Below are 64,817 nucleotides of genomic sequence, written 5' to 3' on the forward strand. Positions count from 1 at the left end.
TCAACGTCTCCTTTCACATTTATTTTGAGATCCAGAGGAAAGAAGCTGCAGAACTTTGTCCATCTATTAATTTAAATTAAAATAATAGCTGAACTGGTTAAAACTGGACTCGGTCGGTCGGAGCTCAAAGGAAACCAGAAATCGGTATCGGTATCAGCCTGATCGGTGCATTTCCACCAAATCAACAAACCAGAACCTCAGCCGGTTGTTTCTGATCATGTGACTGGATGAATCGGCTTTTATTTCTGGTTCTGATGCTTTTGATAAACTTCCTGTTTCCTCCAACAGCCTGGAAACCGGCAGGATATTTAAAGTTTGACCTTTCCCAGAGGTCAAAACGAAGAAGATTGCGCTGAAACAATTAATCGGTTTAATCGTGATTAATCGATTTATGAAGTAATTGTCGAATCGATTAATCGCTAACTGGCCAGTCAGTCTCAGCGTTCCTCATGATGTCAGAACGTTTAGCTGTCGTGATCAAACCTTCACTAAAGAAAATGAAATGTTGATTTTCTTATTTAAAAATGATTTGAATCGTTTATTTGCATCTTTTAATGTGTTTCTGATATTATATAAAAGAGGATTAAACGGTTAAATAAAAAATGTTCAGAATGTGAGAATTTATCTGATTAATTGTTGGAATAATCAATCAATCATGAGAAGAACTGAAGGTCAGAAAATGAACAGAAAACAGTTCAACTCGTTCCTTTAAGAGAACGTTCTTCATGTCTGAAACTTGAGTTCCCGCAGCAACCGGCCCCCGCAGGGTGTGTGAGGCGGGTCAACATGACAACTAAAGGTCGCAGGTTCTATGGCCGCCAAGCCGTCCGGAACCGAACCGAACCGACAACAAACAGTCAGCAGGAACTGGGTCGAGTCAGCGGTTTGACTGGGAACCAGTCAGGAACCAGTCAGGAAGCGGCCGGACTCACCTGGAGGAGGAGATGCTGAAGTCTCCCCCGTCCACCAGCCGAACCTTGCAGAACAGAACCCCGTTGACGAACGGAACCGCGGCCAGCTCCTCCAGGACGAAGTGGACCTGGAACTTGAACTTTTTCTTCTTGATCAGAAAAGCCATGATCCCCAGAGAACCAGCCGAACCCCGCAGGGACAGACTGGGTCCGGTTCTAGAGGAGGCAGAATTCCCGGCGGTGTTCCAGGTGAATCATTCCTGGTGGTTCCTGCTGACCGGGACCAGAAACAGAACGTTATCCCGGTCCGGACCAACTCAGAACCGCAGCAGCTCCAGAACCGCTCTGCCACGCAAACACCGCTAAACTCACCGAACAGTCCGCCCGCAGCGCGTCATTCCGGGTCAGAACCGGATCCGAACTCTGAACTTCCTGGTTCTGCTCTTCAGGACATGTGCGGGTTCGACCCCGCAGCGGAGCCCCGCAGTCAGAGGCGCGCCGAACCGAACCGAGCCGAGCGGTTTAAAGAGAGGGGCGGCCCGCCGTGCCCGCGCACCGCCGCGGGAGCGCGCAGTCAACAAACCAAAACTAAGTACTAAACTAAATTAAACTAAACTAAATTAAACTAAACTAATTATCCCCCCGCCGCCCCCCCCGCCCCGCCTCCCGCTGCTGCCGCCAAGTCAAAACCTGGAACTTTATTTTTTATTTCTCTCATTCTGAACATTTTAGCAAATGTTCATGTTCATGTTTAGAAAATGTAAATATTAAATTAAAACCAGTTTAAAATTAATTTTTAGGAAAGAAATGCTTATTGATCTGGAAACCAGCGGCGACCCCAAAGAGGGAGCCCAGGGGCCCCGGGCCCTCCTGGAAAATACTGACCAACTAACACAGATAGAAATATAAAACGCAATAAATAAATAAATAAATGGAAGAAAACAAAAATATGTTTGTGCCAGAATTAATGTATCATTAAATTTATCAGTAAATTATGTTAATACATGCTGATCATTTTTATAGAAGAATTCATTTACAAATACGTGTAATTATTTGACTATTTTAAAATTATTATATATATTTTCATCGTTTGATGTTATTTTGGGGTCAGAGGCCGGAAAGTTTCTGAACGCCTGCTGTAGACCAGGGGTTCCCAAACTGGGGGTCGGGCCCCCAGAGGGTCATGAGACACCGGCTGGGGGTCATGAAAGGATTTTCAGAATATTTATGTGACCCCTGAGGTATGGAGGCCCAAATGGACAAAATTTTAAATAATTAAATAAAGGTAACATTAAATGCCTGAATATGCAGTAATATGTACTTTAAATAATAAGATTTCTATAAATAAATTCATTTCAGGATGTTTACAGAAATTGTTGCTCCAGTTACTCTGATCTTCAGGTTTCTTCTTCTGCATCAGGCTGGATGGAGACGTCTGGCGGCCATTTTCCCTCCAGATGTTGACGACTGTCAGCTCCTGCGTCCCCATAGCATGATGCTGCCACCACCATGTCTCAGTGTAGGGACGGCCTGGTTTCCTCCAAACAAACTTTGGAGTTAATGTGCAGAAATTTGAAGGAAATTTTTAAATTAAACTGGAATGAAGCAAAAATGTGAATAACTAACAACCAGCTGGAAGCTCCAGAGCAGCAAACTGACAAACCTGTTTCCATAGCAACGCTCACGCTGATGATGTCACTTCCTCCACACAGACATTTTGTTCAGTTTTTAGCTTTAAAAACCAGAATTCAGATTTTATTTATTAAAAATGATTTAATGTCTTCAGACCCAAACAGAACTGCATGAATTAAAAAAACACAGCTTGTAGGGACACAGCGCCCCCAGTGGAGCAACAGCAGCACTGCAGCTTCCTGTCTGTAACCTGTAAAACCAGGCTGAGCATCAGAACCGGGTCAGAACCGATTGAGAACTGGATCTGGCTCAGTGAGTCTCTTCCAGCGAGTCAGAACCGGATCAGAGCAGATAAGAAAAAGCTCAGAACCAGGCCAGAATTGTGTCTGAACCGGGTCAGAATCGGATCTGGCTCAGTGTGTCTCCTCCAGCGGCTCAGAACCGGGTCTGAACCGGGTCAGAACCAGTTTTGGGCAAGTATGTCTCCTCCAGCAGGTCAGAACTGGGTCTGAACCGGGTCAGAACCAGTTTTGGGTCAGTGAGTCTCCTCCCGCGGGTCAGAACTGGGTCAGAACCGGTTTTGGGTCAGTGTGTCTCCTCCAGCGGATCGGGTTGCTGCGGTGCTGCAGCAGGACTTTTACACCTGCTCTGTTCTTCCTCTGCGGTGCCGACAGGCGGAGTTGCCGTTGCCGCGGGCGCTGTCGTTGCTGTGGGCGCCGCCGTTGCCGCGGGCGCCGGCTCCGCCCCGCTCTGCAGGAACTTCCTGAGGTCTTTGAGCGCGGGCCGCAGCATCTGGACCAGCGCCAGCAGCGCGGCCTGCGTCCCCTCCAGCGCCTGCGCCTGCCGCTCCTGCGCCAGTGCCTGCGCCTCCTGGCAGCGCCGCATCACCTGCAGCAGCTCGTTCTGCCCCTCCAGGTGCTGCGCGATCTGGCGGATGTGGACGTTGGTGACGCGCTGCTCCTGCAGCAGGCGCGCCGAGTTCAGGGCGATGCGGCTCTTCAGCTCCTGCGGCTTGGCCTGCGGCGGCGCCGGCGAGGCTAGCGACGGCGCTAGCATCTCCACCGGCGTCTCCACGGTGGCCATCACGGCGGGGGCGGAGTCTCCCACAGCGGCGGCGGTGCAGTACTCCACCACGCCGCCGTCCTCCAGGGCGTGGTACGTGGTTTCAGCTGGAGGCGGACGAGACGGAGAGGTTGAGCTCAGATCTGGACCAGAACCTCAGCAGGTCAGGGACGGGAAACTTACCAGTCAGCGGTTTGGGCTCCTCACAGACGCCCCCTGCTGGTCCTGGAAGAGCTGAACAACATGGAGGACATCAGGTTAAAGCGGTCAGCCAGGTTCTGACATCATCACAGATCCTGACATCATCACAGATCCACCAATCACAGCGTCTCATTCAGATTAACAACAGAGCTCAGAGCTGACATTTTGGTTTTGGCTCAATATTTATAATAGGATTTTAAAGCATTTTAACTTCAGAATGAAAATAAAATCTGTTGCCGAATTTGGGGAAAAACTGTCAAAGATATATAATACATATATAACAATATAATAATAATAGTAATTATTATTATTGCATTTTTTTCAGTAATTCAGAATCAAATTTCAGTAGAGAAGTTTTATTTTTTAACAGTAATGATTTTTTTGTTTAATCTATCCTTAAATTATTTTAACAATCTTTGTTCATATAAGTTGTCATTTATTGCTTTGTTAACATATGTTTACTTGAATTTGTTCCTCTATATATTTGTATTTTTACCTGTTTATAAATTTGTGATAACCTGTTAACTTAACAAGTCTAATTTTATTTTTAAAACATCGTCTGATCATCTTTTTATTTCTAAGTCTTTTTTCATAATTAATTTAAAATTATTTTTCTTTTTAAAATGCATTTACCAATTTTTTAAAATTCGTTTTTAACAATTTCTCCAATGTTTTTCAAACATTTTACATTTAAATACAATGTATTATGTGTTATTTGTTGTAATAGTTTTACTAGTTATTTTAATTAATTTTGATAAGTTTTAGATTTTTTACCATCAGTGTATCCATTTAAAAAACTTTTAAATTATTTTTTTTATGTATTTTCCAATTATTTAAATTAAATTAGTAAAGTTTTTCAATGTATTCATGATTTCCAGTCGCTTGTGTTATTTTTAAATATAATGTCTAAATTATGAGCGTATTTGTGGAGTAGTTGACCTCTGACCCCGTCGTGTTTACCTTCCGTCAGGGTGACGGTGGTCGCGGCGCTCACCGCCACCGGCAGGCTGATCTCCGCCTCCGGGTCCCCGGCCGGTAAGCTGATGATGGTGGCCTCCCCCAGCAGGTTGCAGATCCGCTGCTGCATGGCGGTGAGGATGACCGGGACCGGAGCGCAGTCCGCGGCCGTGCCCTCGATGGCGGCCCGGGCCTGGGCCACCTTCCGGCGGACCTCGGTCTTCATGTCGGACCACTTCTTCTTGACCTCGGGCAGCTCGCGCGGGCAGGTGGTGACGGCGTTCACCTTCTTCAGGATGTCCATCCAGGCGTTGTTCTTGGCCATGTGCGTGACTCCCGCGTTGAAGTGGCTCACCAGAGTCTGCTTCTGCTTCTCTATTTCCTCCACGATGATTTCCACCTCCCGCTCCGAGAAATTCATCTTCCTCTTCTTGGCGGCCGAAGCCATACCTGCGGGAGACGCTCCTGACGGAGGTAAACGTGCGTAATGTACGCAAAAATAGTACGATTTGCTCACTTTATGAGCGCAGCGTAATGGCTTCCAGAATCGGCTTCTTCTTCCTACAAACAACGCTTACGTTAGCCGGGAACGAAGCCCCGCCCACTGCGCGCCTATTGGCTGGGTGACATGTGAGGGCTCATAGTGCTGCGTTCCTATTGGCTAAGGAAGACGCCAGTAAGTTTTCAACAGTTTGGCTGGAGAACAACAAAGCAGGAGCTTCAGCAGCATTTAAACATGTTCTGCACAACAAACACGGTAAAAACTCAGTTCTCACGCTTAAAATTAATTTAAAAATTCAATAAAAATGAAAAGATTTAAATTCATATTAACATTGATAACACGATTAAAATAAAATCTTATTCCTGTATAATAATCATTCAATTAAAAGCTTATCTGGTTCCATCAGAAAATAATACAACAGTCACAATAAAGCTAGAATAAAGTCCCATTATTGTGACTGTAGCTTGTTTTTTTCTGAGTTCGACTTTAAAGGTCATAAAATATCAGTTACTGTGATCAAATTGACTTTTATTGTGAAAACTACCACCAAGTGGAAATGATCAAATTCCATATTTTAAATAAAGTCCACATCATAAATATATTAAAATGCATTACTTCACATCATTTTCACAGTAAAATTAATCCTCCAAAACCTGTATTATGCAAATTAAACATTTATTTTAGACTTAATTACTGAACATACATTTCAGCATCAAACTGTTTATGATCTATTTATTGATTAATAAAAAGATCTTGAGTTTGGGTTTAGTTTCTCTAACTGGCTTCACGGTTTTAAACTCGTTTTAATCATTTTTCAGCTGCAGAAACCCAAACAGGAAGCAGGAAACCATTTTTTAATTTTCATTTTTTTTATTGGCACCATCATCACCAAATAAATCCATAATTTAAACATTGTCTGACATCTTCATTGCAGTCCGACTCCCAAACGTTTAGAGAGAAATTCATGGAATTAATATATCGATACCAACGTCCTGATTGGATCCGATTCAGACTGAATGAATATTCATTAATCCTGATGCCTGCAGTACCCCTCACCGCCTGCAGGTGTCAGTGTAACCATTTAAATTAAGGCTCATTTAAATCTGATCTGAACCGGATCAGAACCGCAACCATCCTCAGTAGTGTTGAAATCTTTCCCACAGAACCGAAACAAAGTAAAAGAGACAGAAACACAGAGAGACTGACATCATGAAGGCAGAGGTTCTGGTTCTGCTGGGTCCGGTTCTGCAGCGCCGGCCCGTCCAGCAGAGACCAGCGGTTCATGTAAACAAGTTCAGCTTCAAGTGAGACTCAGAGACCCGAGGCCCGGTCCGATCAGAACCGGGCCCTCACACTGAACGGACCCCTGCTGGGGCTCCTCAACGGGTTCTGGTTCTGAAGGTCAGCTGGGTCACGGTTGGTTCGGTTCTGTTGGGTTTAAGACGCAGACCGGGCTGTGATTGGACCGTTGTGACCCAATGGTACCCAGCAGCGAATCACTGATCAGAACCACCTGGAAAGTAAAGAAAGTCCAAAACAACAAGACGGCCCGTCTGGTGAGAGAGGAGCTTCAGAACCGGGACAGAACCCAGTAATCCACCTGGAAGGTCCAGTTTCACCAAGTCTGGAAGAACTTGATAATCTGGGTAATCCGTCCCAGATTACCCAGATTACCCAGCGTTCCCAGATCACCCAGTGTTCCCAGCGTTCCCAGTCTACCTGTCCTCTGGGTCCAGGTGTTTGAGGACGCCGCCCACCAGGTGCAGGCTGCCGGTCACCAGGATGTGGACGTGAGCTGCGTCCTGAAGCAGCGCGGCCTTGGCGGCCATGCTGGGTGTGACGGGCGGCGCCGTCTGGGCCGGCTCGGTCAGAACCGGGTCTCTTCCCTGGGCGATCCAGCGGAGGGCGCTGAGGATGCAGGGGAACACCAGCGAGTCCGCCTTCCTCTCGGCGAGCGGCGCCGGGCCGTCCCGGATCAGCAGCGGCACCGCGTACTCGTCTCCGCCGTCGCTAAGGAGACGCCAGCTCCGCTCGTTGTCTAGGCAACAGGTCAGCATGGCCTCCACTGTGACATTGAAGTTCTGCTGGTCTGAGAGGAGACGGGTCCATGTTCAGATATAAACACTAAAGTTCTGCTGGACCAGCCGGTCCAGAACCAGAACAAGAGAAGAACTGAATATCAGCAGGTAGATGAGGAACAATACGAGAAGACAGAACTGAACCGTTCCCTGCAGAACTGAACAGTTCCTTATAGAACTGAACTGTTCGTTCAGCAGAAGAGCGGCGTTCAGTGGCTCTGACCTGCGTTGCCGGTGGCGACGGTTTCAGCGATGTTGGGGCAGAACACGGCCAAGTCGAAGTGACACGGCTGGAGGAGAGAGCAGAGAGGCTGCCGTTAGTCCACCTGGACCCGGTCCGGTTCTGTCCGACCCGGTTCTGACTCACCAGCAGCAGCTTCAGCATGGCGGCACCGTCCCTCTGGCCGGTGGAGTTGAACAGCAGAACCCGGACCACGGCTCCACTGAAACACAGCAGCAGGTCAACGGGAACAGCTTCACACAGACCCGGGTCGGTACCGGTCCAGTCTGGCTCACCTGGCGCCGCTCTGGGACTGGGTGGCGTCCTGGAACCACTGGACGCAGGCCTGCATGCTGCGGTGGGTGTGGGCTCCGTCCAGGAAGTAGGTCATGGCGCCGCGTCGCAGCGTTTGGTTCCGGCCGGCCCAATGCGTGTCCGCCAGGCCTGGAACCAAACATAGGAACCGTGAGCCGGTGCCGGTTCTACGAGTCCGACTGAACGGTTCCGGGACTCACCTTTCACCATGGCGGCGCCGGGCCGGAAGGAGTCCGCCTGCAATACGGAGCTGCTGTTCGGATCAGGGAGGGCGGGGCTTGAATCTGCAGAAACAGGAAGTCCAAACGGGCTTTTCCACTCAGAACCTCTTCACATATATTTTGGGTGCGGGGTCTTTATGCTCGATAAACTAGCCTCCGGTCACCAGGTGGCAGCAGAGCTCAAACTAACCAGAGAATGTTTTCAGAGCAAGTAAAGCAAAAAAATAAAAAAAATTTTATTGCGGAAATAATTTCATAATTTTATGAGAAAAAACTGTGATGTCATCAAAGTTGATAAAAATTCGATCCTGATGTTAACAGTATTTCCTCACCTGGGCCACACCTCCTCTGCAGCCAGGTGTGGCAGAGCTGCAGGGCCAGCGACGCGTTGGAGCGCTGGTGCTGACCCGCCAGGCCCAGCTGCAGCGCTCCGGACTCCGCCTGGTACCGGTCCAGGTCCGGACAGACTCGCAGCCGACACTGCCACGGCAGACGGGAAGACATGAGGTTGGTGGCCGGCGGCGGCGCCGACCTGCCGGACTCGGACACTCACCTGGATCTCTCTGGCCCGGTCCCTCAGAACCGCCATGGCTTCCTGTGGTTGCCGGACCGTGAAGGCGGGAACGCCCGGCTACACAAACGGGACAAAGATCAGCCCCTGAGTGAAGAACCGGACCTGGAGTCTGGACCTACCTGGACCCGACCAGAACCAGACGCACCTTGAAGATTCCCGCTTTCTGCCAGGCGATCTTCTCGATGGTGTCGCCCAAAATCTGGGTGTGGTCGATTCCCAGAGAGGCGATGCCACAGACCCACGGCCTCCTGGGAACGCACGGGTCAGTGAGCGGCTGGAGCACAACACCAGAACCAGAACCCAAAACAAGAACCCAACACCAGAACCCGACAGAACCAGGAACTAAACCAGAACCAGAACCCAACATCTTCCCTGTCCCAATACTTTCTACTCAAGAAGCTGGAAAGAGATACGCTAAGCTATGCTAAGCTAAACTATGCCAAGTAACACCAAGCTAAGCTATACGAGGCTAAGCTACGCTAAACTACACTAAGCTAACCTATGCATCAAACTCTAGAACTCAACAACAGAATCAAAGATCTAGCCTGTCCTGATACTAACAGGCGCTAAGCTACGCTACACCAAGCTAAATGAAACTAAGCTAATATATCCCTCTGCTTGGGACGGATGGCTTCCAGCCTTAAAGTGACGGCGTCCACCTTTAAGCAGAGTCCCACCTGACAACGTTGGTACAGTCGTACGCTCCTCCGATCCCGACTTCGATGATGGCCAAGTCCACCTGAACGAAAGCAGAAAGCAGCCAATCAGGTGCAGCGTTGGGAAGCAGCCAATTAGATGCAGCGATGGGAAACAGCCAATTAGACGCTGCGTGGCGGGAGCTCACCTTCTCCTGGAGGAAGATGTGGAACGCCAAGATGGTGAGGAACCGGAAGTACGCTGGCATCGTCCCTCCATGAGCCTCCTGAGGTCAGAGGTCAGAATCAACTTACTAAGGAAATGACAAGCAGGACTTCAAGCCCGCACCATCAACCCTCCACTACCGTGCCTCAGGCATAACAAACTGTTTTGATGGGATTTTGGCCGTATTTCACAGCATCTTTGACTGTTTCTTCAGTCTTACTGAGCTGCAGCCATTTTCACCTGGAGGAAGTGTAAACATTGAGTTTGGGGGCGTGGCCAGCAACAGCTCATTTGCATAAAAAGAGCTGAAAATAACTGAAAAAATGCAGAACGGAGGAGGTGAAACCTGATGATCTGAGTTTGTTAAAAACAATGAAATGAACATGTTCAGTAACCATAGAGACCAATCCTAACCTGGATTAAAGGGTTAGAGGTCACCTTTAACCAGATGTATGGCAAAATGGTGATTTTTGGCCCTTTGGGTTTGCCATACATGACACACAGTCACCATCAAAACTCAAAGTGAGGCCTGAACGTCTCCAATAAGCCAGCCTGTGGAGTCACATGGAGGTCACATGGAGGTCACGCTCTGCCCCACACCAGCACACTCATTAACTGGTTCCTCCTCCTGGAACTGGGCCCAGTGCAGAGCAGAGCAGACCGGACCAATCGGACCGTTTGATTCTGATCTGCAGGTCAAACACTAAAAACTCTGACTTTCTCTCTGGTCTGTAAACGCATCATCCAACAGCTCTGATTGTGAGTTTATTGGCCGGGTTCTAGTTCTGGTTCTGGTCGGCCTCACCTTGGTCTCATCCAGCCGTCCGTAAACCTGCCAGAAGTATTTGGTGAAAAGCTCGTTGCTGATTGGCCGGCCGTCGATGCGGATCCTCTCCCTCACCTGGACCAGGTGGGGCGAGCTGCAGGAAAGTCAGAGCAGAACGTCGTCCAATCAGACGCCTTCGCTCAACCAAAACGTTAACCTGCTTCACCGAAACCTGGACTGGAAACCAGTTTAAACTGGTTTACCGGTTTAAACTGGTTCTGCCACAGCTGTGAACCCAAACGGTTCCGAAGAACCTCTGGAGTCAGTGTGAAGCCTGGCGGTGGCAGCATCATGCTGTGGGCAGCGTTTCTCTAAATCTGGTTCATTTGCAGTAAAACCTGAATAAACTAATAAATAAATAATATAAAGCAAATAAACTGAAATTGTTAAATTAATCTATGAAGAAAGAAAGACATTTATAAACAACTTGTTAAATATAATAAATAGAATGATGAACTAAATGATAAATTAAGTAAATATATTGACAAAAATTGCTAAACTAAGTCAAAAAATAAAAAATATAAATAAATAAGTACATAAATGTATAAATAAAATTGAAAAGTAAAAAGCTGATAAACTTCAATAAAATTATAGATCAATAAACAGATCAAATTAATAAAAATTTAAAATGTAAAAAAAGTTAAATGTTTCTTTATATTTGACAATTATTTGAAAACAATAAAATATTTTTATGCTGTTAAAGTCGGTTCGTTCTGAACCAGGACCGGACTCACCGGACCGGACTCACCTGTAGAACCCGGTCCGGAAGCCGTAGGTTCTGAGGATCCGCTCCGTGAATGCACAGGTGGATCCCTGGAAGACAGAGCGGCTGGGGTCAGGGGTCTAACTCGTGTTCCAGGTGCTTGCATCAGGTTGGCGTACCGGCCCTTTAAGAGCCTCACCTTGCCCTTGGTCCCCGTGATGTGGATGATGTTGAGGTGATCCAGCTGCTCCACCTGAAAAGCACACAGAGGGTCAGCCTGAAGCAGCAGAGCAGGTTCAGGTTCAGGTTCTGGTTCTGGCGGACCCACCGTGAGCCCGGCCCGCTCCAGGAAGCCCGGCATGGACAGCAGCTGCTGCCGGGGGTCTCTCTGCCCGCTGCGGGCCTGCTGCAGGACGCTGGCGTTGCTCTGCAGCGTGTTCAGGGTCCAGATGGCGTCCTGCAACAGGAAGTAGGTCTGATGACGTCCTGACCCGGAACACAGGCAGAACCAACGGCCCGAACCCAACATGCAGCAGAGCTGAACCTGAACTAACCCACTGGCTCAGCCACTGGTGGTGGCAGCATCATGCTGGGGGAGGAGGGCTGGAGCTGAACCCGGTTAGCAGCAGAGACGGTTTAGTTCGTCTGAGATCCTGTGCGACTCTTAACGAAATTTCCCACGCTCATTGAAGGCAGCATTGGCAAAAGCAGCGCAGGCTGTGAAGTTCTGCTAAGCTAACGCTAGCTGGTCTGGTTGTCTGTCTGGGAGGAGAGACGTTAGGCGACAGATGGACCCGAATCGTTTGGGACTAAAATCTGTTTCCATGGTAACAGCATTCCTCAACAGGTGTGTTTCTGTCGGCTGGTTAATTCATGTTGGTGAACTTTGTGCCGCATCAAAGTCCAGAGGAGGGAATGAAGCACAACCAGCTGCTGCTGCCAACAACACAGGAGGGAACATTTTGTCACCAGCAGGTTCTGGTCCCGCTGACCGAAACCCAAACCGGTTCTGATCATATGAACACAATCGATGCTGCGCGTCGCCGTGACGCTCAGGGCGGCAGGTTCAAGGATTTGGCAGAAAAAAACAGAAACTCTGAGTTCAAATTAATATCTACACTTATTAATGTGCGCCAGACCTGCTGTGTTTAACTATGAGTGAGTTTTAATTTAGTCGTCATATTCAAAGTATTTAAACACATTAATGCTTGAATATTAATGTTTCTGTAACCATCTGGGTTCCCAGGAATAGATACGTTACTGAAAAATAAACTTAATGTAAGACCTTGAAACTGGATATAATAATTTCCACGTCTTTGGGCAGGAAATTGTTCATTAAAGAGAAAATAAACAGTTGAAGTAAAACGTTTGTTAAAATGTTGTGTTACTTTAAGAACCAGCAGTGTTGTGTGTGTAGTGACTGTAGTGCTGCTTATATACATTTGTATTCAGTTACACTAAATAACTAACACTGCTGAGTCCAGGAAGGGAACCAGTGACCCGTTTTAGATTTTAAATAACGTTTAAAATGTTAAATATGCAAATGGTAGAGGTCACCACAGTACTCTGACATACATGTGAGCCAAGCCAGGAAATTATCCTACGTTTCCATATTTCCACGTTTGGCAGACGGAGCTCAGGGTTTTACTAAACTTAAATCGAATCATCGTCCTGTTTTCACTGACACACGTTAAGCTGCTTCGAGAATCTAACGGATCCAAACCAAATGTAAACACACCTGAGCAGAATGAACAGCCAGGTGTCCCACTAAAACCAACGTTTCAGCAGGTGATGTGCAGAACCGGTTCAGCATTAATTTGGCTCAGTTCATCACAGTTCTGAACCGGCTCTTAGTGCTGAACTGGTTCGCCCTCCTGGCTCAGTTCAAGGCCGATTCATGTGTTAAAGTGGCCTAGTCAAAGTGCATACCTGACTCCAGCTCAGAATCTGTGAGTGTTGCAGCTACATCCAGTCTGACTGCGCTGCAGATGCTTTAGTCTGAAAACTGGACCGAGAGGTCCAATCAGAACCGGTTCTGCAGTAGCACCTCCTTCTACTGATCAGGACCGGGAGTCCACATGTCCAGCTGTACTTTGACCCAGTGGACCGCGGCACCAGTCGGCCTCCATTAGCTCTCCGCTGTTCTCCCAGTATCTCTAACTGGGCCCATGTTTTCTCTTCAACCCGGTGCGAAGTTACGGTTCGGTTCAAACTTATCAAACTGCCGCTGGCCGAGCTAACGGGCTAGCAGCGCCTGGAGGCGCCGCGCCGCCTCCCTACCTGGTACTCCATGCCGGGGAAGTGAGGAGCCGCCTGGGTGCTGTGGTTCCGGACGGCCCAGCTCGCCAACCTGAACACCGAGTCCCGCTCACTGCACGAGGCGCCAAACGCGGAGTGCCGCAGCAGCACGCGCAGCAGACACGCCATCATGAGGAGGGAGTCACAGGAAGCCACGACCAAATATGGGAGGGCCCTTTCAGATGCGTGATGACGTCCAGAGACGCCCTTCTACTGTTTTAGTTTATTTTCTGGAATAAAGAAAAAAAAAAAAAAAAGTTTATTTTCTGGACGTAAGCGCGTTACAGCCAAAATATGAACCATAAAGTATAAAATATATCATGGTTTTCCTTTTCTCTTTTTGTATAAATGTTCAAAAATACCTAATAAACATATATATATATATATATATATATATATATATATATATATATAGGAACAGGAACAGGCCCTAAACACCAGAGCAATAGAGGCCCAGATCTACCACACCAGACAAGACCCAAGGTGCAGGTTGTGCAAGGAGGCCCCTGAGACAGTCCAGCACATAACAGCAGGGTGCAAGATACTGGCAGGGAAAGCGTACATGGAACGACATAACCAAGTTGCAGGCATAGTGTACAGAAACATCTGTGCAGAATATGGACTGGAAACCCCGAGATCAAAGTGGGAAACACCCCCAAAGATGGCGGAGAACGCCAGAGCTAAGATCCTGTGGGACTTCCAGATCCAGACAGACAAAATGGTAATGGCGAACCAACCAGACATTGTCGTAGTGGATAAACAACAGAGGAAAGCCGTTGTGGTAGATGTAGCAATACCAAGCGACTGCAACATCAGGAAAAAGGAGCAGGAGAAACTAGAGAAATACCAGGGCCTCAGGGAGGAACTGGAGAGGGCCTGGAAGGTGAAGACCACAGTGGTGCCTGTGGTCATCGGGGCCCTCGGGGCAGTCACCACCAAACTGGACCAATGGCTACAACAGATCCCAGGAACAACATCAGACATCTCAGTCCAGAAATGTGCAGTCCTTGGCACAGCCAAGATACTGCGCAGAACCCTCAAGCTCCCAGGCCTCTGGTAGAGGACCCGAGCTCAGAGGATAAGAACCACCCGCAGTGGGGTGAGAAGGGAATTTATTATATATATATATATATGTATGTTCAAACTGAACAGATTTACAAAATATTGATTTAAAAATTTATATAAAAAGGTTGACAGTTTAGTAAATAAATAACTTCACAAAAATATGATGAATAAATAATACAAAAATAATATATATAATCATTTAAAATTTACATTTTAAATAACAGTGATAGAGTAAATGAGAAAAATTGATTAAAATAAATTAAAAATTGCTAATCAGATCTGTTAAATAAATCAAAAGAATAAAAATATGCATAAAGTAATGGATGCAATTCCTAAAATTATTTAATTAAACAACAGAATTATCAGTAAGGAAGGCAAAAAATGTAAATTAATAGGTTAAATGATTAATGGATAAATTCACCAAATAAATAGATAATTAGATTTTTTTTTTTAATTAATGTAAACATTTTTCTGAAACAATATGTAGAATACTTTAAGAAACTTTATTAATTATAACAATTTAAAGGACTAACTTCTTACTATGAAAAAACTGAATCCAAAACAGTAACGGGTCGCTCAAGAAAAATAGACAGTAACACATCTATGTAGGTGTAACAGGTTGCAGTTGCAGCCTGTCTCCAGCTGGTGGCGGTAGGGCTCCGGGTTTTTATTTGATCATCCGCTAGATCAAACCAAAGAAGAGCCACTTCCGGTGCCAAAATGCAGCGAGAGAAAACAAGCAACGCCACCGCGGCTGAAAAGTGAGAATTTCTCTCATTTTCTCTCAATAATGTTCTTCAGTTATTGTTCTGGCTCGTTAATGGAGCTGTTTTTATCGCGCCCAGCTCTCTGTTCAGCCAAAAAGGCTCCAGATTGAGGTGAAAAACGGCTTTTATTTCCCTCCGCAGGCCCGACCGGGAGGCCGCCATCATGTCCAAATACTACGACGGAGTGGAGTTCCCGTTTTGCGACGAGTTCTCCAAGTATGAGAAGATGGCCAAGATCGGACAGGGAACCTTTGGGTGAGGAACATGATCAGCTTTTAATTGTTGGCTTCAGAAAATGATTGGAATCAGCTTCCGAACCAGAACCCAAAGGCCCAGTTCCAGCGGGGTTGTTGCTGTTTCTTCTTGGTCTCCAAAAAGACAAACAGGAAAATATCAACAAAGCTGCTGTAGAAACAAGAGGTCTCACTCCGCATTAACTGTCTGATACTCGCAGTGCGTAGAGGATCCAGACATTTTACTAAAGTAAAAGTAAAAAGTCTGATGTGGTGAAAGTAACAGTCAGTTGATGTTAATCAGCTTTCTGTTAATCAGTCCAGTCGGACCTGGACTGGGTGGTTCTGCCTTCAGCCTGGGTTCTTTAAAAACCTGGAATCAGGTCTGGAAGCATAAAAATACCAACCTGAAGGTGTTCAATATCTGACCTGAGCTGCTGCTTTATTATTGTTATTGTCATTATTATTATTATTATTCTACACTGAATAAGTCTGTTAAATGCCACGGTGGAGTATTTAACAGATTTTAGTGATTTTTCTGATCATATTTGCTACATGTCAGGAATAAAAGCTCTATTAAAAGTTCCAGTGATGATAAATAGATTTTTAATAAATCTGTATTCGTCTCAGGCTTGGCTGGACTTTATAATGGTCTTAAAGGGGCGGTAGTCCAGGCCACAGATTTAATTTTTAACAGAGTTCATATAAAACTCATACCCCACATCAGGTGAGCTGTGTTCATATTTTCCTGGAGGTTCTGTAGAACCTTCCCGTCTGGACTCAGGATCATCTGTGATCGTTTGCTTCTGTCTGACAGGGAAGTGTTCAAGGCCAAGCACCGGCAGACCGGGAAGAAGGTTGCTCTGAAGAAGGTTCTGATGGAGAACGAGAAGGAAGGGGTGAGAAACCGGATTCTGACCCGGGTTCTACTGGGTTCTACTGACCTGAAATGAGTTCTGACCCGTTTTGACCCGGTTCCTCCAGTTCCCCATCACGGCTCTGAGGGAGATCAAGATCCTGCAGCTGCTGAAGCACGAGAACGTGGTGAACCTGATCGAGATCTGCAGAACCAAAGGTTGGTCCTCCAGGTCTGGTACCGGCCCGACCCGCTTTCAGAGCTCTCACGGTTCCGTGTGTTTGGCCCAGCGACCCAGTTCAACCGCTACAAGGGCTCCATCTACCTGGTGTTTGACTTCTGCGAACACGACCTGGCCGGCCTGCTGAGCAACGCCAACGTCAAGTTCACTCTGGCTGAGATCAAGAAGGTGATGCAGATGCTGCTCAACGGCCTCTACTACATCCACCGGAACAAGGTGAGCCCGGTCCGGCCCGGTTCTGCTCCTGGTTCTGGAGCTGACGTCCGCTAACGTTCTGGTTCTGCCTCAGATTCTGCACAGAGATATGAAGGCGGCCAACGTCCTGATCACCAGAGACGGAGTCCTGAAGCTGGCCGACTTCGGCCTGGCCCGGGCCTTCAGCCTGGCCAAGAACAGCCAGGGGAACCGCTACACCAACCGGGTCGTCACGCTGTGGTACCGGCCGCCGGAGCTGCTGCTGGGTGAGAAACTACATGCTGGTTCTGGTTCCTAATAATTTCAGCATCTGTCCTCCATACAGAAATATTTATTGTTGTGGTGGAAATGCCAGGTTTTGATGTATTGAGTGTATAGAAACAGCAGGGGGAGCTGTTTCTGTATTTAGTGTTTGTCCAGCAGGGGGAGCTGTTTCTGTATTTAGTGTTAGTCCAGCAGGGGGAGCTGTTTCTGTATTTAGTGTTAGTCCAGCAGGGGGAGCTGTTTCTGTATTTAGTGTTAGTCCAGCAGGGGGAGCTGTTTCTGTATTTAGTGTTAGTCCAGCAGGGGGAGCTGTTTCTGTATTTAGTGTTTGTCCAGCAGGGGGAGCTGTTTCTGTATTTAGTGTTTGTCCAGCAGGGGGAGCTGTGTTTGCTGACTCTCTGGCTGTTTCCCCTCCAGGCGAGCGGGACTACGGGCCGCCCATCGACCTGTGGGGGGCGGGCTGCATCATGGCGGAGATGTGGACCCGCAGCCCCATCATGCAGGGCAACACGGAGCAGCACCAGCTGACCCTGATCAGCCAGCTGTGCGGCTCCATCACGGCCGAGGCCTGGCCCACCGTGGACAAGAAGTACGAGTTGTACCAGAAGATGGAGCTGCCCAAGGGCCAGAAGAGGAAGGTGAAGGATCGGCTAAAGGCCTACGTCAAGGACGCGTACGCTCTGGACCTGATCGACAAGCTGCTGGTTCTGGACCCGGCTCAGCGGGTCGACAGCGACGACGCCCTCAACCACGACTTCTTCTGGTCCGACCCCATGCCGTCCGACCTGAAGAACATGCTGTCCACGCACAACACGTCCATGTTCGAGTACCTGGCCCCGCCCCGGCGCAGGGGCCACATGCCGCAGCAGCAGCCCAACCAGAACCGGAACCCGGCCACCACCAGCCAGACCGAGTTCGACCGGGTCTTCTAGCCAGATCCGGAACCACACAGACGCTCTGACTGACATTTCCTGCAGGATCGTTTACATTTACTTTCAGGACGTTTGGGTTGACCCGGTTCTGGACCGGTCCGTCGTTTAGTTTTAACGATCCTGTTCGGTCCAGAAGGGAAACCGCTCTTGGTTCTGATCGGTTTCAGCTGGACCTGCCTCAGGTTATTTATAAGAACGAGTCAAACGAGTTCTGAGCGGTCCACTGGGCCGGAACCACACACTAATAAAATGTGTTTTTTTCATAAACTCGTTTGTCATTTTGTTTGAGGGTCAGGAGGAACCAAAGAGGAACCAAAGAGGAATATTCTGGACCTGAAACCGGGTCTATGATGCTGCAGTGGCGCCGCCTGGCCTCTAGATGGCAGCAGACAACTTTAGGAAACCAGCAGAAATGAACGTTCATTTATTTCAGTGGTTTAATGACATATTAAAATACAGTTTGTAGGCAGGTACACAGATTAAATAAACTTTAATAATGCTGCCTCCTCACAACTCTACAATTGTTTTTATTTTGTTATTGAAATGGTAAAATGTGACTCAAATGTTGAAATATGAAGAAGAACTCCCAAATACTGCAAACTATAAACCAGTTCAACTATCCACCAGTTCAATGGCAGCATCATTTAATCATTTTAGTTCTTGACGTCCCGATGCTCAGCGGCCCACTCCGTCACCACACCGGAAGTCAAAGCAACCTGTGAACTCCTGCACAGCTTATCAAGAAACGGCTTTCGTCCAATATGGCTTTAATTCAGTGATTCCAGTGTGAAAATGCTCGCAGTGCTGTGGGTCAGGGAAACATTTCGCTGAGGAAAGAAGATGGAGACGATAAGAAGCACAGGGACCGGCCGGCTGCTCTGTTCACAGATTCACAGCCAACATTGTTTACAAGGTAAGAAGATTAACGGTCATAAACCTCACTGGTGAGTAAAACTAGTGAGATGCAACCAAATTATTATCCATTAGGAAAATGTACTTCACCATGTGGGAAGGGAAATATGTCGGTAAATAATTAGCGGCATTATACTAATATTAATATCGATTAGCTGCTCTAATACCAATATTATTATTGGTTTGTGGCCCAACTCTCCATATGCCGTCGCTGTTCGCCATGAAGACCAGCAGTGGCGGCTAACAGCAGTTAGCTGTTTACTGAGCTAACTGTTAGCCTGCTGTACCAGTAGAAGAGTTCAGCTGAACAGAAACATGTTTGTCTAAATATTTTAATTCCTGCTGAAAGTCTTTTCTCCTGCTGACTGAGTTGTTTAATAAAAGTAATCGCTATGACAACCGCTGACCACCACTTTGATCTGAACCTGAACCCAACAGCTGGACGTCTCAGAGGAAGTTTTCCTTCTGGGAACTTTTTCCTGACAGCAGGATTCCTGCCCTCCGGCCTCAGATGGATGTCTCCTACCTGAGCTGGTAGTCATGGTAACACCTCAGGCTCTCCTCCCTCCCTCGCCGCGGCGTCCCTGGATGATGGATTGCTGTTTTAGTTCCAGAACGGCTCGGCTGTCAGTCCGGCTGAAGAGGAGGCAGCGTGCGGCGACAGGATGACAACAACAAGCAGCAGAAATTAGAAAGCAATCCAACGGACAGATGGGCCTGTGAGCCGCAGCCACCTGCATGCTAATGGACCTGCGGCTGATGACGCTGCGCCCGGGACGGGTTGGCGGTCCGAACAGGAGGAATGTAGAACCAAACGGACTGAACTCACTGCAGTTCAGAGAGTTGGAGGTGATTAAAAGCAGGTCAGTGTGACATCACACAGACCTGCAGAAGAAACACAGAGAAGTTTGAATCCAGACCAAAATTATGTCTCAAAGCAGATCTGAACAGACGTTTCATTTCAAGGAAGAATCTGAATTAAGGCTCTAATTCAAACCCAGAAAAGGAAACTCTTCTTCTGTGGTTTCAGGTAAACAAAGTAAAACGTCTGCAATCTGGATCCAACTGGAAAACATTTTATTCCCATTAGTTTGTTAATTGAAGGTTTTTATTTTTGCAGCATCTTTTCTGCTGCATTGTTTCTGTTCTGGAGTTTGCATCATTCATTTGGATATTTTCTGTTTGCGTCTGTCAGCCACCGTAGAATACAAATGCATGCCACACTTTTCAGATTTCTGTGGATGGAGACATTAGCGTGAGCTGAGCTGGACGTCGTGTTGCTCTGCAGCTTGTTGTTTCTGCTGCTTCTCCAGGTGTTTGCAGACAAACTTTCTGGATTTTCTTCTTCTGCATTTGGAAAGCTGCGGGGCAGAGGCAGCCAGGCGAGGCCGAAGAGTCCTCCTCCTCTTCCTCGTCATCTCCAGCCAGCGGCGCTGTGAGTGTGTGTGTGTGAGAGAGAGAGAGAGAGAGAGAGCGGGTCCCGTCAGTCAGCGAGGCGGCCATCTGCGTGCCTGCGTGAGGCGGGAGCCAGCTGCAGGCGGCCGCTGCCAGCAGACATTAGGGAAGCAGCAGGGTGTCATTAAGGCGCCTCCATGATTGATTAACCGTAAACCTGCAGCAGGAGAGTCCCGCCCCACACACACACACACACTCAGAGAGAGGGGGAGGGAGCCCCCTGCTGATCTGACAGTGTAACTGCATTAGCCGCCCAGTAGGAGCAGGATGAACCAGCGCAGTCAGGGTCCATTAGGACATTAGGAGCGCAGCAGCAGCCGGCGGCTCGGCCCAACCGCTCCAACAGAACCACAGGACCAGTTTCACCAGAACATCCAGAAAACCAGACTCTGAAGAGACAGTAAACTTTATTCATGAAGATCGAAACAGACTGAAGGTCCAAACTGAAGGTTCGTTTCCCTTCGGTTCCGGCTACATTACCGTCTACTGCAGGAAACTCAGGATGAATCATTTCTGCGCTTCTCTGAGGACTGAAGGTTGCGGCTGCTCTGCCTTATGGTGGCTAACGATGCTAACATGCAGGAAACGGATAAAAACGCTGCAAAAACATGAAGGATGCAAACGGCAAAACTCACAAAAGCTCCCCCTAGTGGTCTGGAGGACGGCTGTTCGGTGGAGCGACTTCTGAGGTTTTTGGTGTTTGTGTTAGTTTGTCTTGAAGTTTGCATTATTCATGAGTTTGCTGAACATTTGGCCCTCTGAGCCACCGTACTTCCCACCTCTAGTTGCTCCACTGAATGAAGAATAAACACGTTTTAACTATAAATGGATCACAATTCAAGTCAAAGTGAGACGTCCTGTTTTTACAGCAGCTTTGTGGTTCCAGGAGATCAACTGATTGGATCGTTTCAGTTAGAGGAAAATTATTGTCATAAAACGATCAATTTTCTTAAAAACTCACAGCAATGACAACAGAAAACCGATTATTTCTGATCATTTAGATTATTTCTGATCAATTAGATTATTTCTGATCATTTAGATTATTTCTGATCAATTAGATTATTTCTGATCATTTAGATTATTTCTGATCAATTAGATTATTTCTGATCATTTAGATTATTTCTGATCAATTAGATTATTTCTGATGTGATAACATCAATGTTGGTGCTGCTTCCTGTTTGAACTGGACCAGCTGTAATGAGCCACAACATCCCATAATTATCTCTGTTGTTCTCATATTAGCGCTGCATAATGAGCATCCATCCATCCATCCATCCATCCATCCATCCATCCATCCATCCATCCATCCATCATCACGATTCATTTCTCACATCTTCTCCTGTAATTTACCGATAAACTCAATAATCTGAGCAGATTATCGGCTCCAGACTCTGAGGATGAACTTATGTCAGAATATGAGGCGAGTTGAACGTAAACCCAGAGATGATGATGATGATGATGATGGCTGGTGTTAGCATGCGGCGGCGCTCAGCCTCCCGCTGCTCTGATGAAACGTTTAGAGGAGACGCATCCATCACTGCGGAGCCGTCATGGCGCCGCGTGTCGGATCGCTCCCAGGAATCCGGTTTAGCGGAGCGGCGACTTCCTGCGCAGCTTAATGACCCGTTTCCTGCCGCAGGCTGGAGGAGGACCGGGGGCTCACGGAGAGCCCGGCGTGACCCGACACACTCTGCTCAACACAAACACACAGGAGCATTAATGGAGTCTGTTAAAGTCTGAGGAAGCAGTAAAATATTGATCCATCAATTATCAGTCACTTTTTAACTGATAACTGCGTTTCTATGACGACGCATTGTGGATCTGATCTGCAGACGAGACTTTAGTAATTATTAGACTTTATATTTATATTTATATTACATTTCAGCTCAAAGACATTGAATAAGATCACAAGAATAATGTTGTTGGGCTGTGGTTAGCACCGCTAACCAAAAGGTTAGCACTGCTAAATGAATAGTTAGCACTGCTTACCATAAAGCACCAACCATGCTAATTAGTTCCAAGCGCTATACCAACACGGTATTTAGGGGACGCTAATGCTAAAGTGCTATAGTAACAGAATTTAAAGAATGCTAACATTAAAGCACTATACTTACATAGTAATTAGCAAAAGCTAATGCTAAAGTGTTGCATCAGTGTAGTATTTAGATGAAGCTAATGCTAAAACGCTATGCCAGGGCATAATATAAAGGAAGCTAACATTAAAACATTATACCCACATAGTATTTAGATAAAGCTAATGCTAAAGGGCTACGTTACACCATGTTGCCCACCATGAGGTTTTGAAATGATTCATATACCTGAATTTTTTATGTATTTTTTAAATTAACACCCTGGTTTTAGAATTTATCCAGTAAAATTGATTTAGGGTGAAACATGTTTTTAAAGTTATCAAAGCGCTAAGCTAAACATTAGTGGCAACTGGAACAAAATGTTAAAATTACTTCCCTTTGTAACTATTATTTCATTTTATTCTTTCAGTGTTTCCAAACGTTCTCCAGTTAAATTATTATTCAATATTTACCTAAATAAATGGAGTTTTGATTAAAGTTGAATTACATGAAAAAGAGAATAAAATGTTATTTTACTACCTAAATTTAATGAAATAATATTTCCATATTAAGACTTTTAGCCACTTCCATTCACTGCCTCTATAAATAACTGATTTAATTTATCCGACTGTCTGAACTGCTGATAAAATCCAAGATGGCCGCCCGCTGGTTTTAGTTTTTGTCTTTATTGATCCAAACAGGTTGAAGCTGGTCTGATCTGTTAGCCTAGCTCCATGCTAAGCTAACAGCCACATTCAGACATGATTTCATCCTGTCACCATATTCACATGTTGTTCACATTTTCTCCTCCTTGTCTGATGAACTTTGACCCCAGGGACGGAGATGATGGACGTAAAGGTGAAGATAAGATGTTGACCTTTACAGGCAAAGAGGAGCGTTTGTTTTGCTGACCTCTGGTTTGCTCCCTGGTGGGGAAACAGCTGAATGCTGAACGCTGAGCGGCTCCTCCGGGTCGGTTCTGATCCGGTTCTGCTGCGGCCCGGCTCCACTCTGATAAACATCTGCTCTGACATTTTCCTGCTTTCACAGGAAACAAGAGAGAAGTTTGTGTTTCTGACGGCAGTCAGAGGACAGAAGGAGCGATTAGGAACGATCCTGATGACATCATCAGGTGATTTAACGAAGCTCCGTCCTGATTGGCCGGTCTGGGAGGAAAAACTTCTTCTGTAACGTCATGGAAACATTTAGATCCAAACTTTGATCATTTAAACAATCGTTTCCAACCAGGAAGAGTCAAAAATCATTTTCATTTAAAATACTTTAGTGAACATGCTGTTGATTATATTCAGGATGAGATCTGGACTTTGACTAGGCCAATGCAGCACTTTGATTCTTTTCTTTTTCAGTCATTGTGTCTTAGCTCTGCTGCTGTGTTCAGGATCATGGTTCTGTTGAAGATCCAGTTTGGACCAAAGGTCAACATGGGACACATGAACTTCTGAGTTCCTAATTATTGTTAGAAAGGTCTTGCCATACTCAGTTCTTTTACAGGTGTATAATGTTAGAAAGGTCTTGCCATACTCAGTTCTTTTACAGTCGAACCCGCGACGTCCGCGGGTCTAAGGCCTCCAAATGTGCGGCGTGCTAACCCCCTGCGCCACCACAGCACGCCCCAGTTCAACTCGTCAGGATTCACAAACTGAAATAAAAATAAAAGTCCGCAGAATGACTCATCATATTTTGATGACTCATAACAGACTCGGTTCTGTTCGGTTCTTTCAGTCTTTAACTCAGGAACCAAACAGAAACTTTCCTAAAAATCGTCTGACTGAGTTTCTGTAACCCTATGATGATGTCAGCATGTCGGGGCCGTAATGACGTTATTTCCGCCTGCAGGAGGCGCTGCTGAGGCGGAGGAGCTCAGAGTTTCCAGCTGTAATCACTCCGAACCTGAAAACGACCCGGGACGTTTCCGAACCGCTGCAGCTCAGCAGAACCTCATCTGCTCGGCCAGCTGCTTCCTCATAACGCGTCGCTGCCGTTTGACGCTCACAAGCAGTTTCCTCACATTACATCAATGAAAGTGCATTACCTCACAGCCAGCGGAGCCTTATTTACCCAACAGATGGCGGCTTTATCCCGCCGCAACACGAAACGCGGCTCCGCAGGTTCCGCTTAACGACGGACGCTCAAGGTCACAGCGGAGACAGAACCGGGTTTATCTGCAGGATCCGCCTCCAACCCAGACCAGAAAAATCAGAAATGCTGAGATTCATTTCAGAAATGTTCTTTAAAAATGTAGAAATTTCTGAGCTTGAAAAGTGGAAATTTGGCACAAAAAGTCTCAAAGATTTTGAGATTAATTTTAAACATTTTCAGAAATAATTTCTGAGTTTGAAAAAAAAATGGCAAAAACAAACTGAAACTTATTAAAAATATAAAAATGTAAAAATTTGAGAAAAAAACAGTAAATCTGAGATTATCCTCAGATTTTTTTAAGTTGGAAATTCAGAACTTTTCCTGAATAAAACTTTTAATGTAAACTTTAAAAAGTATAAAACTCAGCAAGTTCCAACTTTCTTGACATTAATTTAACATTTGTGAAGTTTTTTCTTTTTTTTTCAAATGTTTTATTTTTTAAGCTCAGAAATTTTTAGTTTTTTTCCTGAACATTTCTGAGATGAATCATCAGATGCCAGTTTTCTTGGCTGAGTTTCCTCCTCTGTCCCTCCGTCCATCCTGTCCGGACTCCCGGCGGCCCTCAGGGCCCAGAGTCAGAGAATCGGGGTTTAGTGAATCTGGAGGGAATATTTTCACGCTGTTGGATGAAAAGCTGCTCCAGGAAACGCGATGCTCGGCTGCTTCCTGTTTTTCCTCCAGTGAATGAAGTCTTTGTGGCCGAACGCCTCCGAAGCCTCCTGACCTGTGTGTGTGTGTGTGTGTGTGTGTGTCTCTGTGTGTGTGTGGGTGTGTGTGTGTGTGTGTGTGAGCTGAGATAAAGACGGAGGAGTGGAAATAGTGAGAGCTGCCTGATTATCTCCTGTTCGGTTGGGCGGGTTGGGTCCAATCAGACGATGGTTCTGGACGGACGGCCCAGAAACTCAACTCAACTCTCCTCTCCTCTCCTGGATCATAAACACCCAGCCTGTCTGGACCGCCAGGGCCCCTGGGGGCCCGGTTCTGGTCGACGTGCGGCTAAACTTCACTTCTTTAGTATGTGTTTTACCCAGGGCGGCATGAGAGAGGGGGCGGAACCATAAACTATAAAATGAAATAAATCTTCTTGCTGATTTGAACAAGTTTACTGTAGTTTACATGCAGAGGAGGACAGAGAACCAAAAATGATTTGGTAAAAAGGCGACTGGACAACAAAATGATCAAAACATCATTTAATATAAAAATGACATCATCAGATGGACCTACATACAAAATGATCTGATGTTCTGAAGACCAAAATAAAAACGATTCATAAAAGTAACATTATAAAATTTTTCCAAATGAATTATTTTAGTGTAAAACTTATGAAACGTCTCTGTCAAACAAACAAATCCAGAGATTTTACTCAAGTAAACATAAAAAGTACAGCTTAGTTAAAATACTCCTAAAAGTATTTTTTTTACTCAAGTAAAAGTAACTAGTTACTTCCTGCTGCAGAAACGGTTCAGATCGTTTCCTGCATCCTGATTGGTAAGGCGACGGCAGAAGGAGGGGCTTCCATTTAAAGGAACCTCGATCACATAGATTCTCCAGGAAACGCTTTGAGAATTACTTTCATAAATAATATTTTTAACGTTAAACGTTTCCAACACGACAAACCGAGTTGTGAGGATCTGCTGTAAGAAAACTACACACTTCCTGCTTCTTTGTGACATCACAGAGCGACCAGAAGCATCAGACAGAGATGAGGTTTGAAACGTGTGAATGAATAATGAAGGAAACGTTGAAGCAACATCTGGAGAAATCAGCAGGAAGTTAAAGTTTGGGCACTAATGGCCCTCCAGGGTCAGAGGTTTGGGGGCCACCAGGGGGCGCTGTGGGGCCTCAGGAGAGTTAGAAGGAGAAAAAATGCAAAAACATCTGATTTGATTCATATGAAATATTAAATATGATAATAACACTTACCACCACAGAAGTCGTGGGATGAGTTAGCATTTATGCTAACTGCATGTAATAATTATTGAATAGTTAATAAAAATGAAAAGATTGTTAAAGTTTCGTTATTCTGACAGAAATAATCCAGTTTGACTGATTTAATATCAGATTTCATAGAGAAATATCTGTTTTCAGTTCATAAAACGTCTCTTCCTCCTCAGGAGTTTCTGGATCTTTAATCCGCTGCAGATTTGATCCCTCAGATTCATTCAGCAGATTATTCCAGAGATCCGTCTGAAGCTGGTTTCTGAAGCGGCCTGGACTCTGCAGCTCTCCGCTGGCCGCCAGGTGCAGCATCTGCGTCAACAAATGGCTGCGTGTTATTCTCAGCTCCGTGTCCTCATTAAAACATTCCCCAAAGCGCCGCCGTAAATCGCCCCGGGCTGCGTGTTTGGATGTCTAATTAGGCGGCGCGCCGCAGCCCGGCCCTGGCTGGTGTGTCACTTTAATGAGGCAATTAGAGATATTAGGGATATTGTATCTGGACTATCGGGAGGTTTTCAGGGAGGGCAGAGAAAGGACAGAGGTGTTGGGTTGCAGGTTGTCGGTCCGGCTGAGCTGAGAAAGGACAGAGAAACTTAGCTTAGCCTAACTTAGCTTAGCCTCCAATGAAAAGTCAAGAAGCAACTTCTTGACTTTCGAAAAGACTCACAAAAGCTGGGAAAACTTTGTGTATTTTCATGTTAATGTCCTAACAGCTGAGCTAATTCCTAGCCTAGCAGCTTTAGAGCTTTTGCTAACTTTAAAACATTTTTCCTTATAAAATCTAAACTGCTAATTTATTTGGTTTGGGTTTAAACTGTCAGTTGAATAAAGTTCAACATGTGAGTTGAAAGGTTATGAATTTAGCTCCCTAGTGTTAGCATTGGCTAAACACCATGTTATTTTAGCTATTAGCAGTAGTTTAGCTATTCTTTCTAATTAGTGCTTTAGGGTTAGCTCAGCTAGCTAATTAGCAGTGCTAACTGCTCTTTAAACCATTAAATCCAGTAGAAGTTCATCCTCCTTCCAGCAAACTTTCATTTAAAAGAAACTCTGTTGCTCCGATCAATAACCTGTCGAACAGGAGAAATGAAAAGTTGCTTATTGAAGCCTAAACGTTGAAACGGTTTTCACTGTTGGCTGAATGTTGCTGATTATCCAGGACTGAAGCAGGAGGAGGCAGAGAAAACAGAAATCCATATCTAAACGTTTAACTAACTCAGAGCTAACGCATTTTGATAGCTTGAAATATTTAGCTCTGAGCCAATGTTAAGCTAACTCTGAGCTAGCTTAATATTTAGCACTATCTATTAGCTAAATCTTTAATTTGGAAATTACATATTTATTCAATTAATATTTAACAAGCTTAGAGAAAAACAAAATGTCAGAAATATTAAGAGCTAAGTAGTTAGCTTGACCACTAAATATTTATCTTGCTAATAAAATATCAAACTTTAAACTGATTTTAATAGATAAATGAACTTGGTGAAAATATCTTATTATTTTCCATATTGTTGTGTAAATTCTGATGTTTGGTTCTGAACCGCCTCTGTGGTTCTGATGGTTCTGTTGGACTCGCTGCGCGTTAATCTGCACGTTTCTCTGTGACTCACTGTGAGAGTTGAGAGCTGCAAATTGCATCTGTTCCTAATTAAAGAGTGCTAATGAAAGCCCGTTCTCCTGGCGGGCCCGGTGGGCCCGGTGCCGCCCGGCCCGGCGGGTCGCCGCGACGCTCTGGAGGAGGAAGAGGAGGAGGAGGAGGAAGAGGAGCCGGTCCGGCTCAGCGGCTGAAGGTCGGCTGGTCGGTCCGCACGTTGCTCCGGTTCCAGCAACCTGCAGCAACCGCAACATTTAAAAAAATGAAGTTTCTGCCAAAAGACAAAAAAACAACTTTTCTATAAAAACTTGGTGATTTCTGGGTCTGAAAAGTGGAAAGTTTTTGACTTTTGAAGTTCTGACATGTTTTACAAAACCTCCAGGATTTGGGGGGAAATTTTCTATCCATAATGACTCTAATAAGCAGTGTTGTATAAAGTACTGAAATCTCAGAGTCAAGTAAAAGTACAAGTACCTCTCCAAAATATGACTTTGGTAAAAGTCCAAGTCACTGACTGAAATGTTACTTGAGTTAAAGTCTTAAAGTATCTGAAACTTCTTGTACTTAAGTATGGAAAGTACTGTAAAAATGGATGTACTCAAGTAATGTAATGAAAAGTACAAGTAAAAAGTAAAACAAAGCAAATGCAGTTTGAATGACATTTTTTATATTTTGGTAAACTTGTCAAATACACTTAAAATAATGTACACAACCAAGTGCAGGCAAAATGAAACCTGCTAATAGATATACCTGCAGGCATCATTTAGTTAAGAAAATGAGGTGCTTTACCTATAGCACAAGGTTAACTTAACCTGCTTTACAACTGAACCAGCTTCTTAGTAAACCCTCCAGGACAGAAAATACTAAGTTTTTGTAAGCCTCAAGTTTTCCCTTCAAGTAAGGTCAGTGCTGAAAATGAGAAAAATAAATAGTACAGAAAATGCGGCCAACATGAAGAAAAAGATCTGTTATGATTACTCTACTTCACAAATCAGTGAATCAGTCAATGCTACAGTCAGTAGGTGGTGCACACAACTGGTCATTATGCAAAAGAAAAAAAGAATTGGGAGGGAAATGCAGCTTATTGGCATCTGTAAACCTGGTTTTGAACTTGCATGCCTTTCCTATATTCGTTAAATTTAGTCTAAATTGCTATCGCTATGGCTTCTGTCCCCCCTTGAACAGAGGAGTCTAGGTAGCCTGCTACAGTCAACATTAAGCCTAAGCTAAATACACCACGTATGGAACTGAAACAATGCCAAACAAAGTTCATTTATGGTCAACGTTTCACAATACAGTAGTGTCTAGTGACCAAGCTATAGTTACTGAAACAGGAGGATTATAACCATTTCATAAGACGTTACCTCGATGTGTTTCTTCAAGTTGGACGGGGAGTTTTTGTAAGATAGAATTTCCACATCTTCGGGCAGGAATAACATAAACTGCATGCGATACGACGAATCTTTAACACCCACGAAAGAGTATATTGTGTTTAAATAAGGCCATGGGCTCTCATCACCAGCTGGTGGTTCCCCTGGAGCCACCAGCAGTCGTTGTGGTCTCCGTCTCCTCCTCCATGTGGCTGCTGCTGATTGCGAGACTTGCTTTGTGTTTAATGGGAGGAGCTAAACAGGTGTATCCTATTGGAGGTGATGAACAAGCCCAGGCAAGCAGGCTACGGACTTTGTTCGGTAGCCTACTTGCTAATCAGTAGGTGGGTCAAAACACTTTGTTTCTCTCTCTCGCTTTTTTGTAACGAGTAACTAAACCACACATTGAAAATGTATCGGAGTAAAAGTACGCAATTAAGTTCGGAAATATAGTGAAGTAAAAGTGAAAGTCATCAAAAATTTTCATACTCGAGGAAAGTATGAAGTACTCCAAAATATACTTAAGTAAAGTAGTGAAGTATTTTTACTTCGTTACTATACAACACTGGTAATAAGGACAATATTTAAGAATTGTTCAAATGTACAAACATAAAAATTAGATTTAAATTCCGTATTTAAATTAAAACTTAAATACATAAATCTGCTGCTGCTTCCTAAAAACATTAAGTTACACAGTTCACAGTTTTTCCTCTAACTTTTTTATGGACGTCCTTCCAGACAGTCTGCAGACAGATGATGTGGTGATCGTCTCCCCCTGGTGGCCTGGAGGCTAACGTGTTTAAGTTTTGGTTTTATTTCCTGCAGTTTTATTTTGTTTAAGTTTGAATTATTTTGTGTGTTTTGGAGTTAGCATCATTCAGGTTTTAGCCCCTGCAGGCCACCGTACTCTAAACAGAGACGACTCCAGGAAACTGTTCATGTCCTCTGATCCAGATCCAACTTCAGACAGGAACCGGTTCCTCCAGAACCAGAGGAGCAGAGAGGTTCTGCTGGTCGGTTCGGGTCGGTTCGGGTCGGCCTGTTGGCTCTGGGAGCAGCAGAATAAACTCCAGCAGCGATTCTTGATGTTTCAGATTCATTTTCAGGTTTAATGAGACGAATGGAGCCGTGTGTGTGTGTGTGTGTGTGTGTGTGTGTGTGTGTGTAGGGGTGTGTGTGTGGAGATGCTGCCAGCGCTACAGGACTTTTTAATTACAACTCCACATCCCGGCCTGCTGACGTCTGGGGAACCGCTTAATTAAAATCCTCATTATTTTACTTTTAATTAGTTCCCCTCCTTTGTTTCCTCTCTCCATATGGCAGCGCTCTCCAGTCAGATCAGCTTAATTGAGCTAATTAAGTTGATCAGTTTAATTATTCAAAGTGTTCTGATTGGATGGAGGAGTTACTGATTCAGACTCTTTATGATTCCCAGTGGATCCATTCAACCCGACAGAACCAGAACCAGAACCAGACGGTTCTGTTCGGAAACATGGATCCTTTAAATCCAGAACCGCTTCACACCGACACAATTAATAAGAATTTATTATTTATTTAGGATTTATTACACAGACTAAATATTTAGGTAGCTAATATGAAGTTAGCATGCTAACTAATTAGCTGTAAATTAAATATTTTCTAAGCACTCAGTTTGAAGCTAAATATTTAGTTAGCATGCTAAATATTTAGCTTCAAATAGCATGCTGACTATGCTAACTAATTGTTAAACATTAAGCTAGCATGCTAGCTGAATCTTTCCTTCAGTTCTTTTAAAACACCTCGGCTCTTTATCCATGCAGTGAAACTAATTTCTACAGATGTTTGTTGAATCAAAAGTTTAAATCATTTCTTGTTCAGGCAGCAGAGAGACGATGAATCATCCAGAAACCGGGTCGAAACCGGGTCGGATGTGTTTGGTAGTTCAGAACCGCTCTGAGTGCTCTGCTCTCCGCGCGCCGCCTGGTGACCTGAAGGCAACGCATGTCTGCTCAGGAGGAGCAGAAGACAAATTCATTACAGCATGCTAATCAGTTTAGCCGCAGCGATCTTCATGTGTTGGTTTTGACGGCGGGGGTCTGCCGCCTAACGAACCGCCTCGCCTCCTGCAGCTCAGAAATAATTAGCAGCAAAGCGAAGCCACAGAGGAAAAGGTCAAAGGTTAAAATCCAGACCCACAGAGACAGAGAGGATTTGTTTTTCTTTCTATAAACATGTTTATTTTTTTCTTCCTGAAGCTGCTGGAGAAATGGAGCAAACAGCAACGTCAAGAAAAGAAAAATCTGGAAATAAATACGATGAATATCTAAACTCTTCGTCACAAAGTCGATAAAAACTGAAAACAAAAATTCTATAAGATCATATAAAGCCTGATCTGAAGTTTTTATTATGGATTCACTATAAATCGGCACAAATATCGGAATCAGTCCGATAAATAAAACTGGATCCAGTGACGCAGCAAAGGATTGTGGGAAGTTTACGTCAAACAGCAGTGAAATATATTTATAATATCTGTAGATGTCGGTTTTCAGCCATGACAGGAATATTTATGTTCATTTCTCCAGTTTTTATTCATTTGTGAAATATTTTTCTGCTTTCTGTTAGTTTTGAATCATGTAGAATCTAAAATCTGATCAGAGTTTGGTGATTTATTATTTATTCAGACATTTTATTGCAGTAAATTCAACAGGAAAACTCACATTGCAGCTTTAACTTCTTTCTCGTTCTGATGATGTCATAGTTTAATAAAACAAAGTATTTTTGTGGAAACGTTTGTAGAGACAAAACTTTGAGTTTTCTCTTTAAAAAGAAAAACTTATCAGGTGTTAATAATGAAAACTGTTTTCTTACAAAAGAACAAAAACAGTGATAAATATTTAAAGATGAATATTTACTATTTTAATAAGATTTCAGTTTGTTTTTAATCTTTTTGCCCCAGGTAAAATAAAAAGTTTCCATCTGCATCGGCTTCTTCTGCTGGGGCCAAATCTGTGCTAAAACCAGCTACAGTCAGGGGCCGCGCAAAATCAGTCCATGGGCCGCAAACGGCCCCCGAGCCACACTTTGGGCACCGCTGTTTCTGAGCAGCAGATATGAATAATTCTGCTTACATAACAGAAGATTCATGTCAGATAATTCAGTAAAAATCGTTTTATTTTCAGGATTTTTTGTTTTTAATGGAGATTTTTGACAAATTTGCATAAAAACTGAAACCAGAGAAACAGGAAGTTGGTCCTGCGGCGGCGAGACGTCGGCCAGGCGCTCACACAGGCGGCGGAGGAAGTATCATGATGCGGGCTTGACTCCAGTCTTCCAGCCTCTGACTGGTCCAGGATGTGTCCAATCAGAGACCATCATTTGGAGCTGCAGCGGTCTAGTCAAAGTTCAAACCTCAAGTTTTCATCATTTCCTGGTAAACCTCGGAGGACTTCCTGTTGTGTCCCAAACAAACTTTATTTACAAGAAGAAGAGCGTCCACTGCTGACCGGACCGGACCGGACCGGCTGTCGGGTTCACTGGGTGCGTTCAGGGGGAGGAAGATGATGATGAAGGACGGCAGCAGACGGGGAAGAAGAAGAAGAAGAAGAAGAAGGCACGTCTGGCTCCATCGTCTTCCTCAGCAAACCTGGAACCAGAAACACCGACATGTTGGAAGGATTTCTGCTCTTATTTACTTCCATACAGCAGTTACGCTGCGTAACCATGGCAACAAGGAATTGTTTTTACAGCTGGGGTCGATCATCATAAAAGCGGCTAATACCTGAACTTTGACCCCAAATCAAAGAACAGATACAAATGTGTCAAAAATAATACAAAGAGTTGAGAATGTACGGAAAGCCATTAGTGTCAAACATAATACACATTAAGAGTTGAGAATGTATGGAAAGCCATTAGTGTCAAACATAATACACATTAAGAGTTGAGAATGTATGGTAAAACATGAACTGTAAATAACAGGATGTTGTGTTTCTCCTGGTTGCCATGTTGTGAAGCTGCAGCTGGTTTATGGATACAAAACTATTCACACCTTCTGATTTCCTTTTGTTTTTTCATGTTCAATGTTTAAGATCAAACACAAAACTCAGTTTTTGACTGAAGGTTTTTATCAGTAAGAGAAAAACATCAGCTGACTGACCTTCTGATCGGCCATGATGCTGCCGCCCTGCAGCGCCACCAGGGCGGCGCCGGGCCGGTCCTGTTCGCAGAAGATCGTCCCGTTGACATAGTGGAAGCGGTCGCCGGGCACCAGCCGGTTCCTGCAGGTGGCGCAGCTGAAACACTGGGGGACAGACGGTAACCGGTCAGTAACCCGTCAGACAGCAGGGGGCGCTACACAGCTTCTGCTGCGCATCACCAACCTTCAGGTGGTAGACGCTGCTCTGAGCCCGCATCACCAGCTCACTGGCCGGGATGGACTGTCCGCAGGCGCTGCAGGCGCCGCTGTGGCCGAAGAGCCTGAAACACAGAGTCCCACATCACCATGCTGCCACCACCGAGCCTCACAGCAGCTACCAGCTACACTAAACCCAACCAGATGTTAGTAGTATGTTAGCATGTCCTGTTAGCACAGTCTTCAGTCAGAGGCGTCTTCAGATTGGTTGGAAAGCTGACTGCTACAGGAAATCCTCAACATCAAATCAAGTTTTATTCAATTAAAAATCAAATGCTACAAATATTAGCACTGAAGCTAGTTTATAATACCTGCTAGCATCCAGGCTAAAGGCTAAAAACATTAGCACTAAAAGTAAATGCTACAACAACACTGATGCTACAAATAAACTAATAAAGTTTCATTCAACTGAATTGAGGGTCAAACCAACCGGAGGTCAGAGAGTCTGGTTTGGACCCGGTCCGGTCCGGTCGGGTCCGGTCGGCCTGCCTACCTGATGTAGTCGTTCTTGCAGAGGATCATGCCCCCCTTGCTGTAGCAGATGCTGCTGAACTCGCCCAGCTGGGCGTGGCAGCAGGAGCATTTCAGGCAGCGGGTGTGCCAGTAGCGCTCCATGGAGAAGAGCAGGAAGCGGTCGGCGATGCGCCCGCCGCAGCCCGCGCACGCCCGGGCGGCCGCCGCCCCGCTGCCGCCCAGCACTGCCTCCACCCTGCTGTTCACCATGGCAACCTGGAGGAGGAGAGTACGGCTCTGAATCTGCATCAACACGGAGGACAATAAAATCATTTCAGGATAAAACAGGAAGATTTTATTTTATTTTGATAAGTTCAGTCCGATTTTCACCATGATGTTCATTTATGTTTTATTTTTTACCTTTAATTTGAAAGGTTTTTCATTGAGATACAAGAGACTAGTTTTAAATAAAACAAATAAAATAATTAAGTGAACTAATAAATGTCACAGCTTCAAACTAATTATTTAGCTAATATCTAAACTCAGCTGCAGGTAACAGGAAACTAAATATTTAGTATCTGCAAGTCATTTTACATATTAGCTAAATATTTAGCTCCACTAAGCAAATATTCAGAATTAAACTGTTTGCTAACATTTACTTAGCAAACTAAACATTTAGACTGGAGCTAACTGTTAACTCTGAAGCTAAGTGCTTAGCTTGCTAATTAAACAGTCCAACCATAAAACCGGAAGTAGAATTTATAAGTTTATAACTTTCTCTACTTTATTGTCAGGATTAGCTAAAGACCCTAAACTAGTGAAACTACTTTAGTCATTCATTAAAATGTTGATGTTTAATTATATTTCGAAAATAGTTTAAATTAGTTTTTTCCTTTTATTACATTTTTGAGTCGAACTTTGACCTTTGTTATGTTGGCCAGAGGTTTGGACCCGCCCTCCAGAAAACGGCACCTGGAAAAAGGCGGAAATCGCCATGGCAACGCTCTAACTCAGACCGAGCCTTCATTCTGCTTTCCAGCGGCTGATTTAGCAGAAACCACGTCTGGGTCGGCCCGTCCAGCGGAACCAGACTCTGGGTTACCGGGTCAGAACCAGCTGCTTCTTGCTGAGCCCAGTGACCGTCAGACGGTCCTGTTAGCGCCGGTAGCGTCATCTCGCGAATGATGCCCCCTGGTGGCCTGTATAGAAACAACCACTCCCCTGTGACCCGAATGAAGGACCAGAACCGATCCGAACTGGACCGGACCTCCAGGATGCTCAAACACTTTTAGCTGCTTAAAAATTGTGTTTTGATGCATTTTGTTCACTGAGAATATTTATTAAATTCAGTTTGAAAACTAAAATAAATCTAAACAAACATTTATTTTGTCTTTCTGGCATTTATGAAAATTAAATGTATTTATTTGCATCATCACCTTCCTAAAATTATGGACAAAGTCATTTTTCCAAAAGTGATTTTGGCAAAAAATAAATAAATAAATAAAATAAATACTTCAGAAAAAAAGGTGACAATATTTTTATAGTAAATGTATCTTTAAATACTATTACAGATAGTTTCTGTTTTTAATTTAAGAAAAGTAAATAAATAAAACAAATAACCTAGTATTAATTTAAACTATGAAACATTTCTGCTTCCTGTTCCTGGCCCAGCAGACAGAAAGCAGAAGTTCTGGTCCGGATCGGTTCCGACTCACCTCCTGCTGGAAAAGCTGCTGCTGGTTCCGTTTGGTCCTCAGGGATCCGAACCGGCAGCCGGAGGAATTGCTCAGCGGCTGTTTTGTCCTGTGGAGGGCGGGAAGCGGAGCCGAACCTCCTCCATATAAATCCTTCTGGATCGGAACCGGACCCTGGAAGTCCGGCAGCGGGTCTATCCTGTTCAGCGCTGCTTTTCTGCCTGAGGTTTAAAACAGACTGAAGCCACGCCCTCTGACGTCACGTGGAGGTGTGGCTTCCGCCCCAGCTGCGGTTTCCTTCCCGGCCGCCAGAGGGCGACATTTAAATCCTTTATTACCGTGAAAACACGACGATAGAGATGTTTTAAATCCAAAATACGGAGCAGAAATCATTATTTTATGTTAATGTCAAATATTAACCTATAAAATATTTTTAAAATGAAGTTAAAGAACTTCCAAACTCCCTTTGTATCGCAGAAAAACTGTCCTGAGAAAGAATCTGCATCATTTATTTAACTATGAAATCAAGAAGAAGAGAGAAGATCAGTTGAATTTTGACATTTATGGAACATTAAAGTCAAAATTAAAAACATTAATTTAACCAGAGCAGAGGTTTGAAATCATGACGCAGTAAAACGAAGCCGCTGGGTTTCCCAGCGGAAAATAACTTTTAGTGATTTTTATCCTGAATGTTTGTGGAAAACAAACTGATCTGTTAGAAGGTAAAACAATAAATAATCTCAGTCAGATTAACACCGGACTGGAACCAAGTTTATAATTAATTTTGACTAATTATTTGATGTTAAACAACTATAAATAAAAATATGCTTTATAATTCTTTTAGATAAATAAATAAAAAACAAATAACAAAAAGTTTAATCAAATTTAAAATTGTATTAGATGGATGTCATAATTTTTATGTTTTTCATAATTATTCAAATGCAATGTAATTTACTTCATGCTTTTTACTTTATTTTATTTAAACTAACACTAATTTTTAAAACCATATATAACACATAATTCAATAAATATTAGTTCTTATTTTTCTGGTTTCCAGTTTTTATTAAAAATAAAACAAACATGTTATTTATTTTACAGCATTTTGAATTTTCTCTGCCGCCCGCTGAGCAGAGAGCGCCCTCTGCTGGACAAACTGGACAATTCTTCCAGTTTGTAAAAAGTCGGATAAATGCGAAAAAAATAAAATATATACACAAATGATCATAATATATCTTGCTTTATTTATAAATATTAAATTATTTTTAGGCTGCTCATGTTCCCGTTTTAAATGAAAAGAAACTTAATTCTATGTTTCCATTTATTACTATTTTTGTTTAATTTAATTCAAATAATTTTTTATTTTCATTGTTTATTGTATTTTATATCTTTAACTTCTTATCTTTGTGCATTGTTTTATTCTACTGTGATTTATTTTCTATTTATTTATGTTTCTATCTTTTTAATTACTAACATTACCCAATACTTAAAAACATGAATATTTTTTACTTTATTTCATTTATAATATCTGTTGATTTGTTTTTGTTTTTTGTCTCTTAAACAGAATTATTTCTCTACATTCGTTTTAAACATGTTTCGTGATTTTGACCTGAATTTAACTTTACATTAAAATGTTTACTGATGTTTAAAAGAAATATCGGGTCTGAACTCCGGGCTGTAGATGGCGCTGTTCATCATATCATCCTAATTATGTGTCCAAGGTGGTGCATTCAATTCCAAGTAGGAGTTTTGATTTTCTTGTTGAATATCTTGGTTTTAATGATCCATAAAGTCAAACTTACACCTTGAAATCAAAAGCAGCTTTTCTTCACATCCATCCAGAGTTTTTAGCTCCAGTTTTCTACTAGCAGAAAAACAAAAAGGTTTGTTTGTTTGTTGTTAATTGGTAATTTGCTACATTTATAAAATCCTTTCAATCGATTCTATTGAAACTTCCGTCTCAGAACATTATGAAGCATTTTTAATAAAACGTGTTTCGCATTGTTTTTATTTTAAACCGATATCGGGCGGAGATTCCCCCTTCTGAAGTTTATTGATGAGCTAACTTGAAAGCAGCATCAGTTATGATTGATTAAACCTGCAGTCAAACCATAAATAAATAAATATGAACTGGCTGCGCTTCTATACTCCATGTTACGGTCGCCGTTTCCGATCATGTTGCATTCAACAACACCCCGTAAATTAAAAAGCTACCCTGAATTAGCTGCTAATTGATCAAACCAGGAATCTGCCAGTTAAATCTGATATTAATATTTAAGTATTCTCTTAAATATTTCATACTCCTGTTTTACATTGAAGGACAGATATTTAGATTAGTAATAGTTTAATTAAAACCGTAATAAGTGTTCTACTATTAATAAAAAAGTATATAATTTACATAGATGTGTCAATGATATGTCAAATACACACAAAATGTCTAACTCAATAAAATAAGAATTAATTTCATGTTGAACAATTACCCTTATTGGTGTTTAGGCTAAGATCCGATTTAATAAACAGTAATAATAGTGTAACTAACATAGAACTTAGTCTCCACTTCATACCTTGCACATGTACATAGCTAAATAACCTCTATTTTACTGTCATTCCTGCACTTTATATTTTATATTGTATTTTATTTTATTCTGGAGTAACCTCATAACATTGGAACCACAAACATTGTCCTGAGCCGTATGTATACACCCTGTGCATGCAAAATGACAATAAAGTCAGTCTAAGTCTAAGTCTAAGTAATGAATCATTTTAATTACTAAACATCAACAGGAGCATAACCACAAACATACGATTTGCTTTTGCTGTTAAATACATCAGTCGTGATAAGAGTGTTTTGGGGTGAATTACGGTAAGTGTGTAGAGGTGCGTTTTAGAGATTTACTACAAAAGATTAAGTAAAATGAGCTAAAATAAACTTCAGTGAATGTTTTTCTTCCCTTCAGGTTTATTTGACACGGTTGCCACTCGGAACATGGCGGAAGTATCGTTTCTGTTAGCGAACAGGGCGTTTACGTGGCCGTAATAACCAGCGTAGAGACGCAGACAGTTTATCAGTGTTGCTGTAGTGAATTCAGCTGGTTTCACAGGGTGACGGAGACTCAGCCTGTCGGTGCTTAGAGTAGAAAAGTTGCTTTAATTATTAACCGAGATATAACTGAGGTATAACTTTAGAGAGATGTACGTCCTTTCTGACAGCGGCATTAACCAGTTAGTAGTTAGCAAATATCGGAAGCTCTTTTAAATTTAAGGTCTTCAACCTTTAAATAAGTGAAACCGGAAACAAGTCAACGCCGAGGCTGAGCCTGTGAGTGTAAAATATATTTATTATATCTCTAAATATTAGCTACATGTCGTGTTTGTGATGTTTTCCGGGATTTCTGACATGCTAGCTCTGCTAGCATCGGGTGTTTACCGTAATGATGAAGGTTAGCATCCTCCTCCTCCTCCTGTTTGTTACTGTCAGGTTCTGATGGGTCGTTTATCCGTTACTGGGTTTTTATGGAGAACCAGAACCAGTAGAGAACCACAGCTAACTTAAGGAGTCAGTTAATATGATGTTAAACCAATATTTTATTTAAAAATGAGATTATAGTAAGAACATAAATAGATAAATTTGCCAAAAACATAATATAGTATCTTAGCAACAGCTGTAATATTAGCTTAAAATAAAATAACAGTTTCTTAAGCATCTATTCTCAGTATTTATAGTTCCAACCTGAATTGATTTGTGGGATTTTTGTTGATGGGAAATGATGAGTCCGTCCCACCACTCAGAGCACCAACATGTAATCAGATTACCTGATCCATTACATCCATCCTGTTTACGAGCCGACTTCCTCCAGGAGCTTCTCTTCATTCTGGGCTGAAATCAATCCCAGATTGATCAGATTACATCCATACACGGTTAATAAATAAAGTCAGTTCAGGTTAATCTGCTAATTTCAATTCTGAATCAGAAATATTTGGTTATTTTCCAAACATCAAATCCCAGAGTACGACGTCAATATCGGTATCGGTCCAATATTAGTCATTTTTTTAATATATCGTATTGTTTTAATAAGTAAAACAATGTTTATTTCCATCTTGTTAGTATTTCAGGAGCGTGTTGGTCATGTGACAGTGAGGCCGCAAAGGATTATGGGATGGCATTAAAAGCTCAGGCAAATGAATAATATTGATAAATATCGGATATCGGTGCGTCTAAACTTCCTCTGGTTCTTAATCTGAATCGGCAGATCGGACCTCAAAGAAACCCAGAAACCGGTTCTGACTTGATTGGTGCATTTCTAACCCACAGGGTCAAAAATATTCATACGGGCTTCATACGAGGGAAGTCCTGGTTAAACTGGTTCCTGTTTGGTCGGGTTCCAGCTGTCCGTCGGTCCAGTGGGACCAGCAGCTGCACTGCGGCGGTTCTGGACGGGACGGGCGTCAGGATGCCTCTGTTCTCCAGGAGGAGGAAGCCCAGCGAGGATTCCAAGAAGAGGCTGGAGCATCAGCTGTATTGGGTGAGAACCGGGCCGGTCCGGGTCCGTTTGGACCAGAACAGAGCAGAACCTGCTGGTTTCATGATGGATTAAATCTTACGGTTTCTCACCTGACCTGCAGTCCAACCAGGAAGGAGCCGACGACATCCTGGACGTCTCAGCCTGCGAGCTAACAGAGGTGAGGAATTGCTAGCTACTAGCTGCTAGCTTGATGAGCTAACAGAGGTGAGGAACTGCTAGCTACTAGCTGCTAGCTTGATGAGCTAACAGAAGTGAGGGCCGCTAGCTACTAGCTTGATGAGCTTGCAGAAGTGAGGAGCCGATAGCTGTGAGCTTGATAAGTTAGCAGAGTTGAGGAGCCGTTAGCTTGATGAGCTAACAGAGATGAGGAACTGCTAGCTACTAGCTGCTAGCTTGATGAGCTAACAGAGGTGAGGAACTACTAGCTGCTAGCTTGATGAGCTAACAGAGGTGAGGAACTGCTAGCTACAAGCTGCTAGCTTGATGAGCTAACAGAGGTGAGGAACTGCTAGCTACTAGCTGCTAGCTTGATGAGCTAGCAGAAGTGAGGAGCCGCTAGCTACTAGCCGATACCTGTTAGCTTTATGAGCTAGCGAAGGTGAGCAGTCGCTAGCTACTAGCTTGATGAGCTAACAGAGGTGAGGAACTGCTAGCTACAAGCTGCTAGCTTGATGAGCTAACAGAGGTGAGGAACTGCTAGCTACTAGCTGCTAGCTTGATGAGCTAGCAGAAGTGAGGAGCCGCTAGCTACTAGCCGATACCTGTTAGCTTTATGAGCTAGCGAAGGTGAGCAGTCGCTAGCTACTAGCTTGATGACCTAGCAGAAGTGAGGAGCCGATAGCTGTGAGCTTGATAAGTTAGCAGAGTTGAGGAGCTGTTAGCTTGATGAGCTAACAGCTCGTCACATCTACTGCTACAAACTGGAAGTTGTGGTTTTGATTCCAGCTTCCTCCTCTCTGTAGTTCTGCTGGTCTCTGAAGCTCTTGGTTCAGTTCTGGGTGACCTTTGACCCTGACAGTTGGTCCAGTCAGTCAGCTGACCCTGTGGCTGAGGATGAGTCCAGAAACTGGGAAGTGAAACCGAAATCCCAGTTAGCTGCTGGTAAATCAACCCAACAAACCAGTTTGGTTCTGTTTCGCCTCACGGACCGATCCAACGGATCGCTGCGGTCCAGAACCGCACGACTCTGATGGGAAGTTTGATGAAATTTAGAATATTAGAAACATAATTCAAGAGAAAAAACAAATAGAAAATTAATAAAGATGCTGCAGAAACACCGCTAGCTTAGCTCAGCTAACCGTAAAGCACTGATCATAAACATTAGCAATGCTAAAGCTAAACGCTACACCAACATGGTATTTAGCAGAAGCTAACGCTAATAAGCATTATTTTCTGCACCTCATCACAGCTGGAGGCCATGAGGAGAGAAAACGACGTGGAAACGTCTCAACAGTCGATAATCAAAACGTTGAACTTTATTCCACACAAAACAACCTTCATTTAGGGGAAGCTAAGTTAAGCTAAGTAAATGTTTTCATAGTTAGCAAAAATGCTAGAGCGCTAACTGAAACATTAGCTCTGCTGTTAGCGGATTAGCAGAAGTGTTCCTTAAACCGGTCCTGCCTCCCGGTCCAGAACCTCAGAGATGGTTCTGATGGAGGTCAGACATTTTGTTTTTCCTGCTTCATACTGCCAGACGGGTTCTGTTTGGTTCTGTTAGGTTCTGTTGGTCCGAATCAGCAGAATGTGCTCCACCTGTGTCTCTTCAATGTTTCTGTTTTTCTTTCTGCAGCTGCCGACCAAAGTCTTCTCCATCTGCAAGGTCCAGCAGAAGAAGGTAAGAAAACAGAGGTTCTGGTTCCGGTTCCAGTTCTAGTTCTGGTTCCGGTTCTGGCTCTGGTTCTGAGGTTCTGGTCATTTTCCTTCCTCAGGTGCTGATCCTGCACACCAATGAGCTGAAGTTTCTGCTGCCTAAAGGATGTGACATCTGTTGCTTAGCAACCTTAAAGGTATCAGCTCGTATTTGACCTGCTGCTGCTCTGATTATTGATTATTGATCAGTTTTCGGCTCTGCAGGTTTTGGATCTGCATGAGAACAAGCTGAGTGTTCTGCCAGAAGAGATCGGGACCCTGACCAAACTGCAGGTACCTTCATCCTCCTCTTAGTCCTTTTCTTCCTCCTCCTCTTCCTCATGTCTCCTTCCTCCCTGTAGATCCTGAATGTGGAGAAGAACCGTCTGAAGGTTCTGCCAGAGTCCGTCTGCAGGCTGCAGCTGCTGCAGACGCTCAACTTGAAGGGTGAGGCGTTTATCTCAGAGACTCAGAAACCCTGACGGTCATTGAACGCATCGCCATGTCTGACAGGAAACTGCCTGATGGAGCTGCCGGCGGCCATCGGCTCCCTGAGCAGCCTGCGAACCCTGGACATCAGCGACAACAACGTCCTGCAGCTGCCCAAACATCTGGCCCACATCCGCACCTTAGAGGTGAGGCAGCAGCTGCTGCAGCACTGCAGCGCGCCGAGGCAGCTCTAATTAAATATGTGTGTGTGTGTGTGTGCGCGCGCGCAGAGCTTCACTCTGGATGCTGCTAGCATGACCTACCCTCCTGCCTCCATCTGCTCAGAGGGAACGGAGAGCATCCAACGCTTCCTCTGTGACGGTAGGATCAGACTCAGAGTGGCTAACGGCTACTGCTACATGTTAAAAGCTACATGCTAATGCTACATGCTAAATGGAGATCTAGAAACTCAAATGCAGACATCACCCTACTGCTGTGGAGCTGAACATGAATGTTTTGTTGTTTTTCTCAGAGCTGGGTGAGGAGTACTGCGCTCCGTCTCAGTACCTGCTGCCGGTTCTGGAGAGCGAATGCAGTAAACCCGGTTCTGACTGTCTGGACGGGCTGGAGGAGGCCTGGCAGGTCGGTGTCACAGCCTGACCCCGGCTCAGGTTCCTCTGCGCCGCTAACCGCCGTCTGTTTCTGTTGCAGAGCAAATTCAGCGACTATGAGAGGAGGAAGGTTGGTGATGTCATCACCCTCAGCGCGGCGCCGGCCGGCGGCTCCAGGCTAACGTCTCTGAGTTCTGTTTCCTTCAGGAGCTAAAGCTGCAGGAGAAGCTGGCGTTTGAGCGCCACCTGGAGGAGAAACACAGGGAGCACACACAGCTTCTCCTCATGAACAATTCCCACAAGGAGAACATCCTGAACTCGGTCCGACAGGTAGGAGAGAACCACTGGTTCTGGTTCTGGTTCTGATGGTCTGAGAAACCAGTTGGAGAGAAATCCAGACTCTTTTAAGTTAATTAATTAGAAATCTGTTAACCATAAACTTCTTCGTTTATTCAAGATGCTTTGTGGAAAAATGTTTAAAGTTCTTCAGAGTCCAAACGGATTCGGCTTCAATATGAAAATTCATTGATTACAATATAATTAAAAAACATTATTTCAGTATTTCATCACAGAAAGAAAACAAAACGTTTCTCAGAAAGTTCAATATAACAAAATCTATCAAAAAGATTTTTTAACTACAGAAAAATAATATTATTATCATTATATAAATAACAGATTTTATGTTTATCTACAGAGATAAAAGCAGCAAAAGGTCAGATTAGCAGAAAGTTTTGTGGAAGGAAAATGTTTCTTGTAGGAAAATGGAAGAAGCAGATCAACAGATCATATTCATAAAGTTTGAATCGTTTGGATTAGCTGGTCTGAACCAGAACCAGAAACCCAAACACTGATAGGCTTGGTTCTGAATTACTGTCCTTCCATCGATCCCGATCCAATTCCTGATCCGGTTCCTGTTCCTGATCCGGTTCCTGATCCCGATCAGGACCAGCAGCGCGTGGAGCTCGGGTTCAGCCAGCAGCAGAGAGCTCAGGAGGCCGAGAGGCAGCAGGTTCTGGAGCGGGTCCGACAGGCCGAGGACAACATCAGCGGCCGCATCAGCAGCCTGCTGATGGACAACAGCAGGTAGGAGGCGCTAGCAGCTAACGCTAACACTAGCAGCTAACTGCTATACGATGATGATGATGTGGATGTTTCTCCAGGCAGAAGAAGAGCGCGGAGTTCCTCCAGGCCATGGAGGAGGACCGGTGAGTTCTGATCCGTTACGGTTCTGCTGGTGAAACCGATCCCATTATTTCCACTTAGCTGAAAAACCAAAGAAAACATGGAGGATAAACTTCAGTTTACTGTCTCTGCTCACTGAACTTCTGAAAAACTGAAATCTATAAACCGTCTGGATGTTTGTCTGATCAGGATCCGCATGGAGCAGCTGACGGCCGTCACCCAGGAGGAGGCCGGTTCCCTGAGGAGGAGGGAGGTGGCAGGTACTGGCTGCTGCTTTATGTAGACAGAAGATTATGGTTTTGGTGATGTAAACACCAAAACCAGGTGTTTACATCACCTGGTTCTGGTTCTGGTTCTGGTTTCCTCTGAGTCCGGTTGTGTTTGCAGCTGCCATGCAGAAGATGCTGTCAGACGGCTACACCATGAGTCTCCTGCAGTCGGCCAGCGACAGCCGCAGGCAGAGCCTGGTGTCTGAGGCGCACCGCAGGTTTGACCCCGCTACCAACACACACACGTCCTTGAACGCACCGCCGTGTCCTTAAACTCACTTTCATTTCCTTGAACGCACCGCCGTGTCCCTGAACGCACCGTCGAGTCCCTGAATGCACCGCCCTGTCCCTGAACGCACCCTCGTGTACCTGAACGCACCGACGTGTCTTTGAACGCACCGCCGTGTCCTTGAATGCACCGCCGTGTCTTTGAAAGCACCACCGTGTCCCTGAACGCACCGTCGAGTCCCTGAACGCACCGCCGTGTCCCTGAACGCACCGTCGAGTCCCTGAACTCACCGCCGTGTCCTTGAACGCACCGACGTGTCTTTGAACGCACCACCGAGTCCCTGAACGCACCGCCGTGTCCCTGAACGCACCGCCGTGTCTTTGAACGCACCGCCGTGTCTTTGAACGCACCACCGAGTCCCTGAACGCACCGCCGTGTCCCTGAACGCACCGCAGTGTCTTTGAACGCACCGCCGTGTCTTTGAACGCACCACCGAGTCCCTGAACGCACCGCCGTGTCCCTGAATGCACCGCCGTGTCCCTGAACGCACCGCCGTGTCCCTGAACGCACCGCCGTGTCTTTGAACGCACCGCCTGCTGCTCTGCTAACCCCATCTTCCTCTGCCAGCCTGGAGTCTCTGGACAGGAAGTTCGACAGGATGTTGTCGCTCCAGGTTCTGGACAAGTCCAAGGCCATCGCTCAGATCCTGCAGGAGGTAAGAGGTCGCGCCGCGGTGTCGGTCCCGGCCAGAAGGGGGCGCTTCACAGTGTCTGTGCTCCTCAGGAGGAGATGCAGAAAGCTGCGTTCCAGGCGCTGCAGCTGCAGAAGGACGCCGTCCACGTCTACATCCGCAGCCAGGTGAGCCGCCGCCGCCGCTCTCAGGCGACCTTTGACCTTCGGCCGAACATCTCCGCAGCTCCTCCGGCTGCTCATCCCATCGCCCGTCCGGCCGGTTTAAGCTGCATGTGGCTCTCATTCCTCAGATCAAACTCATTGAGGCCGAACTCATGCAGCTCACTAAGCTGGAGGTGAAGAGACGCAGCCTGGACGCCGAGAGCCTGCAGGTGGGTGGAGCCACTTCCTGTGTGGCTTCCTGTTGGTTCACTTCCTCATGCCGTCCGTCTGTCTGTCCATCCTCATCCTCACTCGGCATCAACGCTTTTTATTTAGAGCTTCGATTTCATGTGTTTCTGGTACAAACATTATAAACATTAATTTTTCAGATTCTTTGTTTATTCAGTAATTTAGCAGCAAAGGGAAAAAGTTTAATTATTTCTTAGAATAATTTCCTTTGTTTTGTTTGTAACAAAATGTACATAGTTCATCTTATAGCCTTTTGGATAATTCTGGTGTTATTACAAAATGTTAATTAATATTCACCGTCACCAAATAAATCATTAAAGAAAATAAAAAGTTTAGTTGTAAATGCTGATTATTTTCAGTTTTATTTTCTCTTTTATATGATTGTTGCATCGTTATTGTTTTATTTTGTTTGTTACAGTTTAGTCTGTAAATCACTTTGTTCAGCAGGACCAGGATTAAAATGCATTTCCCATGATGCTCTGTGTTTCAGGAGGTCCTGGTGGAGCAGCGCACGGCGCTCAGCGACCTGCTGCAGCAGCTGCTGAAGCAGAGGGACCAGCGGGAGCAGGAGCTGCGGCAGGTTCTGGTGAGGAGGCGCAGCGTTGGCTACTAGCGCAGCATTAGCTACTAGCGCAGCGTTGGCTACTAGCGGTGTCTGCTAACGTCAGAGCTTTAGCCGTCACAGTATTCTGTGTTTTCCAGGTGGAGATAGAGAAGAAGTCGGACTCCAGCCAGCAGAACTACTGGATGATCCAGTACCAGCGGCTGCTGGACGCCAAGCCGCTGGCACTCCGGATGCAGGTCTAGTCAAAGCCCGCTGAGCGGTGAGGTTTGATGGGGTGAATGAATGACCTAACGCGGGTTTGGGTGCAGGAAGCCGGTCTGGAGACGGAGCTGGTGAACCTGCTCTGCAGACTGTCGTCTCAGCACTACCTGCCTGTCCTGGCCCACCACCACGTCACCATGGAAACGCTGCGCCACATGACGGCGTCGGACCTCAAGAAGGTCAGGCTGGACCCGAGGTCACAGGCGCCATGTCTGAAGTTACACTGTAAAAACTGAAGAGCCTGTAGGAAGAAAAAAACAGTTCAGGTTCCATTAATTATTATAAAGATCAGCTTCAAACTAAATATTTAGTGATATGTTAGTTAACTGTTTGATAAATTAACAACTTAGCTTGGAGCTAAATATGTAGTTTGCTAAGTTAATATTTAGCTCGCTAGTTAAATATCTGGGTAGGAACTAAATATTTATTATTATTTATATTGCAAACTAAATATTTAGTTAGCAAATTTAAGTTGGAAGCTAATTTTTTATGAAGTTTAATATTTAGTTTAAAACTAACATTGATAAATGAATCATGTGTTTGTGAAAATGAACCTGTTTTATCTAAAAACTTTAATTATTTTTGTTAGTTTTTGTTTTGATGACGTTTCTAGCTAACTAGCGCCGGCTAAGCTAGCAGCAATAGAATGAGCCACCGCTAGCTTAGCGGGTTCAAGTGTATCGTCCAATCAGCAGCTGGTTCTTGTTTTGCAGCTGGGCGTCCAGGAAGCCGGGATCCAGAAAGCTCTGCTGAGCTGGGCCCGGGACCGCCTGCCTGCAGGTACTTGAGAAACACCTGGGTTAAGCCCCGCCCACCCGGCCCTCAGGGTCACTGACCTTCTGCTGCTTCTGCAGGAACCAGCAAAGCAGAAACCCCGACAGGTCTGACCCCGCCCCCGTCTCCTGTGCTGCCCAGCACCGCCACCGCGCCGACCCCGAGCCCGCCGCGGTCGCCGCGGACCCCAGGGACCCCAGGGACCCCCGTCACGCCCTCCGCCCCCACACCGGTGGAGGGGCCGGGCAGCTCAGAGTGCGTGGTCTGCATGGAGACCGGGGTGAGACACCACCTGGGTTCTGCTGGGTTCTGCTGGCTGTGTCCTCAGTCCCCTTCAGTTTTGTATTTTTAATGTTTTACTAACCTGACTCTTCCTGACCAGCTGGTTCTGGTCGGGTTCTGGACGGGTCCAGTCCTCGGGTCTCACCGGGTTTTCCTGTGTTCCAGGCTCAGGTCGTCTTCCTGCCCTGCGGTCACGTCTGCTGCTGCCAGGTCTGCAGCGATGCCCTGCAGAACTGCCCTCTGTGCCGCAGCAACATCTCCCAGCGCATACGGCTCTACCAGAACTAGAACCGGACCGGAACCGGGCCAGAACCGGACCGCTCCCTGTGTATTTATGCATGATCCTCAAGCTGCTGAGGAAACGAGTAAAAACTCTCAGCTGGTTTTAAAGATCCACCAACAGAACCGTGAGACGAGTTTCTGTGGACTCTCTCTGTGGGTCAGAACCGGGCCGGTTGTGTTGGTGCCTCTCATCATGTGAAGCGTTCTGCTGTTTTAGAAAAAGTAGCAGCAGATAGTCGATGTTTCCACGCAGCAGCGGCTGGTTTAGTTTTACACTTTGAGGAATTCCTCCATGTTTATTATTATTGTTACTTTATGAGTTTTAAAAGAATTAAAAAGTTTTAATTAACTCCCATCAGCAGCCTGGTTCGGAATATTAAAGCACTTTAAACTGATCTGTTCCCTCAATCCCACTTTATTCATTTTTAATAAAAAATAGAAAAGACTTAGAAAATATTTAAAGTTTTCAGAAGGCGATGAAAACATGCAGTAAATATATATTTTTGTTTGTTATTTTAGCTTCTTTGTTTTGTTCTCATGCGGTTAATAAGATACAAACTGTTTAATCAGGCTTTTCTGTTCAGAACAGGTGAAGTTCTTTAAATTAGCCGACATTTAATAAATTGGTCATCATTTAAAGATGATTTTCTGACGCTGTTTCTCTAAAGTGCTCTTATCTCTTCAGACAATATCAGGCTGAATGTTTAGGATATTTACACCACATTTAAATGTGACATTTAAAGCTGTAAGACAATAAAATCAAACCTGTAATCATCCTGTGGCTGGAAGCTTTCTGTTGCGTTCAGGAGCCGTTTTTAGGTCTGGATTGTTCAGCGTTAAGAGACCGGAGCGAACAGAATGGACCAACATTCAGAACCAGTTTAAATGTTACTGGGAGTTCTGGGCTCAGTCTTCAAACACCGACCAGACTTTGAAAACCTGCTTTCCTATTAATATGTAATATTGTTGTGTATTTATAAACCGCTGCGTTTGTCTCCAGCATGTCGCCGCTTATACTGCCATCTACTGGTCAGCCTGTGTAGGCTCACGAAAACTAAACTATAAAAATACAGATAAATTCAACATGAGATTTTGGTTCTGATGAACCACAACTTAAATGTGACTTTAGAAAATAACCTTTAAGTACTAAAATACATTAGGACCAAATTTCTGTATTAAAATATTTTTATTGATCTGATAATATTCGGATCTTAAATGTTATATTTTCTTTAGCTGGAAGCAGAAAATCATCATAATTAACAGCATTAAAGGCTTTAAATCACCATTCTGGGCGGAATTAATCCATATAATGTGTTTCACTCAGAGATGAGTTACTGGATTAAGTCAAATTTTCTACTACAGAAAAATAAATATATAATCTCCCACTCTCTGTCTGGTTTTTGAATGCAGCGCGCCACCGGCTTGCCGTAAAGTGTTTCGTTTTTTCTGCTTTCTGGTTAGCTTCAACTAACTTTAAGGTCGTTTAAAGTTGTTCCCGAGAAAGACAGCACAGGTAAATATTTTATCTGCGTAGTTTCTTTCGTTGTGTGAGTTTAACATGAGTGGAAATTTAGCCCGAGTGGAAATATTTGGTCCTTTTCTCTGTTATCGGTCAGTTAGCAGCAGCTAGCAGCACTGATGAATGTCAGACAAAACCTGCTCAATTTCCTGCTTTTAAACACTAATTTAATCTAGTAAGGAAGAATAAAACTAAAGGAAAGTCAATATTTATTGGAAAAATACTCTAAAAATGTTTCTCTGTTTAAAACACAAACTTTATTGGTGAAAATAAACAGATACTGATGTTTAGATGTTTAGCTTCAGATCAGAAGATGATTTATTTTTGTCTAATATTTATATAAAAATCAAAGCAGACATTAGTTAACATGCAGGCTTGTTTTTATCTCCATGTGTTAGTTCGCATCGGTTCTGGTTCTGCTGGACCAGTTTAACGGTGTTTATTAAAATTAATTCATTTATATTTGCACTTTGTTGTTAAACTGTCCAGAAACTGAATGAGCTTTTAGTGGTTCCTGTTTCCGGGCAGATCAGGAGCATCGTTTCCATCGGCTCACTTTCACCGGGTTTTGGGTCAGACATCATGGCGGCTCCCGCTCTGCTGGTTCTGTTCGGGAGTCAGACCGGAACCGCCCAGGACACGGCCCAGCGGGTCGGCCGGCAGGCCCAGAGGAGGCGGCTGAAGGTCCGAGTTCTGCCTCTGGACGGATACAACGTGGTGAGTCGAGTCCGGTTCTGCTGCAGGTTTTTGCTCCTTCCAGCTTCCCACAGCATGACACTGCCACTGCCATGCTTCACTGGGGGCCAGACTTGTTGTCCCACCTGAGCAGTGCGACCCTGCAGCTCCTCCAGAGGCTCTGTGCTTAGGGCCATGTCAGTTGATCTCACTAGATTTTATTTCAGGGCATTGCAGTAAAAGGGGCTGAATACAAATTTATTTAAAAATGTTCAGATTTTTATTAGTTAAAAAATGTGTAAAATTTCTTAAGTTTCATAAAACATTTTTTTTGTTTGTTGCTTAAGTTTCTGCAGTTGAAAGGGAAACTACAGGAAGGGAAGGGAAACTACAGGAAGGGAAACTACAGGAAGGAAAACTACAGGAAGGGAAACTACAGGAAGAGGAACTACAGGAAGAGGAACTACAGGAAGGGAAGGGAAACTACAGGAAGGAAAACTACAGGAAGAGAAACTACAGGAAGGGAAACTACAGGAAGAGGAACAACAGGAAGAGGAACTACAGGAAGGGAAGGGAAACTACAGGAAGAGGAACTACAGGAAGGGAAGGGAAACTACAGGAAGGGAAGGGAAACTACAGGAAGGAAAACTACAGGAAGAGAAACTACAGGAAGGGAAGGGAAACTACAGGAAGGAAAACTACAGGAAGGGAAACTACAGGAAGAGGAACTACAGGAAGGAAAGGGAAACTACAGGAAGGGAAACTACAGGAAGAGGAACTACAGGAAGGGAAACTACAAGAAGGGAAACTACAGGAAGGAAAACTACAGGAAGGAAAACTACAGGAAGAGGAACTACAGGAAGAGGAACTACAGGAAGGGGAACTACAGGAAGAGGAAACTACAGCAAGGGGAATTACAGGAAGGGAAACTACAGGAAGAGGAACTACAGGAAGGGAAACTACAGGAAGAGGAACTACAGGAAGGGAAGGGAAACTACAGGAAGGAAAACTACAGGAAGGGAAACTACAGGAAGGGAAGGGAAACTACAAGAAGGGAAGCTACAGGAAGAGGAACTACAGGAAGGGAAACTACAGGAAGGGAAACTACAGGAAGAGGAACTACAGGAAGGGAAACTACAGGAAGGGAAACTACAGGAAGAGGAACTACAGGAAGGCAAACTACAGGAACAGGAACTACAGGAAGGGAAACTACAGGAAGGGAAACTACAGGAAGGGAAGGTAAACTAGAGGAAGGGGAACTACAGGAAGGGGAATTACAGGAAGGGAAGGGAAACTACAGGAAGGAAAACTACAGGAAGAGGAACTACAGGAAGGGAAACTACAGGAAGAGGAACTACAGGAAGAGAAACTACAGGAAGGGAAGGGAAACTACAGGAAGGAAAACTACAGGAAGAGAAACTACAGGAAGGGAAGGGAAACTACAGGAAGGAAAACTACAGGAAGGGAAACTACAGGAAGAGGAACTACAGGAAGGGAAGGGAAACTACAGGAAGGGAAACTACAGGAAGAGGAACTACAGGAAGGGAAACTACAAGAAGGGAAACTACAGGAAGGAAAACTACAGGAAGGAAAACTACAGGAAGAGGAACTACAGGAAGAGGAACTACAGGAAGGGGAACTACAGGAAGAGGAAACTACAGCAAGGGGAATTACAGGAAGGGAAACTACAGGAAGAGGAACTACAGGAAGGGAAACTACAGGAAGAGGAACTACAGGAAGGGAAGGGAAACTACAGGAAGGAAAACTACAGGAAGGGAAACTACAGGAAGGGAAGCTACAGGAAGAGGAACTACAGGAAGGGAAACTACAGGAAGGGAAACTGCAGGAAGAGGAACTACAGGAAGGGAAACTACAGGAAGGGAAACTACAGGAAGGGAAACTACAGGAAGAGGAACTACAGGAAGGGAAACTACAGGAAGGAAAACTACAGGAAGGGAAACTACAAGAAGGGAAGCTACAGGAAGAGGAACTACAGGAAGGGAAACTACAGGAAGGGAAACTGCAGGAAGAGGAACTACAGGAAGGGAAACTACAGGAAGGGAAACTACAGGAAGGGAAACTACAGGAAGAGGAACTACAGGAAGGCAAACTACAGGAAGGCAAACTACAGGAAGGGAAGGTAAACTAGAGGAAGGGGAACTACAGGAAGGGGAATTACAGGAAGGGAAGGGAAACTACAGGAAGGAAAACTACAGGAAGAGGAACTACAGGAAGGGAAACAACAGGAAGAGGAACTACAGGAAGGGAAGGTAAACTAGAGGAAGGGGAACTACAGGAAGGGGAATTACAGGAAGGGAAGGGAAACTACAGGAAGGAAAACTACAGGAAGAGGAACTACAGGAAGGGAAACTACAGGAAGAGGAACTACAGGAAGAGGAAACTACAGGAAGGGAAACTACAGGAAGAGGAACTACAGGAAGGGAAACTACAGGAAGGGGAATTACAGGAAGGGAAACTACAGGAAGGAAAACTACAGGAAGGGAAGGGAAACTACAGGAAGGGAAACTACAGGAAGGGGAATTACAGGAAGGGAAGGGAAACTACAGGAAGGAAAACTACAGGAAGAGGAACTACAGGAAGGGAAACTACAGGAAGGAAAACTACAGGAAGAGGAACTACAGGAAGGGAAACTACAGGAAGGAAAACTACAGGAAGGGAAACTACAGGAAGAGGAACTACAGGAAGGGAAACTACAGGAAGGGAAGGGAAACTACAGGAAGAGGAACTACAGGAAGGTAAACTACAGGAAGAGGAACTACAGGAAGGGAAACTACAGGAAGGGAAGGTAAACTAGAGGAAGGGGAACTACAGGAAGAGGAAACTACAGGAAGGGAAGGAAAACTACAGGAAGGGGAATTACAGGAAGGGAAACTACAGGAAGGGAAGGGAAACTACAGGAAGGAAAACTACAGGAAGGGGAATTACAGGAAGGGAAACTACAGGAAGAGAAACTACAGGAAGAGAAACTACAGGAAGAGGAACTACAGGAAGGGAAACTACAGGAAGGAAAACTACAGGAAGGGAAACTACAGGAAGAGGAACTACAGGAAGGGAAACTACAGGAAGGGAAACTACAGGAAGAGGAACTACAGGAAGGGAAACTACAGGAAGGAAAACTACAGGAAGGGAAACTACAGGAACAGGAACTACAGGAAGGGAAACTACAGGAAGGGAAGGGAAACTACAGGAAGAGGAACTACAGGAAGGCAAACTACAGGAAGAGGAACTACAGGAAGGGAAACTACAGGAAGGGAAACTACAGGAAGAGGAACTACAGGAAGGCAAACTACAGGAAGGGGAACTACAGGAAGAGGAAACTACAGGAAGGGGAATTACAGGAAGGGAAACTACAGGAAGGAAAACTACAGGAAGGGGAATTACAGGAAGGGAAACTACAGGAAGGAAAACTACAGGAAGGGAAGTTTCTTTTGCAGGTTTATTTATTTTCTTCTGGCTTTTTGTCAGAATTACAGCCTTAAAAAGTTACGTTAATTTAAAAGTCCTGTTCAATGGACCTGGTGGTTCTGTAGTGACCGGGCGGGTCCAGTAACGGTTCTGGTTCTGGTTCCTCTCCAGGCCGACCTGATCTCAGAGTCTCTGGTTGTCTTCGTTTGCTCCACCACCGGTCAGGGAGACGCTCCAGACAACATGAAGGTAACGCAAGGTTTACTCTGAGTACTGGGTCCGGTCCGGTCTGATCCGACCCGATCCGATCCGATCTGACCCGTCTGATCTGACCCGATCTGATCCGACCCGACTGATCCGGGTCGTTTTCCCGTTTCTCCCCAGAACTTCTGGAGGTTCTTGTTCAGGAAGTCTCTGCCGGCCGGGTCGCTGAGCTGCCTGGACTGTGCGGTTCTGGGATTGGGAGACTCATCGTATCCAAAGTTAGTCCAGAACCAGAACCCACTTAGAACCCGTTCAGGTCTCCGTTTAGAACTTTTTCTTCTTCTGCAGGTTTAATTTCGTGGCTAAGAAGCTCCAGAAGCGTCTGGTCCAGCTCGGGGCGGCCATGTTGGTTCCGGTGGGTCTGGCGGACGACCAGCACGACCTGGGGTGAGAGGTTCCTGCCGTCGCCGTAGCAACCGGGTCTGGACCGGACCGGGTCTAACTGTGCTCCCGCTGCAGGCCGGACGCCGTGATCGACCCGTGGCTCCAGTCGTTCTGGGAGAAGGTTCTGGTTCTGTACCCGGTTCTGTCCGAAGTGGAGCCGCTGAGGGACGATGAACCGTGAGTGACCTGACCCGATCCGACCGGGCAGCCGGTTCTGAGGCCCGGTTTGAAGGTTCGGTTGTTTGTCCCGCAGACTGCCGCCGTCGTACACGCTCCACTTCCTGGATGAGAAGACGGACCAGAACCCGGAGCGGACTGAGACCGTCCCGGAGCGGAACTGGACCGACCCAGACCGGCCCGTCCCCTCAGAATCCAGTCCGTACCCGGCCCGGATGCTGTCCAACCGCCGGGTCACCGACCCGACCCACTTCCAGGACGTTCGGCTGCTCGACTTCGACATCAGCGGATCCAACATCCAGTACGTGCTCCGGTCCGGTTCTGATCCTGGTCCAGTCCAGTCCGACGTGATTTCAGGGTTCTAGGTAGCCGGTCCGTTCCAGGTTTCTCAGTCGGTTCTGGTTTCAGCAGATCCATTTTGCAGGAATGATCCATAACGTTCCCAGACAGAGAACCGATTCCCGGTTCTGACCCAAACTCTGTGGTTCTGTTCAGGTTTTCAGCCGGAGACGTGGTTCTGATCCGTCCCCAGAACTCAGAGGACGACGTCCAGCGGTTCTGCCAGCTGCTCCGGTTGGACCCGGACTCCAGATTCACGCTGACGCCAAACGGCGACGCTCCAGGTAGATCCGCTCCACATAGATCCGCTGCTGCAGGTTCTGGTGCTGATCTGTGCGATTCTGACCCAGTTCCGGCCCGGCTGCCTCGGCCCTGCTCGGTGCGCCGCCTGGTGGAGCGTTACCTGGACGTGGCGGCCGTTCCGCGCCGCTCCTTCTTCGAGCTGCTGGCTGCCGTGGCGACCTCTGACCTGGAGCGGGACAAGCTGCTGGAGTTCTGCTCGCCGGCGGGTCAGGACCAGCTGCAGGCGTACTGCAGCCGGCCGCGCCGCACCGCGCTGGAGGTCAGAGGTCATGCCCGCCGTCTGACGTGACAAACCGGGCTCCCCGCGGTGACCCGGTTCTGGTTGTGGTTCCAGGTTCTGGCAGACTTTCCTCTCACCACAGCAGAACTGGAACCGGACCGGCTGCTGGACCTGATCCCAGAGATCCAGCCGCGCTCCTTCTCCATCGCCTCGTCTCTGAAGGTACCGCCGGGCCGCCGCCGCCGGGCTGCAGCGTCCGCCGGGCTGCAGCGTGACCTTTGACCCGGTTTGTCTCCCTGCAGGTTCTGCCTGGCCGGCTGCAGGTTCTGCTGGCCGTGGTCCACTACAGAACCAAGCTGCACCGACCCAGAATAGGGCTCTGCTCCAACTGGCTGGCCTCTCTGGACCCGGAACAAGGTCGGTTCTGGTAGCTGTTTGGGTCCAGTTCAGTGCAGTCAGAACCAGAACCACACCGGGTCTCATCTGGACCCAGATTCAGTCAGTTACTTTGTAGATGTGCAGCTTCTGCAGAATTTACGGTAAATTTATCAGGAGCTGCTTTTCTCAGTGGTGTGGTCGCCATGGTAACAGCAGGAGCTTCCTGAGAACCGGGTCGGACCCAGACGTGGAATAATTCAGAATTTGGAGCAAAAAAATTATTTTTATTCCTTAAAATGATTTTTAACCAGAGAAAAAAAAATAGATTATAGAATAAAAATATTTGCACTTTATTATTAAAATATAATTGATTCTTTTGACTTTGTGTTATAAATTTATTCTCATAATTTTCTGAATATTTCTTCATTTTTTAAAATTATGGTCCTCATATTCCATCCACCTTTAAATGTTATTTTAATTTTAATATCCTTATTAAATGCAGACAAAATGAAACCATTTTTTATTTTTATATTGTGTAAATTAATGTTTAGCTAATTTTAAAGTATTTATTTTGCATTAAGTTTGATTTTATTGTTAAAGTTAAAAGTTTCTCAGCAGAAATTTTAATTGTAGATCCAAAACAAATTGCAGAATATTTTATAAAGGAGATTCTTTATAGAAAAAGTTGTGTGGAAGGAAGAAATGTGGATTGTTTTTCTTCCATATAGAAATTTCAGGTTTTGTTTGTTGAGTTTCTGGATCATGACAGTGAGACCTGGTACTTCCTGTTCCTGTAGGCGAGGTTCTGGTTCCGCTGTGGGTGAAGCGGGGCGGCCTGCGGTTCCCTCCGGACCGGGACACGCCCGTGGTTCTGGTGGGACCCGGAACCGGAGTGGCTCCCTTCAGAGCGGCGCTGCAGGAGAGGCTGTCTGAGGGAAAAACAGGTGAGTTGTGGCGGCGGAGCTGCCGCTCCGGATCGGCTCGTCATCCTGATCCGGATCGGCTCGTCATCCTGATCCGGATCGGCTCGTCATCCTGCCCCCTCCTCTCCCTCCAGCCAGCGTTCTGTTCTTCGGCTGTCGCTCGGAGACCAAGGACTTCTACTTCCGCTCTGAGTGGGCGGCCATGACGGCGGCCGGGAAGCTGCAGCTCTTCACCGCTTTCTCCAGGGACCAGGTCAGAACCCGACCCGAACAGACCGGTTCTGACCCGGTGAGGTGTGTGGTGGAGTCCTCAGCTGTGTGTGTGTGTGTGTGTGTGTGTGTTCAGGAGGAGAAGGTGTACGTTCAGCACCGTGTGAGGGAGAGGGCAGCGCTGCTCTGGGACCTGATGAGCAACAAACATGGCTGCTTCTACATCGCCGGGTCAGTCCAGAACCAGAACCTCCTGTTCTGCTCTAGTTTTTTACGGATGAAGAGACCAGAAACAGAACTTTGTGTTTTTGCTGTTTTTATTTCGACCCATTGGTTCAAACGTTCCTGACCCGGTTTCTGGTTCTGTTCAGGAACGCCAAGCAGATGCCGGCCGCCGTGCGCGACGCGCTGCAGTTCGCCTTCCAGCAGGAAGGGGGCGTGTCCGCCCAGGAGGCGGAGCAGATGCTGGTCGCCATGGAGAAGACGGGCCGCCTGCAGAACGAGACCTGGTCCTGACCCGAGCCCTGGTTCTGACCCGGAGCCTGTGGTTCCGGTTTGAGCATCAATAAATCTGTTTGTCTCGTATCTGGCTTCATGTTTCAGAACCAGAACCAGAACCGTTCTGTCAGCCTCAGAGGTGGGAAAGTTCACATCAGGCCTGAAAAGGGGAGCTTAAAAACTGTCCAGGTGAGGGTGTTGCCGTGGCAACAGGCAACGCCGTGGCAACAGGCTCCGCCCCCTACCTGAGTGCCAGCGTGTGCACCTGGTAGATCTCCTTGGGGAAGTTGAGCTGCTGCTCCTCGTGGACGACCCGCAGGCCGGCCCGGCCCACCAGGCGCCGCACGATGTCCAGGTCCCGGCACACGCTGCTGTCCACGTCGTCGGGGACGACGCCTTCGTACGACACGTTGTCTTTGATGATGATGAGGCCGGCGGGACGAAGGGCTTTCTGGCAGCGCCGCAGGAACGCCACCAGGTGGTCGTCGGTCAGGTGACCTGCAGAAAAACCAAAAGTATTCATACCCCCAGAACCAGGAAGGAGAGGGGTGAAAAATCTGAAAAGTGTGGCAGACATTTATGTTCTCCACTAAACTTAAAATAAATCCCAGAAAAACCAAAGAAGAACGAGGAGAAAGTTCTGGTTCTGATGAGGCTCGTCTGTCAGCAGGTCGTAAACATTTCTGGACCAAAATATGTTTTTGTTCTTATGTTTTAGTCCAGATGATGTTTCACTGACTGATTAATATTTCCATTTTCTGAATATGAATTTAAATCTACGCCACATTTACAATTTTTACTCTTGTGTAAAAAAAATATATATTTTTAACTTCTGTCATAAAAAATCCTCATAAAATCCATAAAAGTTTGTTTCAAACAAACTATGAAGTGTTAGTCAGGCTAAGAAACGATATATCACTAGGAAAAAGACATAATAAAACTAATTTAAAAAAAATAAAGTCAGAATACCAGAAAAAATCATTTAGAAATTTGTAATAAAATGGGGAAAATATGTAATAATACGAGAATTTATACCAGAATAAAGTTATAATATTTCAGGAATAAAAGTTGCAATTCAAAAACTGAGAAAGAAAATGATATGAGAATAGCAAAATATTTCAAATAAAAATCATTTTTAAAGATAAGTTTAAAAAGCTCCAGAGCTCTGTCATAGAAACGTTTGGCGGTGTTAAAACTTCACTAATAATTCCTTTCAATTACTTATTACGACTACGCAAAGTCAAATTAGGAGAAATGTTCTTTGGGAGAGGCCATAATATCCTTGGTCTGGATATTTTAGATATGAAATATTTTGGATATTTTAGATATTTTGGACATCATGGACACATCTCAGCTGGATCCGGCCCTGACTCACCGATGACCCACTGGATCCAGATGACGTCGTAGCGGTCCGGTTCTGGGATGAACTCCTGCAGGCCGCAGCAGTAGTAGTTTCCGACCCGCTCGGCGTCGTCGCCCAGGAACGCCCGGGCCTTGTCCAGGAACTCCTGGGTCACGTCCACCAGGTCCACGGTCCGGAACAGCGGCAGCAGCAGCCGCTTGCTGATGCGGCCGATCCCCGCGCCGCAGTCCAGCGCGCGGCCCGTCCCCGTCTTCCCTTCGCCGTCCTGCGGGGGGCGCCACACGTTGGACAGGAAGCGGCCACGGCGCTCCGGACTGAGCTAACGCTAACGTCTCTTACCCCGAGAAACTTCCTGAGGAAGGCCTTGGAGCCGCTGATGTCGATGCTGGAGATGCTGCCGTAGCCGCCGAGCATCCCGTCAACGGTGGGCGGGACTTCCTTCCAGTAGTCCTCCGCATTGGAGTAGAAGCTGGACTTGTCCTCCGCCACGTCCCCCATCCTGTCCACAGAGACGAGGGGAGAGGTAGGACACAACCAGGGAGAGATGGAGTACTGATCAGCTGATTGGAGCCAATAATCAATAATTCAGGAGACATCCAACAGACAGAAATCATTCCAACACAACTTTACCAAAGTCATCCATCTTTCTAGATCAAGATGGATGAACAGAAAGGTGACTGACTGCATCCAGCTGTGTTAATGTTCTGACCCGGTTCGGGTCCACTTCCTGTCCGTCCCGCCCTCTAACAGGTGGGTCTGAACCTGTCAGTTCCAGGAAGTGGGGGCAGTAACCTTGACCATATTTGGCAGCAGCTCAGCTGTCCTCAGCCGCCACGTGACCATCAGTCATCCTGCGCTGCAGTGACTTACAGCTTATATTTCTGATGTGACCTGAGCTTTGGTCGCTTTAATAAAATGTCTGAACCGCTACAAACAACACGGAAACTCAACATCAATATCAGACGGAATACTGACTGATAATGGATCTAAAGCCTTACAGCAGAAAACCTGCTTTAAAAAGTCACTTTAAAGACCCAAACCTCTCTACTTCCTGCTAATTTAACAGCAAACTGCCGGTTAGCCGCTAGCCGCCGTTAGCTTCCCTCCCATCGGTGAGAAGCAGCAGCTCTGTCCGGCTCCGGGCAGCTTTAGCCCGGCTTAAACTCGAGGACTGACCTGGTTTAGTGTCCGCTGGACCTCTGGCAGTCCTCCTCAGCGTGTTTCACTCACTTTCTATTTGAGGACATCGCCACACTGACAGCACGTCATTTCCTTATTTGGTTTTCCTGGGAAATGGCCAGCAAGTAGCTCCCCCTGCTGGTAGATTTGAAGAAGTACAGAATCAGCAGCATCCAGGTTTATTGGCCTGGAAACGAACACGGTGAAATAATCTCACACAGAAAATCAGTTATTCAACGAGAGGATAAAATCCTTTTGCCCTGCAGCAGGAAGGTCCTGGGTTCGAATCCCGCCTTGATCTGGGTGTTATTCAGGGCAAAAGAAACTTACTACTTATTCAAAATGTTCCTTTAAAAAGAGATGAAACAATTATTTTATATTTAACAAAACAATATTTTATTCAAACTCATAATTCTTCTATAAATTCAGTAGATGTTGATGTAACTTTTTACAAATAGACATTACATTGTAAGAATCGTTCTCTAGGTTTCCTCCTCACTGGCCACAAGATTAAAAATTAAAAATCATAAACCTTTAGCAAAGTAATCTGGCTTTAGTAGATGCTGAACATAAACAGAGGAAGTGACTGAGGTTTTATCTCTGAAGTAAACACAATACAGATCAGTAAAACCGTTTAGAAATTCACATCTGTTGTTCAGGAGCTGCTAACTGAGATTCTCCTGACATAAAAACATGTTTGTAATCATTTGAGACTTTAATATGAATACTTTACCAGCAGATGTACTTTAATCAAACATGCAGTTATTATACCTGAGGCTATAAAACGCTGCATGCCCGGAAAAACGACCAAAATTCGGGGTCCATCTCCCACAAAGCCCTAATGAGCTTCCGTAGCTGGCGCTCTATGCTAACTTTAGCAAGACAGTTTAATTCTACAGTTTGGTACATAAATAATGTAGACTAATGCCTTAGATGATCGAAAAGAAGGTTAAATTACAACTTTTCTTCAGATTCAGTTTCCATGGTTACAGAGCTCAGGAGACCACGTGACAGTCCAGCTAGCTTGAGAGAGAAGGACCTCGCTGCAGCAAACAGAAAGGGGCGGGGACGGACCTTTCCGTCAGTCCCATACCTTATTTGGAAATGGCTAGCTCCACCGTAAGCTAGCTGTTTGTAGTTAGCTGAAAGTCATGTCTATACGCATGCGCATATTCCTGGGCGTGTCTCTGTGTTCGCGCGGGGGATGGCTGCGTCATAATGGCTTATGACCAGTATCAAAGGCAGCTTACTGCTACGGTTTAGATTGTTTTCAGGTAAAAGTCATTCCAAGAAGAGAAGCCGTAGTGAGCAGAACGTTGTTTCTGTAAGGAAAACTTTGGAAAGAAAAGATAAAAACTTTGAAAAATGGAAGAATCAAACGAGCCAATAAACAGAAGCATCCACATCTCCATTGACAACCTGGAGGACATCATATTGCCCCGCCTGAGCACTTTAACACCAGCGCAGTGGACCTTGCTTTCACAGGGCCTGAGGGATTCACATATAACAGGTGTCATGGCTGACATACTCACCAACATTTTTCAACAATGTGTGGGAAATTCACTGACCGTCCTTGTGCCAATATTGGAAGAAAACATGGAGAAGAGCATGAAGACTAAAATGCCAGATGAAAACATCAGTGTGCATTTGACCAACATGATTTCAACAGAAATGGCCGTCGCCCTGGAGGTTCCACAGCCAGAAGAAGAATGTGAGAGCAGCATGGAGCTGAACTCGCTGATGGAACAGGAGGTCTCTGAAAAGGTAACGTCCATTGCAAATGGCATCAAGAGAACCTCTAGTTTTCCTTCATCACCAGCAGTGTTTGCAAGTGGCTGCATTTCTAACCTGAGAAATTTCAATAATATGGTTTCCAATGCAGTTCAGTGTCTCCGCAAACACATAAACAGACCCAGATCAAGATGCATCGAAAGATACTGGAGTGCGTTCACCAAGAAGCGAACCTCAGGCGTGTCTCCAGCAGAAGCAGAGACGGCCTTCGACCTTACAGAGAGAAGCGTTTCTCCTATTGTAAAATCTCTCTACTCTGTGGCCTCAGTTAGCGAGAGCATTACTGAAATCATAGAGAAATATTCAGATGATGCCAAAGGTGCAGAAGATGCAGAATCTGGCCTAGATCATTTCGAAGTAAACGAGGTTGCAGACGGAATTAGCAAAACGATTATTGACGATCTTCATTACTGCAAGGCTGAAGGTTCGGTTGGACAGAAAGACCCAAGTTGTTCACGCGCTCCTCATTTTAACCTGAGAAAGATTCTTGGTGATATCAGAAACCTTTTCCGGTCAAAGAGCAAAACTGTTCCTCCTGCAAAAGAAGAAATTATCAAAAAACCACAATTTTCCAGGTTTGCCAACGACCAGTTCACCACCATGACGTCTACTTTGGAGATCTCAGTCCGGGATCCAAGTGACACAAATGTGGTGAAACTGAAACGAGGCAGATCTTTTTCAAACAGATTGGCTCGCCTCATGTTTCCTGGATGTGTTCCTGAGGATTCACCGGAGCAGGTCAGGTCAAAACTGCCTGACAAAACCGAAACAGACAAAATCCCTAAACTGGACTTTCAGTCCATTAAACCTCAGTTTGACAGACTGTGTGCAGAATTCATGAAAAACCCACAGCTGAATGACCGGATCAAGCAGTTTTCCAAGGAACTGACAGATAAATTATATACTGACATCACCAGTAGCCATCATTATAAACTTCCTGTTCCCCCTGAAAACCTTTCAGAGTCTGTTCTCTCTAGTGAGAAAATAAGTGACCTTTCTGGCCAGAGAGAGATTTGCCCTGAAATCTTCTACGCCAGAACAGAAGACGAGGTGAGGAGATTTCTCCAAAACATCTTCCTTTGGATCAGCGACGAGGAAACAAATCGCATAAGTGAGAGCGACAGGGTGTCCAATGTGCTCTCTGAGATCAGTGATCTCGTTGGGCAAACATATGAGACCCAAATCCCCAGGGACTCCATCTCAACCATGGCACGCAAATCTGGCACTGACTCCTACCTTCAGACTGGGGTTATGGAACCAGAGAGTAAATTTGTCACATTTGTTCAAGAAATCACTACGATTCAAATTGAGGAGCCAGCTGAAACCCCAGACCAACAGATGAGAGACCTTGAGATAGGTACGGCATCCTTTGTGTTTAGGGCGGTTTTAAACTGCTCAAAGAAAAATGGAGGATGCTTCAACCAAAAGGAGATGAGGAGAATCTTACGTTATCTGTCAGGGGAGAGAATACATCTAATCACAGACTTCTCTGTCAGCATAGACAATGACAACAACACACATTTTGCTAGAAACCTCTACGAAGATCTGAAAGAGCAGTTTGGCTCTGCAGAAGAGCTGCAGAGGGCGGCGATGTCACCGAACGGCAAAGATTTTCAGAAAGCCTTAGAGACGCATTTAAAGAGCTACATCCCCAAGAAATGCAAGAAAAGTGCAGCTCAGAAAACGATTTCAAAAGTCAGAAAGACCGTGAGGATCCTCATCGGAAATCAGAGTCAATCCACCTGCCAGTAGATCACACACACACACACACACACACACACACACACACACACACACACACACACACACACACACACACACACACACACACACACACACACAGCTCTGGCAGGGTAAACAGATAACAGGAGAAATAATTTGATATTTGATAACAGACCAGACAAAATTCAGGAATACATCTATTATTAACTTATTATTATAATTATTATTATAATTATTGAACTATTATTATAATGTTTAGGTCATCAGGTCTTTTATATCTGGGTTCTTGTACTTTAGGTTTTCACCGGGTTCTCCGGTTTTTCCTTTTAAAAACCATTTATAATCTAATTAGATATTCTAAATGTTCCTCAGTAACAGAAAAATAAACTCTAAAAAACCAAACCACAGCTGTAACATCTGGGGTTTATATTAATAAATAAAAGAAACAAATACAATCAGTCAGTAACCCAGCGGGTCTGGACTCATCCTGTGTTTGAGTTTCACTTTTCATTTTCTAATTTCTTTGTTTACTTTGATTCATCTTCATTCTTTGTGTTTTAGGTTTTCTACCTGGATGAAGTTTCTCCACCTTCTTCAAATCAGACAAAAATGGTGTCAAACGTTTGTGCTGCTTTGGCTTTAAAGATATTAATGAAAGGTTAAAGGTCAAAAGGTCAACTACTTGTACAAAATCAAAATGACCTTTAACCTTTCATTAATATCTTTAAAGCCAAAGCAGCACAAATGTTTGACACCATTTTTGTCTGATTTGAAGAAGGTGAAGTTACTTCACTCTTATATCTTTATTCATAATATTTCATTCTCCTCATTGTTAACTCCAAAGCGAATAAGACTTAATATTTTTTTCTTATAAAGTATTTTGAATCGGTTTAAAGTTGGAGATTTTTGAACAAACCATTTTTTTTTGTAAAACTGGGGGAGCGCTGAGTTCGGCCTATAATTATCAAAACTATCTGTTGCCATTTTTAAATATTGAAATTATTTTTGCTAATTTCATTTTTTCTGGAAATATACCACTTTGGACCAACAAATTACAAATATAGGTGATGGTTTAATAATACAGTCAATAGTTTTTTATAATCATCACGTCAATCTCACCGCTATCAACAGATATTTTAGTTTTACTTTTGTTACTTATATC

At 45.0% G+C, this 64,817-nt stretch overlaps 8 protein-coding genes and 1 long non-coding RNA gene across 16 annotated transcripts in view; 3 read left to right on the forward strand and 6 right to left on the reverse strand.

Moving 5' to 3' along the window:
• The window catches only part of LOC114149701 (protein FAM102A-like), a 16,668-nt gene extending 15,173 nt beyond the window's left edge, over positions 1-1,495 (reverse strand). The window contains exons 1-2 of one of the 2 annotated variants that reach the window (XM_028025734.1): positions 1,284-1,495; positions 933-1,184 (exon numbers count right to left, since the gene is read on the reverse strand). In XM_028025734.1, coding sequence (XP_027881535.1) covers positions 933-1,078 — 146 coding nt within the window. In that variant the 5' untranslated portion in view covers positions 1,079-1,184; positions 1,284-1,495. The remainder of the gene's footprint in view (positions 1-932; positions 1,185-1,283) is intronic. The other variant, XM_028025733.1, reaches the window with a different exon arrangement.
• Positions 1,496-2,664: 1,169 nt separating this feature from the next.
• naif1 (nuclear apoptosis inducing factor 1) lies at positions 2,665-5,620 on the reverse strand. Its single transcript, XM_028025735.1, has 3 exons — positions 4,767-5,620; positions 3,789-3,839; positions 2,665-3,712 (listed from the first exon to the last, which is right to left on the reverse strand). The coding sequence occupies exons 1-3, from the start codon at positions 5,209-5,211 to the stop codon at positions 3,129-3,131; spliced, it is 1,080 nt and encodes a 359-aa protein (XP_027881536.1). The 5' UTR covers positions 5,212-5,620; the 3' UTR covers positions 2,665-3,128.
• A 451-nt stretch (positions 5,621-6,071) lies between these two features.
• fpgs (folylpolyglutamate synthase) lies at positions 6,072-13,530 on the reverse strand. Of its 2 annotated transcripts, none has more exons than XM_028025726.1 (15): positions 13,344-13,530; positions 11,392-11,520; positions 11,263-11,316; positions 11,109-11,173; positions 10,340-10,454; positions 9,518-9,595; positions 9,351-9,412; positions 8,819-8,921; positions 8,653-8,730; positions 8,432-8,579; positions 8,079-8,162; positions 7,860-8,007; positions 7,711-7,786; positions 7,567-7,633; positions 6,072-7,354 (listed from the first exon to the last, which is right to left on the reverse strand). In XM_028025726.1, exons 1-15 carry the CDS (start codon positions 13,491-13,493, stop codon positions 6,981-6,983), a joined length of 1,731 nt encoding a protein of 576 aa, XP_027881527.1. In that variant the 5' UTR covers positions 13,494-13,530; the 3' UTR covers positions 6,072-6,980. The 2 variants fall into 2 exon arrangements, with proteins under 2 accessions (XP_027881527.1, XP_027881528.1); XM_028025727.1 differs by lacking the exon at positions 13,344-13,530 and adding an exon at positions 12,993-13,334.
• Positions 13,531-15,031: 1,501 nt separating this feature from the next.
• On the forward strand, positions 15,032-18,178 carry cdk9 (cyclin-dependent kinase 9 (CDC2-related kinase)). The gene is made up of 7 exons (XM_028026333.1): positions 15,032-15,187; positions 15,335-15,448; positions 16,244-16,325; positions 16,411-16,501; positions 16,573-16,739; positions 16,813-16,984; positions 17,400-18,178. Exons 1-7 carry the CDS (start codon positions 15,147-15,149, stop codon positions 17,912-17,914), a joined length of 1,182 nt encoding a protein of 393 aa, XP_027882134.1. The 5' UTR covers positions 15,032-15,146; the 3' UTR covers positions 17,915-18,178.
• Positions 16,330-21,322, reverse strand: LOC114150112 (uncharacterized). 2 transcript variants are annotated; one of them, XR_003596668.1, is made up of 4 exons: positions 19,577-21,313; positions 19,353-19,462; positions 17,985-18,741; positions 16,330-16,370 (listed from the first exon to the last, which is right to left on the reverse strand). It is a non-coding gene; the product is annotated as an uncharacterized LOC114150112 (long non-coding RNA). The 2 variants fall into 2 exon arrangements; XR_003596669.1 differs by having other exon boundaries at positions 17,985-20,670; positions 20,762-21,322.
• An 11,219-nt stretch (positions 21,323-32,541) lies between these two features.
• On the reverse strand, positions 32,542-36,196 carry lmo4a (LIM domain only 4a). Of its 2 annotated transcripts, none has more exons than XM_028025273.1 (5): positions 35,968-36,196; positions 34,293-34,555; positions 33,768-33,864; positions 33,545-33,688; positions 32,542-33,034 (listed from the first exon to the last, which is right to left on the reverse strand). In XM_028025273.1, exons 2-5 carry the CDS (start codon positions 34,520-34,522, stop codon positions 33,026-33,028), a joined length of 480 nt encoding a protein of 159 aa, XP_027881074.1. In that variant the 5' UTR covers positions 34,523-34,555; positions 35,968-36,196; the 3' UTR covers positions 32,542-33,025. The 2 variants fall into 2 exon arrangements, with proteins under 2 accessions (XP_027881074.1, XP_027881073.1); XM_028025272.1 differs by having other exon boundaries at positions 34,293-34,528; positions 35,968-36,195.
• A 2,796-nt stretch (positions 36,197-38,992) lies between these two features.
• lrsam1 (leucine rich repeat and sterile alpha motif containing 1) lies at positions 38,993-48,453 on the forward strand. Of its 2 annotated transcripts, none has more exons than XM_028025265.1 (25): positions 38,993-39,262; positions 40,256-40,466; positions 40,567-40,623; positions 42,259-42,303; positions 42,398-42,475; positions 42,543-42,611; positions 42,680-42,764; positions 42,831-42,952; positions 43,037-43,127; positions 43,279-43,388; positions 43,458-43,487; positions 43,565-43,687; positions 44,301-44,440; positions 44,518-44,562; positions 44,729-44,799; positions 44,927-45,026; positions 45,665-45,752; positions 45,821-45,895; positions 46,021-46,101; positions 46,611-46,706; positions 46,823-46,921; positions 46,994-47,125; positions 47,660-47,726; positions 47,801-48,000; positions 48,168-48,453. In XM_028025265.1, exons 2-25 carry the CDS (start codon positions 40,395-40,397, stop codon positions 48,288-48,290), a joined length of 2,199 nt encoding a protein of 732 aa, XP_027881066.1. In that variant the 5' UTR covers positions 38,993-39,262; positions 40,256-40,394; the 3' UTR covers positions 48,291-48,453. The 2 variants fall into 2 exon arrangements, with proteins under 2 accessions (XP_027881066.1, XP_027881067.1); XM_028025266.1 differs by having other exon boundaries at positions 40,330-40,466.
• Positions 48,454-49,672: 1,219 nt separating this feature from the next.
• Positions 49,673-57,687, forward strand: ndor1 (NADPH dependent diflavin oxidoreductase 1). Of its 3 annotated transcripts, XM_028025269.1 has the most exons (15): positions 49,673-49,797; positions 50,332-50,520; positions 54,076-54,153; positions 54,289-54,386; positions 54,457-54,555; positions 54,628-54,729; positions 54,806-55,030; positions 55,225-55,352; positions 55,419-55,630; positions 55,706-55,813; positions 55,894-56,008; positions 56,767-56,913; positions 57,027-57,145; positions 57,239-57,333; positions 57,474-57,687. In XM_028025269.1, exons 2-15 carry the CDS (start codon positions 50,386-50,388, stop codon positions 57,616-57,618), a joined length of 1,806 nt encoding a protein of 601 aa, XP_027881070.1. In that variant the 5' UTR covers positions 49,673-49,797; positions 50,332-50,385; the 3' UTR covers positions 57,619-57,687. The 3 variants fall into 3 exon arrangements, with proteins under 3 accessions (XP_027881070.1, XP_027881068.1, XP_027881069.1); XM_028025267.1 differs by having other exon boundaries at positions 55,225-55,630; XM_028025268.1 differs by having other exon boundaries at positions 49,682-49,797; positions 50,312-50,520; positions 55,225-55,630.
• ntmt1 (N-terminal Xaa-Pro-Lys N-methyltransferase 1) lies at positions 57,402-60,291 on the reverse strand. Its single transcript, XM_028025270.1, has 4 exons — positions 60,140-60,291; positions 59,303-59,462; positions 58,976-59,228; positions 57,402-58,098 (listed from the first exon to the last, which is right to left on the reverse strand). The coding sequence occupies exons 2-4, from the start codon at positions 59,459-59,461 to the stop codon at positions 57,842-57,844; spliced, it is 669 nt and encodes a 222-aa protein (XP_027881071.1). The 5' UTR covers position 59,462; positions 60,140-60,291; the 3' UTR covers positions 57,402-57,841.
• Between the last annotated feature and the right edge of the window lie 4,526 nt (positions 60,292-64,817).

This window comes from Xiphophorus couchianus, chromosome 8, assembly GCF_001444195.1.
Source record: "Xiphophorus couchianus chromosome 8, X_couchianus-1.0, whole genome shotgun sequence".
Classification (NCBI taxonomy): Eukaryota; Metazoa; Chordata; class Actinopteri; order Cyprinodontiformes; family Poeciliidae; genus Xiphophorus; species Xiphophorus couchianus.

Excerpts from the sequence above, each read along its gene's own strand:
- cdk9 (XM_028026333.1), top strand. The coding sequence starts at position 15,147 with ATGCAGCGAGAGAAAACAAGCAACGCCACCGCGGCTGAAAA. Across the intron at positions 16,326-16,410 it reads TGGAGAACGAGAAGGAAGGG|TTCCCCATCACGGCTCTGAG; the intron begins GTGAGAAACCGG and ends CGGTTCCTCCAG. Across the intron at positions 16,985-17,399 it reads GCCGCCGGAGCTGCTGCTGG|GCGAGCGGGACTACGGGCCG; the intron begins GTGAGAAACTAC and ends TTTCCCCTCCAG.
- naif1 (XM_028025735.1), bottom strand. The coding sequence starts at position 5,211 with ATGGCTTCGGCCGCCAAGAAGAGGAAGATGAATTTCTCGGAGCGGGAG. Across the intron at positions 3,840-4,766 it reads CACCGTCACCCTGACGGAAG|CTCTTCCAGGACCAGCAGGG; the intron begins GTAAACACGACG and ends CATGTTGTTCAG. Across the intron at positions 3,713-3,788 it reads GGAGCCCAAACCGCTGACTG|CTGAAACCACGTACCACGCC; the intron begins GTAAGTTTCCCG and ends GTCCGCCTCCAG.
- ntmt1 (XM_028025270.1), bottom strand. The coding sequence starts at position 59,461 with ATGGGGGACGTGGCGGAGGACAAGTCCAGCTTCTACTCCAATGCGGAG. Across the intron at positions 59,229-59,302 it reads TCCTCAGGAAGTTTCTCGGG|GACGGCGAAGGGAAGACGGG; the intron begins GTAAGAGACGTT and ends CGCCCCCCGCAG. Across the intron at positions 58,099-58,975 it reads CTGGATCCAGTGGGTCATCG|GTCACCTGACCGACGACCAC; the intron begins GTGAGTCAGGGC and ends GTTTTTCTGCAG.
- fpgs (XM_028025726.1), bottom strand. The coding sequence starts at position 13,493 with ATGATGGCGTGTCTGCTGCGCGTGCTGCTGCGGCACTCCGCGTTTGGC. Across the intron at positions 8,731-8,818 it reads AGAAAGCGGGAATCTTCAAG|CCGGGCGTTCCCGCCTTCAC; the intron begins GTGCGTCTGGTT and ends CCGTTTGTGTAG. Across the intron at positions 7,634-7,710 it reads CCATGCTGAAGCTGCTGCTG|CCGTGTCACTTCGACTTGGC; the intron begins GTGAGTCAGAAC and ends TCTCTCCTCCAG.
- ndor1 (XM_028025267.1), top strand. The coding sequence starts at position 50,386 with ATGGCGGCTCCCGCTCTGCTGGTTCTGTTCGGGAGTCAGACCGGAACC. Across the intron at positions 55,814-55,893 it reads CCATCGCCTCGTCTCTGAAG|GTTCTGCCTGGCCGGCTGCA; the intron begins GTACCGCCGGGC and ends GTCTCCCTGCAG. Across the intron at positions 57,146-57,238 it reads CCGCTTTCTCCAGGGACCAG|GAGGAGAAGGTGTACGTTCA; the intron begins GTCAGAACCCGA and ends GTGTGTGTTCAG.
- lmo4a (XM_028025273.1), bottom strand. The coding sequence starts at position 34,522 with ATGGTGAACAGCAGGGTGGAGGCAGTGCTGGGCGGCAGCGGGGCGGCG. Across the intron at positions 33,865-34,292 it reads TGCAAGAACGACTACATCAG|GCTCTTCGGCCACAGCGGCG; the intron begins GTAGGCAGGCCG and ends TCTGTGTTTCAG. Across the intron at positions 33,689-33,767 it reads GCAGCGTCTACCACCTGAAG|TGTTTCAGCTGCGCCACCTG; the intron begins GTTGGTGATGCG and ends TCTGTCCCCCAG.
- lrsam1 (XM_028025265.1), top strand. The coding sequence starts at position 40,395 with ATGCCTCTGTTCTCCAGGAGGAGGAAGCCCAGCGAGGATTCCAAGAAG. Across the intron at positions 40,624-42,258 it reads CAGCCTGCGAGCTAACAGAG|CTGCCGACCAAAGTCTTCTC; the intron begins GTGAGGAATTGC and ends TTCTTTCTGCAG. Across the intron at positions 44,800-44,926 it reads GAGGAGGAGGGAGGTGGCAG|CTGCCATGCAGAAGATGCTG; the intron begins GTACTGGCTGCT and ends TTGTGTTTGCAG.